Source organism: Dendropsophus ebraccatus, chromosome 12 (assembly GCF_027789765.1).
Source record: "Dendropsophus ebraccatus isolate aDenEbr1 chromosome 12, aDenEbr1.pat, whole genome shotgun sequence".
Lineage (NCBI taxonomy): Eukaryota > Metazoa > Chordata > Amphibia > Anura > Hylidae > Dendropsophus > Dendropsophus ebraccatus.
In genome coordinates, this window is record NC_091465.1 from 29,335,362 (window position 1) to 29,407,450 (window position 72,089).

The 72,089-nt window shown below is 45.3% G+C and overlaps 1 protein-coding gene across 1 annotated transcript; it reads right to left on the reverse strand.

The window, feature by feature from the left end:
* Window positions 1-10,266: 10,266 nt before the first annotated feature.
* On the reverse strand, window positions 10,267-37,595 carry H6PD (hexose-6-phosphate dehydrogenase/glucose 1-dehydrogenase). The gene is made up of 6 exons (XM_069947973.1): window positions 37,491-37,595; window positions 27,630-27,865; window positions 25,791-26,426; window positions 19,803-19,920; window positions 18,358-18,627; window positions 10,267-12,576 (listed from the first exon to the last, which is right to left on the reverse strand). Exons 2-6 carry the CDS (start codon window positions 27,645-27,647, stop codon window positions 11,222-11,224), a joined length of 2,397 nt encoding a protein of 798 aa, XP_069804074.1. The 5' UTR covers window positions 27,648-27,865; window positions 37,491-37,595; the 3' UTR covers window positions 10,267-11,221.
* Window positions 37,596-72,089: the final 34,494 nt, after the last annotated feature.

Genomic DNA, 72,089 nt, shown 5'->3' on the forward strand with positions numbered 1-72,089 from the left:
GTATTGGGGGTAGTAGTAGAGCAGTATTAGGAGTAGTATTGGGGGTAGTAGTAGAGCAGTACTGGGGGTAGTAGTAGAGCAGTATTGGGGGTAGTAGTAGAGCAGTATTAGGAGTAGTATTGGGGGTAGTAGTAGGGCAGTATTGGGGGTAGTAGTATAACAGTATTGGTGGTAGTAGTAGAGCAGTATTAGGAGCAGTATTGGGGGTAGTAGTAGAGCAGTATTGGGGGTAGTAGTAGAGCAGTATTGGGGGTAGTAGTAGAGCAGTATTGGTGGTAGTAGTAGAGCAGTATTAGGAGCAGTATTGGGGGTAGTAGTGGAGCAGTATTGGTGGTAGTAGTAGAGCAGTATTAGGAGCAGTACTGGGGGTAGTAGTAGAGCAGTATTGGGGGTAGTAGTAGAGCAGTATTGGTGGTAGTAGTAGAGCAGTATTGGTGGTAGTAGTAGAGCAGTATTAGGAGCAGTATTGGGGGTAGTAGTGGAGCAGTATTGTGGTAGTAGTAGAGCAGTATTAGGAGCAGTACTGGGGGTAGTAGTAGAGCAGTATTGGGGGTAGTAGTAGAGCAGTATTGGTGGTAGTAGTAGAGCAGTATTAGGAGCAGTATTGGGGGTAGTAGTAGAGCAGTATTGGTGGTAGTAGTAGAGCAGTATTAGGAGCAGTATTGGGGGTAGTAGTGGAGCAGTATTGGTGGTAGTAGTAGAGCAGTATTAGGAGCAGTATTGGGGGTAGTAGTGGAGCAGTATTGGTGGTAGTAGTAGAGCAGTATTAGGAGCAGTACTGGGGGTAGTAGTAGAGCAGTATTGGGGGTAGTAGTAGAGCAGTATTGGTGGTAGTAGTAGAGCAGTATTAGGAGCAGTATTGGGGGTAGTAGTGGAGCAGTATTGGTGGTAGTAGTAGAGCAGTATTAGGAGCAGTACTGGGGGTAGTAGTGGAGCAGTATTGGTGGTAGTAGTAGAGCAGTATTAGGAGCAGTACTGGGGGTAGTAGTAGAGCAGTATTGGGGGTAGTAGTAGAGCAGTATTGGTGGTAGTAGTAGAGCAGTATTAGGAGCAGTATTGGGGGTAGTAGTAGAGCAGTATTGGTGGTAGTAGTAGAGCAGTATTAGGAGCAGTATTGGGGGTAGTAGTGGAGCAGTATTGGTGGTAGTAGTAGAGCAGTATTAGGAGCAGTACTGGGGGTAGTAGTAGAGCAGTATTGGTGGTAGTAGTAGAGCAGTATTAGGAGCAGTATTGGGGGTAGTAGTAGAGCAGTATTGGGGGTAAAGGATCCCCTATACTCACCTAGAGATCTGGCAGGCTTGCGCACAGCTCCTCTTCTCCCCGCTGCAGACGCGTGACGTCACTAGCGCGCGGGTGGCCGGAAACAGCGTGGCGGTGATTGACAAGGCAGACAGCCAATGGGCTGTCTGCTATTAGTGCGCCTGGGATTCCCGTCTGACGGCATCCCCCTCCTTCTCCTCCGGCCTGACGCTGGCTGGGTAGTGCGGCTGCAGGCGCTGGAAGGAGGCTGGGGGCGGGGACAGAGCCAGACATCCTCCTCCGGCCTGTTGCTAGGTGAACGGCCGGCCGCTGCGGCCCTGGGTCCTTTAACCTGCGGCCGGGGGGGGGGGGGGGCGAGAGCGGGGGAGCAGAGGCGGACTTCATTCTCCTCCGCACACAGGGTAGGCGGCTGCTGCAGCCCCTAACCTGTATCCGGAACACACGGCCCATTGATATTGAGTAAGACCGGCCCGGGGGGCGCATGCCCCCCTGCCCCCCGGCCCAGCCCGCCCCTGATCAGGTGGTAGTTGAGCGACTGTGTCTCCACTAAAAATGGCCACAAGAGGGCGCTCAGATGCCCACCAGAGGATTCACCTGTTCCCTTGTGATACAGTTGAGCATAGTGGAAGGGGTAGAAGGGCTCAGCCGAGCTCTGTGTCCTATTCATTCCCAATAGACTCTCATCAGAAAGCCAAGCATGCTGATTCATGGGAAGCCTCTCTGACTCTATGAAAGGGTCCTTTAAAGGGTTAGGGGGCTTTTGGGCCCCTTCAGACAGCAGGACCGGTTTATGATTGTACACAGCTACAGTGTTCTCTGTATTACAGAATTTTGGCTAAGATTTTTTTTTTTTAAAGATAAGAAAATAACTGTAATAGATTATTATGTGTTTAGAGTTTTTTTTCGGCTCAGAAATGTGTCACACGCTGGCTGCAGTGTTTTCAGTGTTTTTGTTATTTCTGTAGAAAGAAACAAATTACAGTAAAAAAAAAAAAAAAAACGACTAAAAATACTGATGATGGGGAAAAAGTTTCTTGGAATACTAGCACCACCATGTGGTTAGAAAGTGTAAGTGATCTATACTATACAATACAATACAATACACAGCCCACAGACTAGAGAAGCTCTGTTTCTGGAAGGAGGCTCCTATTATTTTTCTACCCATACACAACCCCTTTAACCCCTTAAGGGCCGAGCCTGAAATGGCCTTAATGACAGAGACAAATTTTATGAATATGACCAGTGTCACTTTATTCATTAATAACTTCTGGATGCTTTTACCTATCCAGCCGATTCTGAGATTGTTTTCTCGAGACATATTGTTCTTTACATTTCTGGTAAATTGGAGTCGATATTCATAACGAATCTTTATGAAAAAACCCCAAATAACGTGAAAAAATTTGAAAAAATGCATTTTTCCAACTTTGAAACTTTTTTGCTTACACAGTATGTGGTTATACCACATAAATTATATATTAAATAGCATTAGCAACATGTCTACTTTATGTTGGCGGCATTTATTAAACGATCTTTCATTTTTTTTAGACAATAGGAAGCTTAAAACATTAGCAGCAAATTTCCAAATTTTAAGTAAAATTTCAAAATCAGATATTTTTAGGGACCTGTTCAGGTTTAAAGTATATTTGAGGGGCCTGTATGTTAGAAAGCCCCACAAAGCACCCAATTTCAGAAACTGCACCCCCTAAACTCTGCAAAAGCACATCCAGAAAGTTTTTTAACCCTTTAGGGGAGTCACAGAAATAAAAGCCAAGTGTGTAAGAAATTTGAAAATTTTAATTTTCTGTGCAGATTTTATTATAATCCAATATTTTTCATAATGATAAACCTATTAGCAGAGAAATGCACCCCAATATTGATTGCCCCGTTTCTGAAGTTTATAGAAATACCCCATATGTGGCCCTATTGCGCTATTTGACGCAACCACAAGCCTCAGATACAAAGGAGCGCCTAGTGCATTTCAATGGCTCCGTTATATTTGGTCATTTTTGACCGTACCACTTCAGGTTGGCAGAGGCTCTGGGGTGCCAAAACCTAAAAAACACCCCTAAAGGGACACCATTCAGAAAACTACACCCCTCAAGGAATGTAACAAGGGGTGCGGTGAGCTTCTGGACCCCACAGGTGCTTCACAGATTTTCTGAACAATATGGCGTGAAAAACGAAAAATTTATTTTTTAGACTAAAACGTTATTTTAGCCATCAATTTTTCATTTTCTTAAAGGGATAAGAGGAAAAAAAAGACACAAAATGTGTAGCGCAGTTTCTCCCGAGTACGGAAATACCCCACATGTGGACATAAAGTGCCAAGGGGGCGCAGGACGAGCCTCCAAAGGGAAGGAGCGCCAATTGGCTTTTGGAAGCTGAATTTCACTGGAAAGGATTTCAAGGGCCGCGTCGCATTTACAGAGCTCTCGTGCTGCCAAGACACTGGAAACCCCCCACAAGTGACCCCATTCTGGAAACTACACCCCTCAAGGAATCTAACAAGGGGTGCAGTGAGCATATGGACCCCACTGGTGACGGGCACAAATGTGGAACAATGTGACGTGAAAGGGAATATTTTCATTTTTTCACTTTCATGGCACAAATGTGCCCGTCATCAAGGGGTCCATATCCTCACTGCACCCCTTGTTAGATTCCCTGAGGGGTGCAGTTTCCAGAATGGGGTCACTTGTGGGGGGTTTCCAGTGTTTTGACAGCACGAGGGCTCTGTAAATGCGACATGGCGTTCATTATCCATTCCAGCCAAATCCAATCTCCAAAATCCAAATGGCGCTCCTTCCCTTCGGAGGCTTGCCCTGCACCCACATGGCGCTTTATGTCCACATGTGGGGTATTTACGGACTTGGGGGAATTGCTCTACACATTTTGTTTTTTTTTCCCCTCTTTTAACCCCTTGTGAAAATGATAAATTCAAGGCTAAACCAACATTATAGTGTAAAAAATGTAATATTTCATTTTCACGCCACATTGTTCCACATTTGTGCCCGTCACCAGTGGGGTCCATATGCTCACTACACCCCTTGTTACATTCCCTGAGGGGTGCAGTTTCCATAATGGGGTCACTTGTCGGGGGTTTCAACTGTCTTGGAAACACAGGGGCCTTTTGAATGCAACATGGCCCCTCGAAATCCATTCCATCCAAATCCAGCCTTCAAAAACCAAATGGCGCTCCTTCCCTTCGGAGGCTTACCCTGCACCCGCATGGCGCTTTATGTCCACATGTGGGGTATTTCCGTACTCAGGGGAAATTGCGCTACACATTTAGTGTTTTTTTTTTATCTTTTAGCCCCTTGTGAAAATGAAAAAAAGATTAATGATTTAGAGTAAAAATTTTACAAAAATTACACTAAATGTTGGTCTAGCCTTGATTTTTTCCATTTCCACAAGGGGTTAAAAAAGAAAATGAACACAAAACGTGTATGGTAGTTTCCCCTGAGTACGAAAATACCCCACATGTGGGCATAATGTGCCATATGGGCACAGGGCACGCCACCAAAGGGACAGAGCGCCATTTGGAGGCTGGAATGGAGGATGGAGGCCATGTCGCAATTACAAAGCTCCTGTGCTGCCAGGACAGTAGAAACCCCCCACAAGTGACCCCATTTTGGAAACTACACCCCATAAGGAATCTAACAAGGGGTGCAGTGAGCATATGGACCCCACTGGTCCATAATACCATTTTTTTCATTTTCACGTCCCAAATGTGGCCGTCACCAGGGGGCCATATCCCCGCTGCCCCCCTTGTTAGATTCCTTATGGGGTGTAGTTTCCAGAATGGGGTCACTTGTGGGGGGTTTCTACTGTCCTGGCAGCACAGGAGCTTTGTAATTGCATCATGGCAAGTCTCTAATGGGAATGGCGGCCATATCTATTTAGCTGGGGAAAAGGGACAATTCTAATTTATTTGGGGGTATTAGGCCAATTATTAGTTTATAAGGTTGAAAATGACAGGTGTCCATCAAACATCAAATCTGTGTTGATCCAGAGGAAGGCAAAAAACCCTCGTGAGGCAGACGACAGTAGCCTCATCACTGGGAAAAAATTCCTTCCTGACTCCATAATGGCGATCAGAATAATCCCTGGATCAACGTGACCCCTGAAATAGGAATAAGGGACAGAATTTAGATAATGTAGAACCCCAATGACGTGTGGTGCGCCTTGAAGCGATCCAGTATGCAGAGGCCGGGGGGATCAGGACAGGTGTCACACTGGAAAATGGTGTCCTTCCTGATCCCCCTGTTACGCCACACTCTACACTTCTTCTGGGGTCTCCTGTTTTTCAGTGTGGGGGACGTCACCTGGAAAATGTTGTCCTGGTGCGATACGGGGTCCTTCATATCCAGAAGCGCTGGGTCCGCTCCATGGCTGCTAAATATTAGGGCCCTATTACTGCTTCTGATATGTTCGGATCGTGCTGCAGTAGCTCGGGCAGCGAGGGACAGGAAGAGGGGGCGCTGGTATAAAAGTTATCCCCGTAAAGGTGGTAACCTTTATCCAGCAGTGGGAAGATCAGTTCCCGGACGATCTTCCCACTTGTTCCGAGGATGGGGGGGGGGGGGGGGGGGGGGGGGGGGGGGGGGGGGGGGGGGGGGGGGGGGGGGGGGGGGGGGGGGGGGGGGGGGGGGGGGGGGGGGGGGGGGGGGGGGGGGGGGGGGGGGGGGGGGGGGGGGGGGGGAAGGGGGCATCTGGGGGCTGGATTCGGGTGTCCCTTCCTACATACACTCTAAGGGTACATGCACACTGCGGAATCGCGACAGATAACCCTTCGTGCATTCCACAGCTGGCACCCACCGGCGGACTGATGCAGGCGCACGTCTCCACACGTGTCATAGACTCCATTCTATGCACGGGCGGATTCCGCTCTCCGTCCAATGTGTTCATTCTTTGGATGGACAATGGAATCCGCCCATGCATAGATTGGAGTCTATGACACGGGTGGAGACACGCGCCCGCATTAGTCCCCTGGCGGGTGCCAGCTGCGGAATGCACAAAGGGTTATCCTTCGCCATTCCGCAGTGTGCACGTACCCTAAATCTGTAAGTGTACCCTGAGGTACGCTCACAGAGTTTGGAGAATTTCATACCGTCATCTCTTATTGGGACGGTACTGGCGGAAAAGACGTGTCTGGGGGGTAGCGTACGCTACGCTACCCCCAGACACGTCACTGGATGATGAGGATGAATGGAGGAAAGAAGGATCCCCCCATTCATCCTCACTGGCTGTTTCGGTGTCGGAGGCAATAATAACGTATCCCTCTGACGCCGAAAACACCCTGGGGGGTCATCTTTATACGGGGAATGGTATATGGGGTATGTAGTGGTGTAGTGTCAAACTTTATCTAATGTAGTGTGGTGTAATGTAGTGTTTTTTACAGTAAGTATAAAAAAAAAAACCTATGGCAACAAAGACGTTGCTGATAAATGCCGCACTTATGTGCGGCACTTATCAGCAGACCGTGGCAGTAGGATATAGAAAAAAAACACCCTACGCCAAAAAGGAGGAGTTGCTGATTAGCAGCACACTTTCGTGCGATGCTGATCAACACTCAGCGGCGATAGGGTGCGGAAAATAGAAAAAAAATAATTTTGAAAAAAAAAACCAAAAAACCTTTTTCTACATTCTGAACATCCCTGTAGCTGCTGATAAGTGTATTACACATATCAGCCGCTAGAGGGCAGTAGAGCGCAAAATCCGGAAAAAGACCAGGCTGGAGCCGAAAAAAGCCGATGGGGACCGCCGGAAATAGCCGAAGACCCGATGGAAAGACGGAGGACGCCGCGAACCCGGAAGACGCCGATCAGGACCCCGGGGACAGGTGAGTAATGTACAAATACCTGCTCTGGACCCAGAGCAGGTATTTACTATTTTTGTGGACTCTGATCGCCGTGCCACCGGCCCGATCGCCGTTCACGGCGATCAGGCCGGTGGCACCGTGACCACCATTACTTTTTACAGTAATGGCGGTCGGTGCCGTCCGATCGCCGCTATTGGCTGATCTGAATTGATCAGCCAATAACGGCGATCGTAAGCACGGGGGGTGTTAATCACCCTCCGTGCCGAGAAGCTAAGATGGCCTGCTATGATTTATAGCAGGCCATTTTCCCTGATCGCTGTGTGCGAACACACAGCGATCGGGGAAACATCGGGCGTAAATTTACGCCCTGATGCGTTAAGTACCAGGGTGCGAGGGCGTAAATTTACGCCCGATGTCGTTAAGGGGTTAAGGCTATGTTCCCACACAGAATTTTTGCTCATGGTCGCCATTTAATGGCAAAGAATTGCCGTTATTTTAAAATAACGGCCGTTGTTTTGAAGTAACCTTTATTTTCCATTAAATAGTGTCCGTCAACTTAATTTCCACAGTGTAATTCACTCCTGGCTTTGGTTGCAAAATACTGAGCAAAAATACTGTGCGTGAACATAGCCTAAAGATGTAATTCTATGTGGCAGACTTGTTTCAGAAATTTAGACCGTCTCATTCGCCTGAATGGGGAAGGGAAAACTTTTGCAAATCTTGGAGAAAACCTTATATAGTTACATGGGACAGAAAAGGTGTTGCGTAAATATTATGACCAATTGAGGCATATATAAACGATGAGCTCTGATTGGTTGCTGTTAGTTTTTTCCCATGTGTTTTTGTAGCGGTCTTTGACTCCATTACTCTAGTTATATACTGAGGTTAGTCCTGGCATTGCGCTGTATCTATGACTCTCATATCGACACTTACAAAGGAATTTATTTTTTTTAAATGCATGGTTTTTTGTTATATTGGACTTTTAGAGAGGTAACAAGGTATTCTTACTGCTTGCACTTGTGTTAAAGGGGAAATCCAGCAAAATAAATAAATAAAATAAATTCTTCACCCCCTGAAATGGGGTGAGAATAAGAAATAGCTGGGATGTGGTCTCAGGGATCATCATTTATTTTTTTAAATCAACTTGTGTCAGAAAGTTATATAGATTTGTAATTTACTTCTATTTAAAAATATCAAGTCTTGCAGTACTTATCAGCTGCTGTATGTCCTACAGGAAGTGGTGGATTCTTTCCATTCTGACACAGTGCTCTCTGCTGACATATTTGTGTATATCAGGAACTGTCTAGAGCAGTAGCAAATCCCTATAGAAAACCTCTCTGGCTTTAGACATTTTCTGACATCTACGAACCACCCTGATCGGAAGGTGCAGGTGAAAATTCTGCTACATCGGAGGGTATATCCATATTCCCTTTAAAATGATACATGACAGTTCCTTTCAGATCCAGAAACGTACAAAAAAAAATTAAATAAATAAAACCATTTCACTTTAGCAAAAAGTTCTCAAATTTATTCAGGTAAAAAATATACACCAATTAACAATGGTATCTCCCCAATACAAAATGAACTGTGACATGACGTTTACATGATGGATTCTTAGTATGGAGTCCAACAAAGATTCAGTAACCATGTCTCTTGAATTCTATAGGGAAAGTATGAATAGGTCATGACTAGAGATGAGCGCAACTGGAGTACTATATGCTTGAGTCCAATCGTTCGCCATTTGATCACCGGTGGCTGGAGAAGTTGGATGCAGCCCTAGGAAGTCTGGGAAAACATAGATATAGTCTATAGCTGTGTCCTTGTTTTCCAGGCAGCCTTAGGGGACTATTCCACGGAGCGATAATCGGCCCGATTCGGCCGATTATTGTTATGTGGAATAGAGACAATGATCAGCCGATGATCGTGTCATTGGCTGATAGTTTATTTAGGTTCCAACCTAAAATCATCAGGCACCGACCGCACATCGCTGTGTGGAATAGCGGTGCACAGCCAGTGACTGACTATTTTAGAAGCACCATACATTACTTGTACATCCCTGCGCTCCTTCTTCCTCCCGGTCCTGTGCGCAGCAGCAGCTTCAGTGCAGCCTGTCTTAGCTGACCGCCGCGGCCAGTGATTGGCTGAGCGGTCTGTCAGCTCAGACAGGCCGCTTCGAACGTTGGGACTCGACCATTCTCCCAGTTGTGTTCATTTCCAGTCATGAGTAAGATTATATGTGGATTTCACATGGTACCACATGGATTGACCCAATTCTTATAACATTATTATAAAGTTATTACCAGCTGGAGAACACTAGCGGAGATTTACCAAAACTGGTGCAAAGGTAGAGCGGAGCAGCTTCACAAAACGACCAATCAGAATGCTTATTTAAGAGATTGAATCCGATTGGTTGGTACAGACAAATGAACTTTTCCTTTGCGCTAGTTTTGGACGTACCATTTCATTGTACTCTCGATAGAAATCTTATCACAGTTTAAACAATAGCATGATGGATGATCTTGAGATAGTCAGTAGTCGTTCAGTAACTTTCAGTGGGCCCCTTTCTCCTGATTTACAGGCCATTCATCCAGTGTCGGACAGGGGTATCTGGAGCCCACCAGAGAAAACATCTTAGGGGCACACCAATGAAAAAACACTAAGAAACGACATGTCAGTCAATGTTAGTGCAGGTTCTAAAGCTGGGGGCCCACCGATGGATCCTCCGGTCCTCCTGATACTGCATTCATCTATTTATTCTCAGTTTGTTTGCAAATTTACTGCACTCATTAATTCTGTAGGTGAAAGCAAAACAACCAAATATCTAAATAATGGAATAAAAACTTCCAAAATTTCAAAGAAATATGACCTCGGCATAAAGCAAGTTGCTGACTAGGTAATTTATGGATGCAAAAAATAGATGGGCCCATTACTTCCAGTCCAGCCCCAACTACGGGCTCGGGTGACAACTGTCAGTTCCCGTCATCAGATCCTAGGTCCGGCCGGGACATGATGCAAAAATGGCTCCATATTACGCTAGTGTGAAACCAGCCTAAGGCTATGGTCACACAACATCAGTCTGTGGCTGTATTTTTGCGGCAAAAACAGCTGCATTTTACCTTCAAATGACAGCCCTCCAAAAGAAGGCCGAAAACAGTGTTGCGTGAACATAGCCTTAAACAGTACGTTTTTTTATGGGTTGGGGTCTGTGTGTTCAGACCCTCACATTGACAGGCCTTGACAGCCTCCATTGCAATTCTATGAGGGTATGTTCATGCTGAGGAATGCGGGCGGATCCACCACCACGGATTCCGCAGCTCGCCCTCGCATCTCCGCCTGTGCCATAAAGTCCATTCTATGTCCAGGCGGATTCCACCGTCCGTCCAAAGAATGAACATGCTCATTCTTTGGATGGACAGTGTAATCCACCCATGCATAGAATGGAGTCTACAGCACAGGCGGAGATGCGTGCGGCCGTGAGCGGGGGTGAGCTGCGGAATCCGCAGTGGTGGATCCGCACGGATTCTTCAGTGTGAACATATACTTACAGAGAGACAGAAAAGGTGGTAAAGCAGGGAATGAAGTAATTAGCCAAGTGCTTCTCTTTGATATATCTAATGATCAGTGGAGATCTGAACACCCAGTAAAACCAATTAAACATTTTTGACATGTCATTAGGGCATTTAATTTTTTTTTTTACTAAAAGTGACAGCACCCATGTAACCATTTAACGTATCCATCACACAATATAAGTAAGAGAGGGAAGTAGCATGTGACTCCTAGAAGGTTTGCTCTGTGTACCACTAAGTAAAGGCAAAATCAAGAAGACCGCATCTGTGAGGGCCTAGAACAATTTCTCCAGAACCCAAATCTCACCCCATCTAAAACTACAGGTACCATACTGCATGGACAAACTCCAGTGATGACTCCATTGAGGTTAATGTAGGAAAAATTCACATTCACGCAGGATACGTTATATAAAAGTGAAAAAAAGGGCTTCTCTAACATTGTGTGTGATTTGGGATGCAAAACCTGTTACCCCAGGGTGTGGATGGACAGATACAGTACCAGAAGGTAGGCGTTCTGACTGCAAAGTGTGAATGGGACCAAATATAAGGCACTGAGGGATAAGAAGGACAAAAAGTTTTATCTAAACATGGCGTCAAAGTCAATGTACCAGACCAAGTGGCCTGAAGCTGGCTTTACGCCGAAGATTGGCCATTTCTCTGGGTTACTTTTTGCTCTGCTGATCAGAGTTATAATATCGTGCTTCCCTTTACCCAGTACGAGCACAGAGACTTTCTGGGCTTTATTGATCAGTGGAAGGCTGAGGCTCATCCTGTTTTTAGGCTTCAGCGGGCTTTCTGACATTACGACAAGTTGATCCCCTGTAATCCCATCCTGGGAACCAGGGAAGATGGACGCTGTATGCCCATCACTACCCAAGCCCAACAGCACCATGTCGAAGCTAGAATTGCTCACGATTGTAGAGATTTCTTGTGCATAGTCCTCGGTGCCCTTGTCTTCTTCAGCACAGAGTCTTTGGTTCCTATACACCGGCATGGGGTGAATATTCTCATAAGGAACCCTGACATGTTGCAGGAGATGCCTCTCAAGGCTGCCAAAGTTGGAGTCTGTGTCTGTGAATGGTACACATCTCTCGTCTACCATCCACAGGTGAGTATGTTTCCAGGGGAAGCCATAGTGGTGTCTAGACAACCTCTGAAACAAAGCAACAGGACTGGAGCCTCCAGAAAGGGCCAAGTGGAAAGTTCCTTTGTTCTTGATGGCCTCTTCGGCCGCCGTCTGTATGTCTTCTGCTAGTTTCTGTATAAGTTGCTCTGCCCAGTTAGACACCATGGTGTTGCCCAGAAAGATGGACTGGGTAGACGCAAATGTGTTTGTTTTTTGGTCCATATCCATAACCTCTAGATGCTCATTTGTAACAAAACGTAGACCTCTCTGTTCTATTACAAAGTCCAGCAAAGTCCCAGTTTCCGTTCCTCCAGGGTAGATCCTGGGAGTCTCTTTGTCCAGACTCTCCAGAAGTGCAGTCCAGAACCTCCAAGAAGCTAGAAGGTTCTTGGTGGTGATGAAGGAACCCTTCCTTCCACGATAGATATTTGAGATCAGCAAAGTATAAGCATCCCTTTCTTGAATTGGACGGTACACGTGGTAATCAGAGATAGGTTGGCCGAAGAACGAGATGTCTGGGAGTTCTGATGCTTCCTTCCATTGGCTGAGGGGAACACTTGGCTTGAAAAGACTCCTTGTTACCAAAACAGCTGGAAAACTCAAGGCCCCGTTCCCGATGTGGAAGATGATCTGTTTGGGTTGACATAAACTTTTTACATTTTCTTCCACTGGTGTTTTTTGGACACAGAAGGAATTATCTTTGAAGACCACTCTGACATAAGAGGTCCTCTCGTCCAAGTCTTTTCCAGATACCAGGAGAAAGGGTACGCCTTCCCATCGGGCATTGTCAATATAAACAACGACACCTAGAAGGTGGAAATATAGAGGTCAGAACACTCCGACAACAATGGCTGACACATCAGTACAGAGAAAAGAAGCAGGCCATTTTAGTAAACACCTGAACCAATGAAACGCTGGAGCAGCCTTCCTGAGAAGTCTGTGCAGGGACATTTCTCTTGTATTCCTCCTAGTAATGTCTGAATAATCTGACAATTGGGTGTTACTACTCCCCTTCTCACTGGTAATGGTAACAGTCCACTCAGTGCTGCCATTGTTAAAGGCGAGCTATCAGCACGTTACACGACTCAAAAGTACTAAACGGCACCACAGAGGGTAATAAGAAGACCTGCATCGGAGTCAGCAGCTCTGTCGCTACAGGTACATATAAGCAGGTTCGTATTTACAAACCAGCAGATAGTTGTCCTTTAAGCAATTCTCTAATATATTATGACACCCTGAGGCTGGGTTCACACTACATATATTTCAGTCAGTATTGTGGTCCTCATATTGCAACCAAAACCAGGAGTGGATTAAAAACACAGAAAGGCTCTGTTCACACAATGTTGAAATTGAGTGGATGGCTGCCATATAACAGTAAATAACGGCCATTATTTCAATACAACAGCCGTTGTTTTAAAATAACAGCAAATATTTGCCATTAAATCGTGGCCATCCACTCAATTTCAACATTGTGTGAACAGATCCTTTCTGTGTTTTTAATCCACTCCTGATTTTGGTTGCAATATGAGGACCACAATACTGACTGAAATATACATAGTGTGAACCCAGCCTCAGGGTATGTTCACACTATGTATCTGTGCGGCTGTAGTTTTTACGCGGCTGGAAATGTGCGGCTGAAACTACGGCCGTGGGAAAAAATAGACATGAGGCTGAAAACATACGGTCATTTACTTGGAAATCTGGTTCAACTAAAAATAACCAATAAAATCTTTAGAAAGTGATGCAAACACCTCTGGATGCATCTGGGAAAGCAGGGAAACAGTTTACAGGTATCGCTATTACCGGGGTTTGCGATCCTCTGCAGTAATGCCGATGTCTCTCATGGTTAATATATTTAATTAATAAAACACATTTTCGTTGTAATAAAGTCCCTTTCGTTGTTCAATAATTAAATTTAAACAAATCTATCATTTTGCAATTAAATATACTGTTAAAATAAATATATATATAAATAAATGTATATTTATATATATATTTATTTTTTGACAGTATATTTAATTGCACAATAATGGATTCGTTTAAATTAAATTATTGACCAACGAAACTGATTTTATTACAACAAAAATGTGTTTTTTTAATTAAATATTAATTAGTACAGGAAGCTCCATTAAGCTGTTAATTCATATTGCCGGCAATAGAGCATTCTGTACTAATCATCACTTTACTTTAATGAAAACATCAAATGTTTCTTCTAATTATGTTATCACAATAGCATTATTAGAAGAAACATTTAAAATTATATGTGCGCTCAGCTGATTGACTGATCGGCTGAGCGCACATATAAAGAGCCAGTCCGCAGTACAGTGACTTCATTGTGCTGCGGACCAGCGAAGAGGACACATCGGGGTGAGTATACAGCTCTCCCCAACCCCTCCCCAGCACTGCACCCATCCCAGCAAGGAAGGGGGGTCACTTAACCCCTTCCTTGATGGGATGGGTGCAGTCTGACATCAGTCTGGCCCCCAAGGGGTTAAGGGGGATGCAACCCTTTGGGGGCCAGACTGTAAGCAGCGATCTGTAAAGATGCTGCATACTGTAAGGAGCACTACACCGCTCACAATGATGGGTGTTGTGCTCCTGTTTGTGTGTTTTTTGTGTGTTTCTCCCTTTTTGTTTTTCAGATATCGGTATCCTGTGGATTAGGTCGGATTTCGTGGACTACGACGATGACCAGCGGTTGTTTGGTGTTTTTTTTAAATAAAATGGTCAATGAGGGGTGTGGGGGTGTTTTTATTTGAATAAAAAAAAAAATTTCACTTGTGTCTTGTCTTTATTTCTTTACTTTATAGACTTAGTAGTGGAAGCCGTCTAATAGACGGAATCCATTACTAAGTCGGGGCCTAGTGTTAGCCGGTATAAAATGGCTAACACTAACCCCCCATTATTACCCCAGTACCCAATGCCACCAGGGGTACTGGGAAGAGCCGGGTGCCAGTGGTCCCGGAGCGTCAAAATTGGCGCTCCTGGACCGGGCGGCAGCAGGCTGGTAAGATTTAGGCTGGGGAGGGCCTAAACCAATGGCTCTTCCCACCCTGGTGTTACCAGGCTGCTGTCTCTTGGTTTTTAACCCGGCTGGTTATGAAAATAGGGGGGACCCTATGCGTTTTTTTAAATTATTTATTTATTTTTTTTAAAAACGCATAGGGTCCCCCCTATTTTTATAACCAGCCGGGTTAAAAACCAAGAGACAGCAGCCTGGTAACACCAGGGTGGGAAGAGCCATTGGTAAAGTGATGATTAGTACAGAATGCTCTATTACCGGGAATATGAATTAACGGCTTAATGGAGCTTCCTGTACTAACTAATATTTAATTAATAAAACACATTTTTGTTGTAATAAAATCAGTTTCGTTGCTCAATAATTTAATTTAAACAAATCCATCATTGTGCAATTAAATATACTGTCAAAAAATAAATATATATATATATAAATATACATTTATTTATATATATTTATTTTAACAGTATATTTAATTGCACAATGATGGATTCGTTAGAATTAAATTATTGAACAATGAAAGGGACTTTATTACAAAGAAAATGTGTTTTATTAATTTAATACATTAACTATTAGAGGCATCGGCATCATTGCCGGCTATTTTTTTAAGTACTCTGTACGGACCGCCTGTCAATCCACCGCCGTGAATTTGCACAGTTTCAGCTGCAAACAATGGTCTTGTTCATTTTTTACGGGTCTGTTTACGATCGGGCCGTAGGCTCATACATAGTGTGCACTGTGCAGCCGTATATCGTATACTTTCCAGCGTACGCATGAACCTGAAAAATACGGCCGATGATTTACAACCCGCAATACAGCCGCACAGATACACAGATCTTAACCTGAATTTGGACATTCATACCCTTTTAATCTTTTATATGCCAATAACTGGTGAATAAATGGTTTGAGTGGTGGTGGTATGTGCCACATGTTCTCGTTCCATACTATGGTCTGTGTCTTAAGAATTTGTGAACATAGCCTTATGGTACATGTATAAGATGGTCATAGCATTGTGCCGAGCTAGCGATGGCCATGGCAAAAGAAGTCGCAGCTGTCATTCTACTTTAGGCCACGTTCACACTCTGTATGACACTGGCCGTTCTGTGACATGGCCAGGTCACGGAACAGCCACTGTCAGAAAACTGCAGTACCGACCAGATGATCTTTACCGCCGCTGAATTCGGATGTGGGTGCATCCATGCGCGCCCGCATCCGAATTCCCTGCTGCACACAATGGAGCGTGCATCAGTTCCATTGTGTGAACTGACATGTGTATACACTCCGGCCGGGATTCCATAGAGGGCAGCACTACGTAAGCTACGTAGTAATCACGGCCGTTGTAACAACGACCGTGATTTCTACTTAGCTTACGTCAGAGGCGGATATATCACTTGTGCAGCCTGTTCAGCTGCACAGGGGCACAGGCCAATAGAGGGGCCTGCCAGGCTCAGACTCTAAAGAGTCAGCTCAGCATGGCACATGTCTGTATTGGGCCCCCCAGGCGGTATCAGCACTTGGGAAGTGCTGGCTCCTGCGGGGATGACTTAGTGACTGGATGCCGTGCCTGGCTGGGGCTGGCTCTTCTCTCTCCTCCTGCGCACTGCTGCTGACAACCCCTCCCCCTCCTGTACTCCACTCTCCGGCATACCTTGTGTGAGGAGGAGAGGACAGAGAGCAAATGGTGACAGAGGCTAGAGGGATCCTGCAGGGTTATGGCTGCCAGGGACGGGACTGTGAGGAGGAGAAACTGCAGCAGCACTGACAGTGAGTGATTATTGTCAGTGTGTCTGTCAGGCTGCTGGAAGTTGTAGGAAAGAGGGTGGACTGTGTAAGAGAAAGCACAGAGCCCCCACCCTCAGATGCTGATGTTTGATTGTAAGCTTATGTATCCCACCTGTGCAGCCACACACAGTACATGTCTCCCACCTGTGCAGCCACATACAGTACATGTCTCCCACCTGTGCAGCCACACACAGTACATGTCTCCCACCTGTGCAGCCACATACAGTACATGTATCCCACCTGTGCAGCCACATACAGCACATGTATCCCACCTGTGCAGCCACATACAGTACACATGTATCCCACCTGTGCAGCCACATACAGCACACATGTATCCCACCTGTGTAGCCACATACAGTACATGTCTCCCACCTGTGCAACCACATACACAGTACATGTATCCCACCTGTGCAGCCACATACACAGTAAATGTATCCCACCTGTGCAGCCACATACAGTACATGTCTCCCACCTGTGTAGCCACATACAGTACATGTCTCCCACCTGTGCAACCACATACACAGTACATGTATCCCACCTGTGCAGCCACATACACAGTAAATGTATCCCACCTGTGCAGCCACATACAGTACATGTATCCCACCTGTGCAGCCACATACACAGTAAATGTATCCCACCTGTGCAGCCACATACAGTACATGTCTCCCACCTGTGCAGCCACATACAGTACATGTATCCCACCTGTGCCTCAGCAGTGATTAAGGGCCCATTTGTTCTATCCCCTATTAGTGCTGTTCTGGGGTCACTTCCACACTGTGAGCTTTATGTTCTAATCTCCCACAAAGCATCTAATGTACAATGCACCCAGGACCCTTAAAGTACAACAGCTGCAAACACTATAACTCCCATTTATTTGAAGTACAAATGAGTGGACAACTCAAGGGGTTGTCCTCTCGGAAATTACAACCCCCAGCATTCTCTGAGAGCTTCCTAAGTGTAAGGCTTTCTGAGAGTTGTAGTTATTGTTATTCCGGGAGTTGTGGTCACAGATACATCAGCACAAGATGGGACAAGGTCTGCATGTCGCTTCTGGCGGGTTCTTTATTTGGGTGCCCCCATGATCAGTTCTATTGGTTGGCCACAGGTACCCCAGTCCCACACTGGGGCCTGCACAGACTGCAGTACATTCCTTTAGTGGGTCTGTGTTGCGCTGTAGGGCCCTCACGAGAAACTAGGACACATGTACCGGATACACGGACGTACATATGTGTGCGCCTTTAGGCTATGTTCACACTACGTATATTTGAGGCTGTATGTTTGAGGCTGTATAGCAACCAAAACAAGGAGTGGATTGAAAACACAGAAAGGCTCTGTTCACATAATGTTGTAATTTAGTGGATGGCCGTCATTTAATGGCAAATATGTGCTGTTATTTTAAAACAACGGCTGTTATATTGAAATAATGGCCGTTATTTACTGTTATATGGCGGCCATCCACTCAATTTCAACATTGTGTGGACAGAGCCTTTCTGTGTTTTCAATCCACTCCTGGTTTTGGTTGCTATGAGGACCAAATACAGCCTCAAATATACATAGTGTGAACCCAGCCTCAGGGCAGAAAGGTGGAGAAATGAATAAGTTATGGGGGGCTAAACACATTTCTTGCACTGGGGCCCTATGCAGAATGTGTCCGCCCCTGGCTTACGTAGTGTGAACATAGCCTTAGTCTGCAAAATGCCATATTTAGAGTAGGGGACTCTATTGAACAGTAAGTTATCATACAAAGAAGTTAGAGGGAACCCCCCCCTCCCAAATAAGAACTCACCTGCAAACGTCTGTGTGTTGGTAAAGTAATTCTGGCCTTTCTCCATCTCCTCTCTCACCTGTGACAGGTAGTTCTGATACTGACCAATGACGGCGCTGTTGTGTTCTGGAGGCTGAAGGGAACCCAGTAATTCTAACTTAGCCCTAAGGACATCGTCAGAGTTACTGAGGTTCCGTGGGACTTCCATGGCCACAGCGGCCAGGATTTCTGTCAAGTGGTTCTGGATAACATCACGTATGACGCCATATTCTTCATAAAAGCTGGTGCGGCCTAAAATATACAAAGAAGTGATTCTTACTGTCATTTGAATTGAAATGACGTCCGACATCAGTCAAAAGTTACTGATCGCACCGGATCTCACTCCTGAGCCTTGCTTCAATCCAGAGATTCGGGCTGACAAAAGTTACTGCAAAGAACAGTAACCCATTGAGATCACCAGACAAGTACTTCTAGACCCATGACCTGTTGTTGTTTTTTTTTTTTGCAGAAATCAATAGTCCAGGTGATTTTGCGAAACTTTGTAATTAGGTTTATTAGGCAAATATGCCATTATCTGCATTTAAAAAGATTTTCACCAGGTCCCCCCCTCCCTCCTCTCTCTCTTCCACTGCTCATTATCAGGAAATCTCGACTCTTTTACATCAGTGGGTCCTGTCTGTTCTATAAAGGGGGGAGGGGGGAGATTAGTCACCAGCATAGAACAAAGGATTACACAGCGAGAGCTGTGTAAAAGCCTGTATTCAGAGGTCAGTACTGACTGTCAGAGGAGATAGCCGGTAATGTAGCTGTAAATTAACTCTTTGTTGTCCTGTTTTGGTGCCTCATCTCCCTCCACCCCTCCCCTCTCAATAAAAGAACCATGAAGACAGGGGAGCTTCAAGCTGCTTTCTCATAATAAAAATACATTTTTCGGCTAATAAACCCAAATACAAAGTTTCTTAAAATCCCCTGTACTAATGATTTCTGCAAAAAAAAATAAAAAATTAAACGGCAGTGACACTTTAAGAATGGGATGCATTTTACTCATTTCCACAAGCTCTCAGCACATACATGCTGCACAGATGAAGCTGTACACCTCACTTTACTGCTGCTGTGCAATGAAGCGAGGTGTATTGTCCTTGATGTCACTGTTGCAATGCTCATATCCAGGATTCATCTCAGCTACGGCATATGGTATTATACTTTATCACACAGCAATAGCCAGGATGTACAAGGGCCGTTTTATAACACTGATTCCCAGCAAAATACGGGACAGGACAGGCTGTTTTTGGCTGCTGGTATCATTTCTTGAATCTACTGCTGGAAACAGGTTCAGTAACCTGTGACTATATAGAATAAAACCTATGCTGCCGGCCATGGTCTTCTATTTTCAGATGTTCCTCACGTATACAGACATCTATCATCTAACATCTATCTCAGTGACAATATACTGGGCTGCCACATGCCTTTTGCATCCACTGTTTCCTTCATCACGATTTCCACTCTCTCCACGTGGTGTCTGTTCCATATCGGATCCAGAAGCTTTTGGTGCCGACGTCGGAAAGGAAGAATCTGTTCAACAGTCTGTAAATAATACAGAAAGAATTGTTATCTTACTCTATTCTTAATAAAAACAAAATTAATCCTGATATTTATTACGGTCATTTGACACAATTGGGAGCCGCTATAGTTTATTGGGCTCTCAGAGAAATTGTATGTTATAGACAAGGATCAAATCCTCGGCCTGATATTACAAAGTATGATGGAATGTACAATCACAGAGCACAGGTGTCAAAAGTGCAGCCCTCCAACTGCTGCAAAACTATAACTCCCATCATGCCTCTGTCCAGCTTCATATACTCATACACATGTGCAACCAACAAACAGTGGCAAAAAGAAATGATTAGCCAACCAACTACGGTTTGTTTGTTTATCAGCCGATCACAGACCCTTTTACACAAGGTGATATCGAAAATAAAAAACTGAAAAAATGTCCGCTTCTCCCCGGTTCCCACGCGCTCTAGCTTCAGATTGGCCTGTCAGCTGACAGGCCGCTCAGCCAATCACAGGCCGCAGCGGTCCCGGCCTGTGATTCACTCAGCATCAGCTGACAGGCCGCTCTGAAGCTAGAGCGCGCTGGACCCGGGGAGAAGCAGACCGCAGGAGCAGCCCTGGAGCGTGGATAGGTAATGTATATCGTCAGTCGTCGGCCGTGCACCGCTATTACACGTAGCGATGCACGGTCGACGCCCGACAATTATAGGTTCTAACCTATATCAACGATAAATATATCACTAGTGCATAGTCGCATCATCTGTCTTTAACCTCTTGCTTCCGCAGCCTGTTTTGGCCTTAAAGGGGTAGTGCGGCGCTCAGAAATTATTCACAGAATAACACACATTACAAAGTTATACAACTTTGTAATGTATGTTATGTCTGTGAATGGCCCCCTTCCCCGTGTCCCACCACCCCCACCCGTGTACCCGGAAGTGTGGTTCCAGGAACGTAATTTTGTGGCAAGGGGTAAAAGCATCAACCGTAATCGGTGAACTTATTATGGAATATTAATTGCACACCATAAAACAGTTCTTGTTCATTTTCTCATGCTCTTATTTTTATTTTTATTCCAATATGTATACACAAAAAGTGGCTCCAGGTTTAGGCACATGCATTCTTTATATTATAATGAATCCTTAAATTGTATACCATAACGGACGTTTCGGTCTAAAACGACCTTTTTCAATAGGTATACATTGGTGGGTGGTAAAAGAAAAGGAGTGCCATGTGCTGGATGGTATCGCCGTAGCCGATACCATCCAGCACATGGCACTCCTTTTCTTTTACCACCCACCAATGTATACCTATTGAAAAAGGTCGTTTTAGACCGAAACGTCCGTTATGGTATACAATTTAAGGATTCATTAAAATATAAAGAATGCATGTGCCTAAACCTGGAGCCACTTTTTGTGTATACATATTGGAATAAAAATAAAAATAAAAATAAGAGCATGAGAAAATGAACAAGAACTGTTTCATGGTGTGCAATTAATATTACATAATAAGTATTTCAATGTTCTAATTGCACCCAATAGAGTGCGCAGACATACTACTATTACCGTAATCGGTGAAGACAGAACAAGCATCACCAGGAATGTCATACCATCATCTGTCTGAGCATCAACCGTCAGAGGCTACCGGCGAAAACCGGCTACACCATGGATAGCGCCCCCTAGACACGGGTCCAGACCTCTGTCATTGTCAGCAGCTACTGGCTTTATACCCTTCCAGAATCTATTTCTCAATACCACCTGGGGTTGTTGTACTAAGTAAAAGATTCACAGATGTCCGCTTGTATTACCTTATGTAAAAGAATAGAATGGCCGGTTCTTATCCTTAAGAGGACAATACTCACACAATGGGACAATGCACAGATTAATCCTAAAGCAATGACATGAGGTTTTCTTGTTTAGATGATACTATGCGCTATACTATTTTCTGTTGGATCACTGAGACTGGTCAAACAGTCTTTTGGTTCTACAAACTACCTCCATTCAATCAGTGGCGGTCTTTGGCACCAAGCACCCCAAGCGATCGCTTGGGGCCCCCAACATCCAGGGGGGCCCCCACGCCCCGCTCTTGTGCTCAAGACCGCTGGACAGGGCCGCTGCCCCGCTCGCTGCTGCCATCTGAACTGTAACTATGAGCACTCGTAATGAGCGCTCATAGTTACATGCAGCAGCACTGACAGGGCGGGAGACATTGGCTCCCTTCCTGTCAGTCACTCTTGTGGCCGCAGGAAGTGTTTTCCCTGCGGTCACAAGTGGCAGCTTTGTCCTTGTGGTGCCGGCGCTCCAGTGACATCACTGGAACATCGGCGCCAGGACAAGGGTAGTGCGGCCTCTTGTGATTGCAGGGAAAACCCTTCCTGCGGCCACAAGAGTGAAGAGAAGAGGAGACGCCCGGACTCAGGTGAGTATAAGTGTTTGTTTTATTGTGTTATATACTATATGGGAGGGGGAGTACACAGGGGTCTGTTTAACTGGGGGAGCGCACATCGGGGTCTATATAAATGGGGGGAGCACACAGGGGGGCTATATAACAGGGGGAGCACACAGGGGGGCTATAGACTACTGGGGCTTCACAGAGGGGTCTATATACTCCTGGGGGCAGCACACAGGGGGTCTATATACTACTTGGGGCAGCAGAATGGGGTCTATATACAACTTGGAGAGCACACAGGAGGTCTATATCCAAGTGGGGAAGCACACAGGGGGGCTATATACTACTGGGGGAGCACACAGGGGTCTGTATACTGGGGCACACAGGGGGTCTATATACTACTGGGGGAACATACAGGGGGTCTATATACTACTTGTGAGGCACACAGGTGGTCTATATATAACTGGGGGAGCACACAGGGGTCTGTATACTACTGGGGCAGCACACAAGGGGTCTATATAATACTGGTGGGGCACACAGGGGGTCTATATACTACTGGGGAACCACACAGGGGGTTTATATACTACTGGAGGAGCACACAGGGGTCTATATCGAGGTGGGGGAGCACACAGTAGGTCTATATCCAAGTGGGGAAGCACACAGGGGGGCTAAATACCCCTGAGGGAGCACACAGGGGGCCTATATACTAGTGGGGGATCACACAGGGGGTATATACAACTGGGGGCAGCACACAGGGGGTCTATATACAACTGGGGCAGCACACAGGAGGTCTATATACTTCTCGGGGAGCACACGGGGGGGCTATATATAACTGGGGGAACACACAGGGGTCTATATACTACTGGGGGAAGCAAACAAGGGGTATATACTACTGGGGGCAGGACAGAAGGGGTATATACTATTGGGGCAGCACACAAGGAGTATATATTACTGGCGGTAGCGCACAAGAGGTATATACTAATGGGGGCAACACACACCGGTCTATTGTTTTGGAACGCGTGTCGAGGGGGGGGGGCCCAGACATAACTTCGCTTGGGGCCCCAGAAATGCCAAGACCGCCCCTGCATTCAATCAGTAAAAGCCTTCTCCAAACTTTTTGGATAACCTAGAAGTCTTATGTATACATTCATCTGGGTCATTCATCAGAAAAGGACCTTTAAAGATGTGAAATGGAGACTGACACACAAAATAGCAGCCAATATACTTCAAATAGCCACCATTTAGTCCTAGCATTACACCTATCTTACGTGTAATACTTAAAGGGTTTGTTCAGCAAAAAAACATTTCTTTCAAATCAACTGCTGCCATAAAGTGCTAGAGATTTAAAAAAAAAATCTCAAGTCTTCCAGTACTTATCATCTGCTGTACGTCCTGCAGGAAGAGGTATATTCTTTCCAGTCTGGCACAGTGCTCTCTGCTGCCACAGCTGTCCATGTCAGGAACTGTCCAGAGAAGAAGGAAATCCACATAGAAAACCTCTCCTGCTCTGCAGACTGGAAAGAATACACCACTTCCTGCAGCAGCTGATAAGTACTGAAAAAAATTAAGATTTTTCAATAGAAGTAAATTGCAATTCTCTGGCACCAGTTGATTTAAAAGAGTTTTTTTTGTGAACTACCCCTAATAGGAATGCAGCACCCTGGTGATACCGTTACACTAAACACAGAGCCAACTGCTTCCGGCTGTATTCTCACTGTAGTGCGGGTGCCTGCTCGGCAGGGGAGCTGGATGGAAAGATGTCTATCTCATTCTGTGGATAGGCTATCAGTTGATTTGTTTTTGAAAACCCCTTTGAACATAGTAAGCTTTTAACCACATTTAATTATGGAACTTTTTTTTTTTTAAGTTGTAAAATTTTTGCACAAATCCACCCAACAGATGGTGTATAAACCAAAAGTAAACAAAAATGCATTGAAAAACACGCACAAATTCAGTATACACCAAGCAACAATATGATAATGTTTGCACAACTGATACTAGCAAACAGGAGAAAGAGGAAGCCTGAAGAAGAGGTGTAAACGAAGTTGCACATAAACTCAACGCAAAGTTAATTTCTTTCCATGTTTTTCACTTTTCATTGTAGAGCGACATGTCAGTGTTCTTATCTCTACTGTAAATGTGACGGCTCTACTATAAAAGTCAGCAAAAACTGTTCTACTTTACAGTGGCCGTCACCGGGGTCACTGATCTCTAGCGCAGATCACCTGTTTCTCCTTGTTCACATACAGCAGGTGAATTGCGACCTCAGGCAGTAAGGCAGTCACATGGACGATTCACATGTAACCAAGAGAAATATATAGAGGAATCATTGTACTGTATACATCTAATACAGGGCTGCACAGTGTCAGTGCCTTCTTTTTAGCTTCCCACATATATAAATAAATAAATATATATGTTGCTGTGAAATGATAGAATCAGGGATTTGATCAAATCCCAGGAAATGATTAAATGACCGCGCCGTTCCATCATTTCCCTAGGGAATTGATCAAATCACTGACCCCTTTCAATTTTCCCTTGCGACAGAGAATTCGCTTACCGTATGGCCTCTCTGCTCCCCCGGCCTGTCCGCTCTGCTCCCCGTCCTCCTCCACCAACTCTCTCCTCTCCGTTCCGCTCATTTCCCCTGCTACGCGCCTCCTGCTCCCCCGGTCTGTCCGCTACCCTCCCCGTCAGCCCCCGCCGCCGTACACCTGCCGGGAAGGTGCCGCTCCGCTCCCTGTCCGCCTCCACTCCCATCTGCCCCGCCCTGCAACATGCCTCCTGCTCCTCCGGCCTGTCCGCTCTGCTCCCCGTTCTGCGCCTCCTGCTCCCCTGGCCTGTAGGCCGCTCAAGGTCCACCCCCCCCCCAAGCCTGCCAGGAGGTGTGCTGCTCTGCTTCCCGTCTGTCCCGCCCTGTGAAACGCCTCCTGCTCCCTCGGCCTGTCCGCTCTGCTCTCCATACGCCCCAACGCCGTATGCCCAAGGGAGGTGTGCCCCTCTGCTCCCCGTTCGCCTCGCTGCCATATGCCTGCCAGGAAGGCGTGCCGCTCTGCTCCCCCCGTCCGCTGCCGTATGCCTGCCGGGAGTTCCCGTCCGCCCCCCGCCACCATATGTCTGCCAGGGAGGTGTGCCACTCTGCTCCCCCTGTCCGCCTACGCTGCCCCCATATGCCTGCCAGGGAGGTGTGCCGCTCTGCTCCCCCTGTCCGCCTACGCTGCCCCCATATGCCTGCCAGGGAGGTGTGCCGCTCTGCTCCCCCAGTCCGCCTCCGCTGCCCCCATATGCCTGCCAGGCAGGTGTGCCGCTCTGCTCCCCTGTCCACCTCAGCCACCAAACATAGGGCTGTGTGATTTCCCTGAAAGGGGTCAGGCATTTGATCAAATCCCTAGGGAAATGATGGAAAGGCGCATTGATTCCATCATTTCCCGGGATTTGATCAAATCCCTGGATTCTATAATTTCACTGCAACATATATATATATATATATATATACAGACTTCAGACCTATATCTCACCTGTTTGCCCAGGTAATGATCAACCCTGTAGATCTCTTCTTCTCTGAAGAACGTCTGTATAACATTGGCCAGCTTCTCTGCAGACCCATAGTCATGGCCGAAAGGTTTCTCCAGCACTACGCGCAGCCACGCGCCAGGTGGCGGCCGACAGCTGGCATTGATGTTCTGAGCAATATCAGCATAAGCAAAGGGTGGAACAGACAGATAGAATAACCTGCCGGCCTCGTGGAGCCCCTCTTCCGCTAGTGACGTCAGTATGTCTTGGTGCAGGGCCGTGTAATTTTCCCCAGTCTTCAGCTGTCTGTAGCGGGTTAGTTTTAGGAACTGGTCTTTGACAAGAGCGCACCGGTCTGGATTAACATCCTCCGGACAGCTCAGAGACTTTAGTGCATCAAATAGTAATGGCTCTGCCTTCTCTGGGGGAGACAGAGCTGCTCCATGGAAGCTAAAGCTATGGCCTCTACTGACTTCATTGAGATACAATTGGAACAAACCTTGCCACAGGTATTTCTTGGCCAAGTCACCCGTAGCCCCAAGAAGGACAACAGATACGTGGCCTTTGTTTCCTTTACAAAAGACTGCAACGGCGCCAACCAGGAGGAGGCAGTACAGGGCTCTCAGCTGCATCTTTAATGGCTAAAAGACAAAGAAAATATTTAGCATTAGATGACCCGAGCCACTCTAAATAAGCAATGACCTCCTAGAGTACGGCTTTACTAAACAGTGCATGTTCATTTTAAAGCAGTGATGGGGAACTTGTAGCCCTCCAGCTTTGCAAAACTACAGCTAAAGCTGTGGCTGTCCAGGTATGATAGGAATTGTAGTTTTGCAACAGCTGAAAGCTCAAAGATTCCCCATCCCTGTTTTAAAGCAACTCTGTACCCACAATCTGTCCCCCCAAAACCACTTGTATCTTCGGATAGCTGCTTTTAATCCAAGATCTGTCCTGGGGTCCGTTCGACAGGTGATGCAGTTATTGTCCTAAAAAAAACAACTTTTAAACTTGCAGCCCTGTTCCAAACTAGCGTGGCCTAGAGTGTACATTAGGTCTGTGACGCCTCTCCGTCCCTCCTTATCATTAGGAATGTCCCAGGCAGGATTTCTACTATACATCACTTGTGTGAGCATGGCACATGGGCTGGATCGTTAAGGCACCTGTGCAGTGTTCAGACAAGCGAGGAATAGGAGAAATGCTGCTAGGGGTATTCCTAATGATGAAGAAGGCGAGGAGGAGGGGCGGAGAGGCAGTGCAGGCATAGGGCATAAACACTCGAGGCTATGCCAGTTTGACACAGGGCTGCAAATTTAAAAGTTGTTTTTTAGGACAATAACTGCATCACCTGCCGAACAGACCCCAGGACAGATCTTGGATTAAAAGCAGCTATCTGAGGGTACAAGTGATTTGGGGTGGGTAGATTGTGGGTACAGAGTCACTTTAAAGGGTACCTGTCAAACTTTTGACATATCACAGGGACATGTGAAAAGTTTTGATTGGTTGACGTTTTACACCTGAGACCCCCACCGATCAGGGTGGAACGAGCCGGGAGCAGTATCTGCACTATGCTGCAAATCATCTAGCCGACACTATGGACCTGGATCAAGGTGGTTGTGAGGCAGGGTAAGAAATGCAACCAAAGCTTTAGCTTTGGCTGCCCAGGCATGATGGGAATTGTAGTTTTGCAACAGCTGGAAGGCCGAAGGTTCCCCATCCCTGGCCTAGATGATATAGTACATAATCCGTAGTATGCAGAATTGATCACTCAGGTCTAACGTGTCTCCTCATATGTATGCTCAGTATAAAAGTTTCCATGCAATGTCTCAGCAATGTCAGCTGCTTACCTTGTCTGGTGAATTCATTCAGGATCCTGGTGCAGTGGCTGGTGTGAGCATAGCACAATGAGAACACACACAGTCAGTCCGCAGACCTATAATACAGGCAGTTCAAGGATCCTCCTGTTAATCATTACAGCAGAAAACTTTACGCAAGAATTCAGCAGAATAAACCTCTTCCTGGTAGCGGGAGCTGGGCCATTCCAGGCATTCACTCCATAGCTCTCCATAGCTTCATAACTAACCTGCCGAGAAGGAGCCATGGAGATAAGGAGATTAGCAAACAGAAAGAAAATCCAATCACAAAGAAGACAGAAAAAACAACAGACGTTACAACACACTATAAAAGGGAAAGTTCATTGACTTCAATCTAAACTGTTCAACTGCAACGTTCAGCTAAATGAACCTTCCCTTTAATTTGTGAGCTGTAATAATAATAATATGGATAATGATCAAATGTAATGACAGCTTCCATAGAACCTATACAGGCTGCCAATCTGATATAGAGGGCATTAAAACATTAAAGGGCAACTCCAGCGACTTTTTTTCAAATCAACTGGTGTCAGAAAGTGCCAGAGATTTGTAATTTACTTCTATCCAAAAAATCTCAAGTCTTTCAGTTGATTTAAAAGAAAAAAAAAAAGTATTAGTCTTACCGGTAAGACTGTTTCTCCGATATCTTCACAACGGCACCACAGGAGTTAACTCGTTCCCTAGGGACAGGAAAAGCACAAACACGAGAGGTTAAAAGCCCCTCCCCTTCCCACAATCACCAGTGTATTATAACCACTTCTGGCACCACGTGAGTACTATATATATACCTATACACAGTATAGGGTGGGGTGTTGGTGCCGTCGTGAAGATATCAGATAAACAGTCTAAACGGTAAGAGTAATACTTTTTTCTCTCCTCATCTTTACGACGGCACCACAGGAGAATGCCAACCATTTACCTTAGGGTGGGACCACGGCCTGGAGAACCCTCCTTCCAAAGGTGAGGTCTTCATTCCTCTGAAGCTGTAGCCTGTAGTACTTCGTGAAGGTATGTGGAGAGGACCAAGTGGCTGCCCGACATATTTGGTCTATTGAAGCGGAGGCTCTTTCTGCCCAAGTGGTAGAGATGGCTCTAGTAGAATGGGCCTTAATCTGGAGCGGTGAAGCCAGATTTAAAAGACAGTATGATTGTTCGATTGCATTACGAATCCATCGTGCTAGGACGCTCTTGGACACCTTCTTCCCTTTATTTTTACCCTGGAACTGTATAAATAATGATTGATCCTTCCTCCAGGGATTGCAAACTGTTATGTATTGAAGAACAGCTCTTCTTACATCCAATGTATTAAACTTTCGTTCCACCTCGTTTTTTGGTGAGGAGCAGAATGATGGTAGAATTATGTCTTGCGATTGGTGAAATGGAGACACAACCTTAAAAATACCTTCCATACTTTCAGATAAGATTTTATTTGTCACTGGTTTCCAACTTTTCTGTATGGTGGAAATCACTTCTTCAGATAGCCCTCTACTTCTGAGCATGCACCTCTCAGGATCCATGCTGACAGTTTGAGAGTCCGTAGATCGGGATGGAAAAGAGGGCCCTGGAAAAGGAGATCCGGTTCCTCTGGAAGGAGGATTGGGGGTTCTGCTGCCAGGTTCTGTAGGAGGCCGAACCAAGATCTTCTTGGCCAGTAGGGGGCGATGAAGATCGTCAGCCCTCCTTCCTTCTGAAGAGTTCTTGGTATTAGAGGAATTGGAGGAAAGGCGTAAGCCAGACTGAAATTCCACTGATGGGATAGGGCATCTATTCCCATCGCTCCATCCCTGGGATTCAGGGAGAAGAAGTTCAGAGCCTTCTTGTTCTGGGCGTTGGCAAATAAATCCACCAGTGGATGTCCCCATCTGTTGGTTAACTGCTGGTAGATCCTGCTGTTGAGGCACCATTCTCCCGGGTGAATTACGTGTCTGCTTAGATAATCCGCACTTATATTCTCTGAGCCTTTGAGATGTGTCGCACTGAGGGATAAGATGTTTTCCTCTGCCCAGGCAAAAATCTTTGTTGAGATGTTTTGGAGCGAGTTCTTTTTTGCACTGCCCTGATGTCGCAGATGGGCCACTGTTGTAATGTTGTCCGATAATATCTGGACGTGTGCACCTCTTAGAGTATCTTCTGCTCGTTTCAAAGACATCCAGACCGCCATCAGTTCTCTGTAATTGGATGATCTTGTCTTTATGTTCTGAGACCATAGTCCCTGTAGAAGGAGTCCTTCCACCTGGGCTCCCCATCCTGTCTTGCTTGCATCTGTGGTCATTGTAATTCTGGGAGTTGGATTCCAATGAACACCTCTTGCAAGATTTTCCGGACACTGCCACCATCTGAGGGACTGTTGTACCTGTGGAGAGATAGACATTAGTTTGTCCAGACCTGTTTGTTGATGGTTCCAAACAGAGAGAATTTGTCCCTGCAGCGTCCTGGAGTGGGCCTGGCTCCATGGAACGGCCGGAATACAGGCTGTTAAGGATCCCAGTAGAGACACAGCTTCTCGGATCTTGCAAGATCTCTTCCTCCTGAAGTTGTCTACTTTCCTGATTAATAATAACTTCTTGTCTAAGGGGAGAAAGGACATTTACATGGCGGAATCCAAAAGAATTCCCCAAAATACCTTCTGGGTACTTGGTAGAAGATCTGATTTCTCTTCGTTTATCAACCATCCCAGGTTCCTTAAGGCCCTATTCCACGGAACGATTATCGTTCGTATTCGACCGATATCGGCCGCTACGGACGATAATCGTCCCGTGGAATAGAGTGCAACGATCAGCCGACATGAACGATGTCGGCTGATCGTTGCAGTCGCTTGTTTTTCAACATGTTGAATAGGAGCGTCGGCAGCAGATGCTGCTATATCCTATGGGCTGCCCGGACGATCTAGCGATCCCCCGGGCAGCCCCCCCGCAGCCCCTCCCGCACTCACCCGCTCCCTGCAGCCGCGCTGAATAGCAGCGGCAGCGAGCGGGTAACGAGGAGCAAACGAACGCTGAGAGCGCTCGTTTGCTCCTCTGACGACCAGTGGAATAGGGGCATTAGTAGATCTGCTGTCAATTCCAGATCCTGTAGTAGTGTTTGTGGAGAATCTGCAATTAAGAGAAGATCATCCATATAACATACAATGCTTACCCCTCTCAAGTGTAAGTAGGAGGCCACCTCTCCCATTACACTCGTAAATATTCTGGGAGCTGAACATATCCCGAATGGGAGAGCTTTAAATTGGAAGTGCTGAACTTTACCCTCCATCCGTAGTGCGAATCTTAGATATTGTTGCGACGTTGAATGGATAGGAATGTGGTAATACGCATCCGTCAGATCTATTGATGCCATCACCGCGTCTTTTGGTATAAGAGGAGTAGTGGATCTTATCGATTCCATCTTGAACCTTTTGTATTTTACTACTTTGTTCAAGGATTTTAGATTTATAATTAGTCTGTATGACCCGCTTGGTTTCCTCACCAAGAACAGGTTGGAATAATGTCCCTTCCCTAGTTCTGTCACTGGGACGGGCGACACGACCTCTGACAGTATAAGTTTCTTTACACTGTTGACTAGTTCTTTTTGTAGAATTGGGGAAGATTGGCTGGAGATTAGGAATCTTTTGGGAGGAGACTGAGTGAACTCTATGTTGTAACCTTGTTGAATTATCTCTAGGATCCAAGAGTTCTGTGTTATTTGATTTCAAGCTTCCCCATGCTTGGACAGTCTCCCCCCTACCGGGGTCTGGTCATTGTTTTTCCTGGGAGCCTTTGGGGGAGTAAAAAATATTCTTGCTTTTACCTCCCTTCTTGTAGCTCCAGCGTCCTCCAGACTTCCCTTTGCCTCTGGTCAGTTCCTGGTATCTAGGTCTTTTATATGGCTCGGTCTTCCTTGGTGTTTTACCCTCTGGAAGGGCCTTCTTCTTATCCGATGATTTTTCGCAGATCTTGTCTAAGCCTTTACCAAAGACAAAATTCCCCTCAAAGGGTATACCACATAATTTAGATTTTGAAATGTTATCTCCAGACCAATCTTTTAACCATAGAGCCCGTCGGGCTGCTGTAGTAAGAGCTCCATCTCTGGCCGCTGCTCTAATTGATTCTGCCGAGGAGTCTGCCAGGAAAGCTGCCGCATCTTTAAGTAATGCTATAGGTTCAGAAATATCCTCATCCGAGGATTTTTCCTTCAAACTATTTTCCAGCTGTTCCAACCAAATGTGCATGGCCCTTGCTACATTAGTTGCAGCGATGTTATTATTAATGGAAAAAAAGCTAGAGTCCCACGATTTTATTTAATAAACTCTCCACTTTACGATCCATGGGATCTTTTAATTGAGAGGAGTCTTCAAAGGAAAGCACCATTTTCTTCGAGACTTTAGCTAGCTGAGCGTCTATTTTAGGTGACTCATCCCATTTAGAAATATCCTCCTCCTTGAAGGGTAACCTTTTCCTAATCTCCCCCGGAATAATGAACCTTCTTTCGGGTTCTTTCCATTCATCCAGCACCAAACTCTGCAGTGCTTCATGAATGGGGAAGACAGTTTTCTCTTTGGATTTAAGACCGGCAAAAAGTCTATCCTTAGGAGCTATGTCCTCCTGGACTTCCTCCATACCCAGGGCCTGTCTTACAGCTTCGACAAAGGGTATTGTACGATCAGAGGGGAATAGATATCTCTTAACCCGCTCTATAGTCTCCACTTCCTCGTCACACATGATCACTGAATCTGATACATGACCCGACTCACAATCAGATTCTGGAGATGCTGATCTACGTCTTTTAGATCTAACTGATTCCCCTGATACGCTGGCTGGGGAGGGGTCAGGAGGAGCTATATTGAGAGGAGTAGGAGCCACCAGCGGAGGAACCGTAGGGACCACCTGGGGAACAGATGCTGGAGCTGTTACAGACTGAGAGGCCTTAATTTCATCTTTCATCATTTGTCTGATTTCAGCCAAAAATGAAGCTCTATCCTCCTTTACGATATCACCAATACAAGATGAGCAGATATTTTTCTTATATGAAGAAGATAGGCGACTATTACAGGTCCCACACTTCCTTGGAGGAGGAGCCTTTGCTTTCTCCTTTTGAGCAGAATCCTTGTCCTTATCCTTATCCAAAAAGGTATAAGGGAGATAGGATCAATAGGATACACCCAGGTAGGGAGAAGTGAATAGTTGAGAACCAGATCCCCCATAAGAGTAGTCATATCAGCAGAAATAAGTACTCACGCCGTGGGATGCATGGGGAGTCTTATCAGTCGCAGCAGCCACTGTCGAAGAAGAAGAGGAATCCATCCCGCCCAATTCAGACCTCATCAGACGGACGACCCGCTCTTCTTATATGCATCCCAGCATTTTCAATCTGGCGCCCGGAAGCTTTTACTTCCGGCGTGTGACGTCAGTACGTCCCCACGTAGCGTGAGCCGCGTGACCGGAAGAAGGTCAGACACCATGCGGCCGTATCGGAAGAAGGCCGCCCGGAGGATCTACGGCCTCTACTTACCTGGCGGCGGGTGACTTGGTCCACGTGCGCCCGGGGAGCCAACCGGATCAAGGTTAGGACCCCGCGCGGACCGCTCACACCGGGATGGACCGGACCATCCCGAACCCCCGGATCTCCAGATCCATAGCCGCTCCCAGGGAGGAAGGGGGACAAACCCCGATCGACCCGGCTAGGGGGGTAAGACTTGATCTTTTCTCTTCGGGGATCTCTTCTCTTCACGGCGGATCCCCACCTCTCGTGCCTTCCCGAAGGGACAGGAAAAGCACTGGTGATTGTGGGAAGGGGAGGGGCTTTTAACCTCTCGTGTTTGTGCTTTTCCTGTCCCTAGGGAATGAGTTAACTCCTGTGGTGCCGTCGTGAAGATGAGGAGAGAAAAAAATCACTGGAGCTGACCTTTAAGGGTGTCATGTATAATGATATACCAAATAATGGAGGTATTCCCTTCTGAAAGCATAGGTGTAGTATTGTACGAATTACCTGTTCCTTTAAGGAAATGTCTGGATTGGCACTTAAATGAATGCCCTGTTAGGTGCATTTGAAACCACGCCCTCTAGTGCTCCCTCTCTGCTGGTCATGTGGTGGCGATACACTTGGCGCCACAAGGGGGCATGATTTTAAAAGCAAGCTTGTGGGAACAGATACCACTGATCTTATTGGGTTCTGATGTAATGTTCAGCATGGTGTCTGGCATTTTACCAGATTAGTGCAGTAATCTGCGCTATTCTGTCAGGTATTATTGATGGATGGTGTCACTGAGACAGCCTTACCATGTAACATGCTGACGGAAGAGCATTTCAACCCTATATACAACATACGGCAATAGCAATACACTAACAAAGCAAATCCTATTACACATGGGAAGGAAAAAGTTACACTACATGATATAGCTAACATTATGCTCTATATACAATGTTTTTGATACATCTGGTGCAGCATGAATAGCTTCCGCTACCTGTATAGACTTCCCCTTTAAGCCTTGTGACTTTGCAGCACGTCGGTGACCATATGCTGGGAATCTTACGTTTAGTGTCTTGTATTCTCTCTATTTACCATGCAGTAGCAGGCTTGTGTGTGTCGCTGGATGACAGCCCACACTACAGAAATAATAAAGCAGCTACCCCCACACAGCAATGCCGAGGAAGCCGAGACCTTACACAACGCTACGCAGATCAGTCATTGCTGCAGGATGTGGCATCTATAGATAGGAGAAGCTGCAGCTTATCACACCTAGAAAAAGGGGAAGTCCATATGCATATATATATATATATATATATATATATATATATATATATACACCCACACTGTATCTAGTATCTATTGTTTATCGCTGGAGAAAGTAATAGTATAGAGAGGTGACACTGGATGCAGAGGATTCCATCATCATAGGGAAGCTCCGGCTAAACTTTCTAGGGGGGGCAGATCACGCCCAAGGTTTTCAGAAAGTTGCCTTACAGCAATAAAAAAAAAATTATATATACACACACACACATTTTTTTTTAAAGCAATTTATATAGGTTATCTGTATTGTTCAGCCGCCAGTGCACACACTATAATAAATATAGATTTCTTTACAATGTGTGCACAGACTGACTTTCTCTATAGACTTTAATGGGGTTTCCAAGATAAATGCTTAGTTAGCCCTGATAGTAATGTATACTTACCTGTCCCGCTACGTTGCAGCTGCCCGTTCCTGGGCTGCCCACTCTGCCCCATTGTCAGCACTTAGTTGTCAACAGGAAATAGCAGGTCAGCATAGAGAGTCTAGTCTAGTCTCTCCAGCGGTTGCAAAACTACAATTCCAAATTCCAAGCCTATCTATGCATGATGGGAGTTGTAGTTTTGCAACAGCTGGAGAGACAAAGTTGGGGGAACACAGCGCTGGTAAACCAGTTGTAGTTTTGCAATAGCTGGACAGCCAAGGTTCCCCACTCCTGCACTAAAGACTGGACTGCAGACTGCGGCTCTACAACTCATCAGACTACAACTCCCAGCATGTCTGTGCTCGCCACTGGCTCCATATCATGCACATCCGTGTCACAAAGCAGCTGACCATACTGCATCTCCTGTATAATGCAGCCGCCTCTATATACACCATATCCTGTATACTAGCCCTCTATATACAGCTAACACAGTGTATACACCATCTCCTGTATATTGCAGCCGCCTCTATATACACCATATCCTGTATACTAGCCCTCTATATACAGCTAACACACCGTGTATACACCATCTCCTGTATAATACTGCCCCCTATATATACACCATATCCTGTATACTAGCCCTCTATATACAGCTAACACACTGTGTATACACCATCTCCTGTATAATGCAGCCGCCTCTATATACACCATATCCTGTATACTAGCCCTCTATATACAGCTAACACACTGTGTACACACCATCTCCTGTATAGTGCAGCCGCCCCTATATATACACCATATCCTGTATACTAGCCCTCTATATACAGCTAACACACTGTGTACACACCATCTCCTGTATAATACTGCTCCCCTTTATATACACAATATACTGTATACTACCCCTCTATATACAGCTAACACACTGTGTACACACCATCTCCTGTATAATACTGCTCCCCTTTATATACACCATATCCTGTATACTACCCCTCTATATACAGCTAACACACTGTGTACACACCATCTCCTGTATAATACTGCTCCCCTTTATATACACAATATACTGTATACTACCCCTCTATATACAGCTAACACACTGTGTATACACCATCTCCTGTATAATACTCCCCCTGTATATACACCATATCCTGTATACTAGCCCTCTATATACAGCTAACACACTGTGTACACACCATCTCCTGTATAATGCAGCCGCCTCTATATACACCATATCCTGTATACTACCCCTCTATATACAGCTAATAAACTGTGTATACAGCATCTCCTGTATAATGCAGCCGCCTCTATATACACAATATACTGTATACTACCCCTCTATATACAGCTAACACACTGTGTATACACCATCTCCTGTATAATGCAGCCGCCTCTATATACACCATATCCTGTATACTACCCCTCTATATACAGCTAACACACTGTGTACACACCATCTCCTGTATAATACTGCTCCCCTTTATATACACAATATACTGTATACTACCCCTCTATATACAGCTAACACACTGTGTATACACCATCTCCTGTATAATACTCCCCCTGTATATACACCATATCCTGTATACTAGCCCTCTATATACAGCTAACACACTGTGTACACACCATCTCCTGTATAATACTGCTCCCCTTTATATACACAATATACTGTATACTACCCCTCTATATACAGCTAACACACTGTGTATACACCATCTCCTGTATAATGCAGCCGCCTCTATATACACCATATCCTGTATACTAGCCCTCTATATACAGCTAACACACTGTGTATACACCATCTCCTGTATAATACTCCCCCTGTATATACACCATATCCTGTATACTAGCCCTCTATATACAGCTAACACACTGTGTATACACCATCTCCTGTATAATGCAGCCGCCTCTATATACACCATATCCTGTATACTAGCCCTCTATATACAGCTAACACACTGTGTACACACCATCTCCTGTATAATGCAGCCGCCTCTATATACACCATATCCTGTATACTACCCCTCTATATACAGCTAACACACTGTGTATACACCATCTCCTGTATAATGCAGCCGCCTCTATATATACACCATATCCTGTATACTACCCCTCTATATACAGCTAACACACTGTGTATACAGCATCTCCTGTATAATACTCCCCCTGTATATACACCATATCCTGTATACTAGCCCTCTATATACAGCTAATAAACTGTGTACACACCATCTCCTGTATAATACTGCTCCCCTTTATATACACAATATACTGTATACTACCCCTCTATATACAGCTAACACACTGTGTATACACCATCTCCTATATAATGCAGCCCCCTATATATACACCATATCCTGTATACTACCCCTCTATATACAGCTAACACACTGTGTATACACCATCTCCTGTATAATATACACCATATCCTGTATACTAGCCCTCTATATACAGCTAACACACTGTGTATACACCATCTCCTGCATAATACTCCCCCTGTATATACACCATATCCTGTATAATGCAGCCCCCTATATATACACCATATCCAGTATACTAGCCCTCTATATACAGCTAACACACTGTGTATACACCATCTCCTGTATAATGCAGCCGCCCCTATATATACACCATATCCTGTATACTACCCCTATAATACTGCTCCCCCTCTATATTCAAAATCTGAGGGGCGCCAGGGTCCGGTACTACACACCTGTCATTGGGGCGCCCTCTGCCGGCCAATGTCACACTATGTAGTTCCGTCTCCTGTCTATAGGTTAGAGGCCGCATACAATCACTGGGAGGGATCGTTGTACGTCAGAAGGTCACATGACTTGCATAAGTCACATGACCATTGGCAAGGTAGAGGCGGGGCCACAGAGCTGAAACAAGATGTAGTAGTAGCTGCAGCAGCATGTGACTGCTGTGTGTGCTGGGGACAGGGGAGGCAGCATGGTGAGGAGGGAGGGCAGGGATGTGGTTTATGTGGGACTGTATGGTGTAGGAGAGGAATTTACATGGGACTGTATGTTGTAGGGAAGAGATTTACATGGGACTGTATGTTGTAGGGAAAAGATTTACATGGGACTGTATGTTGCAGGGGAGGGATTTACATGGGACTGTATGTTGTAGGGGAGGGATTTACATGGGACTGTATGTTGTAGGGGAGGGATTTGCATGGGACTGTATGTTGTAGGAGAGGGATTTACATGGGACTGTATGTTGAAGGAGAGGGATTTACATGGGACCGTATGTTGTAGGGGAGGGATTTACGTGGGACTGTATGTTGTAGGAGAGGGATTTACATGGGACTGTATATTGTAGGAGAGGAATTTACATGGGACTGTCTGTTGAGTGTGGCTACAGGGAGTTTTGTGATGTTATTTACATGGCACTGCGTGTTGGAGAGGGGCTGAGGGCAGTGATAATACTTACATAGGACGGTATGCTGTAAGTGAGTGATTTGCATGGGACTGTATGTTTAAGATGGCTGTATTGTATTTTAGCCTCGCAGGAATAATATAAGGCAAGGAGAGGACATCACTGCTGTGGGATCTCAGCTGATACATACTCCTGGGCTTCTGCCACCACTGCCAGGACTGGAGCTGACTATACCTCTGGCAGTCTAATCCCTTCAAGGATTATCTGGAGCTGGTTCAGAAACTGATCCTGCCCTGTGCACATAGGTATCGACTTTTCCGGACATGTCTCAGTAATCCCAGCAGACATGCAGATGTACATTCCATGGTGCGGGTGCAGAGCGCCGCCTACTGTAGAGGAGTGCGCCCAGTGGTCACTGAGCTCTTACTCCTCTCTAAACCTGGCTGTGTCTTCAGCTGCCCTGTAGCCTCTGGTGACCATCACATGATTACTAGAGGCTGCAGTGCAGAGGTGTAGTGTCAGGCTGTGTTCCCACACAGTGTTCTTCCCTGCTGCACTTGTGTACTGCAGGGTCTGGAGTTCTTACAAGCCCAGGTCCCACCTGCAACTCACAACCACATGTGGTAGCCACAGCATTTAATTACTTTTTTTTCTCTTTTTTTTTTTTCTTTTTCAGATACCAGTGACCTGGGCTACATTATATTTGCTGAACTACATCGATGACAAGTGGATTTAATTTATTATTTTTTGTAAAATGGTCAGCGAGGAGTATGGGGGTGTATTTTTTTTTTTCATGTAATGTTTTCTCTGGTGTAATTTTTTTCCTCAATACTCCGCCCCCTGCATGTAGTTACTCCATTCGAGTTAGTTCACCAATGAGCCTGATAGAATAGAGTTGCTGTATGGAAAGGCTCCTTATAACAACTGCAGATACACTCTATTTGCACTGGGTGATTTGGTATGCTATTGCATGGACCACATGTCAGCAATTTGAAAGCTGGTGTTTGATCTTCAAAAAAATTCCCATACAGTTCTTTCTTTTTTATCACTGCAATGTAAAGCTTTGGCTTAAAGGGAGTCTGACTTCTCTAATGTCATGCGCTGAACTCAAGTGTCATGGAGACGTTGCTGAGCCACAGCATGCATGCCTCCTCCCTCCCCACCTTGGCACAGGGCTCAGTGCTCGAAGCCAAACCCTGTACATCGATCAGTCATAGGGTGGGGGAGGGAGGAGATGTGCATACTGTGGCTCGACACTGCCTCATTGACACGTAAGCTGATATAGAGCTGACAGACTCCCTATGAACCTTTGACATATGAGCAGTTATCTCCCCATCCAGCTGCTCGCTGCATAGGACAGGTTCCCTAGGCCTTTATTTTCTATACCCATTTACTTTATTGGACCGATTGTAATTTACTACTATGTTTTGATCAATTTAGAAAATCTTATCTGCTGCCATTGAGTTTATGTTCAGGAAATGGATCAATCGTGATCAATAGTAGATGACGTTCAGTCCATTAAAGTGAAAGGGTAAAATTCCAGTTTAAGATCAAATACGTTTTTGCTTCTGTGCCAGTGTATACCTCTGGCGTACTGCCCAAAGGTGTATGAACACACCCTAACGGTCTATGTATTTTTAGTGTTACATCATAATTTATACAGGAGTAAAGAAGCCTACTTGGTCTATAGAAGCCTATGGCTACACTACAGTATGTGTATAAATACCTTTTGGCCTTAAAGGAGTATTCCGCTCAAGCCTAACTTTTCATATGTTGCTGCCCATGGTGAGACGAACAATTCATTCCATACTTGTTATTATCTATTCAGACTCCTTCCCCAAGTTCTGAGCTGCTGCTTTCTGCTGAAGACACAAAGAACTGTGTGAGCTTTTATCTCAGTTTCCCTCTCTCCTTACCCACCCTTAAGAGATGGCTGATGTAAAAAAGTCCCTGGCAGGCCTTATCTGCAACTTTGTGGCATCTTTGTAATGCTGGGAGGGATAAATAATCCCATTAAGTTCATCAGAATTTTGATTTCAGAATAACCCTCCAAGCATTACAAAGATGCTTGCTGGGGACTTGTTTACATCAGATGTCTCAGAAGGGAGGCGAGAGAAAAGCTCACACACAGATTTTAGTGTCTTCAGCAGAAAGCAGCAACTGAGAACCGGGGAAAGGAGACTGAATAGATAGTAAAAAGCATGGAATAAACTGTTAGTCTCACTATGGGCAGCAACATATAAAAAATTATTTTCAAGCTGGATACCCATTTATTTCTTCTGTGTTCCATACATGTGAATAGCAGGTGACATTACACACAACATGAGCCTATCATTTCCATTGACTTTTGTGGGAAAAGAAAAGCATCCATGTGGTCGATCCCCGTAAAGAATTGCACAGTATTATTACTGCTTCTGTTATACTAGGAGATCTGCCAACAGGACAAAACAGTGAATGAAGTATGTGACATAATAGAGCTGAGAGTATAGTAAGCCCGGAAGAATAGCAATCCAGGGGATGTTTCTCTAGATTTGCTCTAGATTTTACGTTTCGTACTGAAGTTAATTTGGAAAATCTGTAAAAATTTCACAATCCGCAGCCTATAACCATACCCTGGACTCTGCCTTAGCACATTTGTCCATATCCCCAGTGCAATGTGTCAGTTTCAAAGAAGTGTACATGTGGTGAGTGCAGAACAAAATAAGGTACCACAATAACCGATTACTCCCAACGTGTTTTGCAAGAACTGCTTCATCTGGGGTCTGCCCACAGCATTTTTCAGCATTTTTCATCAGGTGTGACATCGGCTTTAGGGTATGTGCACACTATGGAATAAGAGCGGAGACTTAAGACTTAATGGTATTTGCCGGTGAATGCCACTGTCCACAAAGAATTGACTTTCTCTGGCAAATTCCGCTGTCAGCCCAAAAAAATTAACTTGTCAGTTGGGTGGACAACGAAATTCGCCGACGTATAACTTTTAGTCTATGGGACAGGTGGGACTCCAAGAGGAGTTCTATGCACCAGAACCGGCCGGTGCTCAAGCACTGGAGGCGGGCTGGGCCGTCTCCAGTGGGAGGGATTCCCTCCCCTGTATGACGCGGCTCTCTTAGAATGAATGGAGCAGCGTCATATAGGGGAGGGAATTCCCTTCCACTGGAGGCAGCCCGGCCCGCCTCCAGTGCTTGAGCACTGGCCGGTTCCGATGCATAGAACGGCGCCGTGCCGGCGCCGTTCGATCAGTGGGTTTAGGTTAAAGAGGATGTACCTGGTGGTACATCCTCTTTAACAAATATACGTTTCTTAAAATCGCTCCATTCCCAGGCTTATAACGCTTTTATCCTTTGGTCTATGGGGCTGTGGGAGGTGTCATTTTTTGCGCCATGATGTTTACTTTCTATCGGTACCTTGATTGCGCATATACGACTTTTTGATCGCTTTTTATTAAATTTTTTCAGGATTTGATGCGACCAAAAATGCACCAATTTAGCAATTTGGGATTTTTTTGCGCTGACGCCGTTTACCGTGCGAGATCAGGAATGTGATTAATTAATAGTTTGGGCGATTACGCACGCGGCGATAGCAAACATGTTTATTTATTTATTTACTTTTATTTAAAACATGGGAAAAGGGGGGTGATTCAAACTTTTATTAGGGGAGGGGGCTTTTTACTAATAACAAATACTTTTTTTTTTTACACATATACTGGAAGCCCCCCTGGGGTTAGGGTTATTCCCCCTGTGGTTAGAGTTATTCCCCCTGGGGGACTTCTAGTATATACACTTTGATCTCTCATTGAGATCTTTGCTGTATAGTAATACAGCAAAGATCAATGAGATCGGCACTCGTTTGCTTTCGGCTGCTGCAGCCGAAAACAAACGAGTGCCGAGCCAGGGACGGCGCCATCTTGGAGCGGACCCCGGCCAGCTTCAGTCACGGAGGAGCGATCTCCCCCACTAGACACCAGGGAACATCTGCCTCCGGTAATCGGAGGCAGCTGTCAACTTTGACAACTGTCTCCGATTACCTGATTAGCGGGCACGGCATTCAGACCGTGCCCGCTAATAGCCGCGGTCCCGGGCTACACGCGGCACCCGGGATTGCGGCAGTTCAGAGCAGCCCCGCTCTGAACACCTCCTAGGGACATATGACGCACCGGTACGTCATATGTCCCTAAGAGGTTAAAAAGGTACTCCAGGCTGTGGTTATTTTAATGTATGGCTGGGAAAGGGGTGGATATAGATGCCGCTGGTCACTTACCTGCCCGGTTCCAGCATCGGGTTCCTCGTTCTCCCATCCCGCTGCCGCTTCCTGGTCTTAAGGCAGCTCAGCCATTCTGCGTTCGTAGCAGGGTCCCGACTCGCCCGCTGAATGGCTGAGCTGCCTTGAGACGTCATGTCTCAAGCCGCAGCTCAGACCAGGAAGCAGCAGCGGGACCGGAGAATGGGGTGGCGCGATCCAGGATCCCCTCCCTGGCCATACACTAAAAATAACCCTAGCCCGGAGTACCCCTTTAAGTCCCTATTACAAAAAGTAAGGGTCCATTTACATAGAAAGATTATCTGACAGATTATCTGCCAAAGATTTGACGCCAAAACCAGGAACAGACTATGAACAGGGATCAGGTCATAAAGGAAAGCCTGAAATGTCTCCTCTTTTCAAATCCATTCCTGGCTTTGGCTTCAAATCTTTGGCAGATAATCTGTCAGATAATGTTTCTGTGTAAATGGACCCTAATAGAAGATTATGTATTGTGTAATAGAAGACAACAATCAGCTGACTTGCACAGTGTCCGCTGATTGTTGTCCTTCAACATGTTGAAACATCAACGATCTAGATAGCAGTGGTCTGCTGCGCTGCCATTGTCTATGGGCTGCATAGTTAGTTATGATCGTTACTCCATCATTTACTCCATCTGATCCCAACAAAACAAGGAATGATTTGAATTTATGCTAAGTTTACACAAGGCGATTATTGGCCGATTAACGATTTAGAAGTAACGATTTCTTTGTTATGACGATCAGCGTTTAGACGGTACGATATATAATACGGAAAAATAGTTTTGCAATCGTGCGCCCGCAGCCCGCCCCCTCAACCGCAGCCCCCTGCGCCGCCCCGATCGCCACTCCCGCCGCTCCGATCGCCGCCCTGATCGCCACCCCCGCCACTCCGATCGCCCCCCCCCCCCCCCCCCGCCGCTGCTCCTATCCCCCCCCCCCCCCCCCGCCGCCGCTCCGATCGCCCCCACCACCGCGGCCAAGAACATACGTTACCTGCTCCGCGCAGAAGGTCTTCCGACATCCCCGACTCCCCTCTTCGGCGCATTAATTGGCTGAAGAGATGATCAGGGAATTTCAAACGGCTCCCCTTCAGCCAATCAGTGCTGCCTTGCATTGATTGGCTGAAGAGATGAGCCGGGAATTTCAAACGGCTCCCCTTCAGCCAATCAGTGCTAAGTTTACACTCCATAGCCACGCCCCTATAGCAACCCTCCATTGCCACGCCCCCATAGCAACCCTCCATAGCCACTCCCCTACAGTCACCACATGCTGCTGACTGAATAGTGCCCTATACAGTATCCAATCCCCCAAAAAATGCCCTATACAGTATCCAATCCCCCCAATAGTGCCACACATAGTATCCAATCCCCCCAATAGTGCCACACATAGTATCCAATCCCCCAATAGTGCCCACATAGTATCCAATCCCCCACATAGTGTCCAATCCCCCACATAGTGCCCCACATAGTATCCAATGTCCCCATATAGTGCCCCACATAGTGTCCAATCCCCATATAGTGCCCCACATAGTGTCCAATCCCCCACATAGTATCCAATGCCCCCATATAGTGCCCCACATAGTAGCCAATGCCCCATATAGAGCCCCACATAGTAGCCTGTGCCCCACATAGTAGCCAATGCCCCCATATAGTGCCCCACATAGTAGCCAGTGCCCCACATAGTAGCCAATCCCCCATATAGTGCCCCACATAGTAGCCAATCCCCCCATATAGTGCCCCACATAGTAGCCAATCCCCCATATAGTGCCCCACATAGTAGCCAATCCCCCATATATGCCCCACATAGTAGCCAATCCCCCATATATGCCCCACATAGTAGCCAATCCCCCATATATGCCCCACATAGTAGCCAATCCCCCATATATGCCCCACATAGTATCCAATCCCCATATAGTGCCCCACATACTAGCCAATCCCCCATATAGTGCCCCACATACTAGCCAATCCCCCATATAGTGCCCCACATACTAGCCAATCCCCCATATAGTGCCCCACATACTAGCCAATCCCCTCACATAGTAGCCAATACCCCCCATTAGTGTGGCCCCAGCGGAAAAAAACAATAAACCAGTAACTCACCTGTCCTCCGGTCCCAGCAGCTCCTCTCCCGGCAGAGCGCGCACTCCCGTCATCCTCCGGGGCGGGCAGCGGGGTACAGAGACACTGACTGTACCGGAAGTGATTCATGATGGAGGCTACAGGTCACTTCCGGCACAGTCAGTGTCTGTATACCCCGCTGCCCGCCCGGGAGGATGACGGGAGTGCACGCTCTACCAGGAGAGGAGCTGCTCGGGCCGGCGGACAGGTGAGTTACTGGTTTATTGTTTTTTCGCTGGGGCCACATATAATGCGGGACACTGGGGGCCGTTCCGGGACCGCGGGACAGCACCCCGAAAACGGGACTGTCCCGCGAAATCCGGGACGGTTGGGAGGTATGCCTTAGGATGCATTAACATTGAGGGAGATTTATCAAACATGGTGTAAAGTGAAACCGGCTCAGTTGCCCCTAGCAACCAATCAGATTCCACCTTTCATTTTCCAAAGAGTCTGTGAGGAATGAAAGGTGGAATCTGATTGGTTGCTAGGGGCAACTGAGCCAGTTTCACTTTACACCATGTTTGATAAATCTCCCCCATAGAGTTTTATTTTTTGTTCCATGCAGAATCCTCAATGGATTCTGTGTGATATCTTTTGCTTGAATTCTTTTTATGCGGATTTGAATAAAAAAAAAAAAAAAAAAGACATATCTTCCTGGCTTAGAATTTACATACACATCGAGTAACCATATGTGCATATCCATATTTAACGGGGGTTACTGCAACTGGTAGAAAACTAAGGGTCTGCCAACAGAGACTATAGAGAGGACATGACCCCCAGGTGAACTAATCGAAAGAAACCTGTTGCTGTCAGGTCACTCACACACTTCCCCATAAGGAGGTGCAGGTTGTGCAACAATTGTGGTGAAATTAGAAATACTACATGAGAATTCAGACTGACAAGCAAATCCCATATCAAATATTTACTTTACCCTTTATCTTTGTCCTTCTTATTAACCTGTGTTTCACAATGTCTAAGAGCACAATGCAAGTACCGCATCACAGTACAGTATTCTCCTTCCTCATTAAAGGTTGTTGAACTCTGAATGAATGATAAGTTACACTACCAATGTGGTACTGAGTGAAGAGGTATATATATTATACTGTATATATTATTTATTTATAAAAAGGAAAAAAAATAAAGGAAAAAATACACAATTTTCATAGCTCAAAGCAAAAATGACTGTGGCACTCACTAGTTCTAAAATGTTGTTGTTGTTTTTTTTCCTTTAGTCAGAATGTGAGCCCTTGAGGGAGTTCATTATCACAAGGGTACAAACACACACACCGTATACGCAGCGTACTTACTGCTGCGATACGCAGCAGATACGCAGCAGATTAGATCTAAATAACTAAACATAGCAAGAAATTGGCACCATCAAATCTGCTGCAGATCTTCTGCGTATATGGTGTGTGTGTGTGTGTGTGTGTGTGTGTGTGTGTGTGTTTGTACCCATATGGTGCGTTTACACAGACAGATTTATCTGACAGATCTTTGATGCCGAAGCCAGGAACAGACTATAAACAGGGAGCAGGTCATAAAGGAAAGACTGAGATTTCTCCTCTTTTCAAATCCATTCCTGGTTTTGGCTTCCAAAATTTGTCAGATAAATCTCTCTCTGTAAATGCACCCTAAGTCACATATTGATGAATGATATATCTTATCATTTTTAATATGTTTTAAATAAAATATAGAAACACTAGGCTAAATGACCTAACTATGCTAATGGTGCGTTTACACGGAACGATTATCGTTCTAATTTTCACAGTAACTATCGCATTTTAGCGATAATTGGCTCGTGTAAACGCAGTGAACGATCAAGCGACGAGTGAGAAATCATTCATTCTGATCTTTCAACATGTTCTAAAATCGTTGGTCGTTCGCTAAAAATTCGCAGATCATTTCGTGTAAACAGCCTATCAAAGATTCACCCTATGTGTGAGATGGGCTTAAGCGATCTTAAAAACGATTATTTTAACGATTTATTCGTCTAAACACAGATCTTTATAAAAGTCAAATTGTTGCTTCAAAATCATTAAACGATCAATTAAATGAATTATCGTTTCGTCTAAACGGACCATTACAGTAGTCTGAATCACCAGACCACCAGTTTTAGGTGTGTATTACACAGCCCGATATTAAGGAGCAGGTGAGCGCTAACCTGTCAGATTAGCACTCACTTGGTATTCGTTCCCTGCTTGCTGTCTTTGCTATTTTCAAATGGTGCCCAGACTGCTGCCGACACTTCTGTTACACGGAACGACAGCCAGCAGACCATCGCTATTACCGTTTTGATTGCTCATGTTGCATGTCGGCTGAGCGTTGCCTTTTAACATGACCTATTACACCAATAGATTATCGGCCGATGATCATTTGGTGTGATAGGGCCCTCAAAGCAGATTTGCATTATATAGTGGGTCAACAGTGGGATCTGGCGGGACAATCCCGATTTTGGGGGTAATGTCCTGCTGTCCCGGGACGGCCCCCTTGTGTCCCGATCCCTACCGCACTCCTCCTGTCCCAAAGGCGTACTGTCCTTAGATTTCAGTACAGCTGGGGCAGTGTCGTCCTGGCCCCCGGCTGATACGCGCTCTCTAGGGATGTCCCAGGGATTCCCCAACAGAGCACGCACCAGTGACCTCTCAGTGTGCGCTGCCGGCCTGTACTTCCGGTAGAGGGAGCTCTGAGAAGAGCTGAGAGCTCCCTGTACCGGAAGTACCAGCCCTGGTGCACACTGAGAGGTCACTGGTGCGCGCTATGCTGGGGAATCCCCGGGACATCCCCAGAGAGCGCGTATCAGCCGGGGGACAGGGTGAGAGAAGAAGACAGCCGCAGTGGGGGAGCGAGGTGTTAGGTGAGTTGGGTTTTTTTTTTTGTTTCTTTTTTTGTGGTCTGGGGGACATGTACAAGGGGGCAATCTACGAAGGGCACATGTATAAGAGGGGGCAATCTATAAGGGGGACATGTACAAGGGGGCAATCTATAAAGGGGACATGTATTAGGGGAATCTATAAGGGGGACATGTACAAGGGGCAATCTATAAGAGGGATATGTATTAGGGGCAATCTATAAGGGGGACATGTACAAGGGGATATCTATAAGGGGGATATGTATTAGGGGGCAATCTATAAGGGGGGCATATATAAGGGAGCAATCTATAAGGGGTATATTTATTAGGGGGCCATCTATAAGGAGGCTACACAGAGAGGGGCATATACTATAAGGGGGGTCACATAGTGTCAGCCTACCCACTAAATGAGTTTGTAGAGAGCTGAGAATGGTGCCAGAGCGAGGAGCTTAATATGTTTGTCTGGCAGATTCTGTGGAGAAGTTCTTATGATGGCCCAGGGCAGATGGGAGAAGAAAATGAAAAGGGAACAACTCTGATGAGAGAAGACGTCCCTTGTAAGTCACTGGATATAACTGCAGTGTAATGTATATGGCGTACAGAGCTCTGTAGGGCTGGCTCTACCTCTATATGAATGTATGAGGTGATATTGATACTTGTACAGTGAATTTTATTTAGTAGCAGCGGTGGCATAAGAAAATCAGTGTTGCGCTACCCTGTGGTAGTGGGAGAAGTGTTTGGGCGTGACTTGTGACATGGGTGTGGTTAGGGGCGTGGTTTTTTGTTTGGTTGGGGCGTGTCTATGTCCCTCTATGCACTGGATGGATGAGCATTTTGATTTGATATTAATATTGCTAAGTTTATGAGCAGTTCCCCTGTACGTATCCATCACAGAATCATTCCTGACCTAAAAGTATCCAGGAAGTTTGTAAAGGGTAGATTTATTGGAAGTTTATGAGGCCTTATAGCAATTTTTTTTATAGTTTCACCATACATTTTAGGCCAATAGCACAGTGACTTTTTTTTTTTTTTACAAAATTCTGCAGGATCTTTTCTACTTTTATATAAAATCAGGGAGTATCTACAAATACGTATGCTTAAAGGGCTTTATGACCAAACCCCCCCATAAATTGGTACATGGCGTATACCACCCATTACAGTATTTGCAGTATTGCATAGTTCATGCAATGGTTAAAGTGAATGTACCACGTGCGCTTCATGTGCGCTGGACCGTTCTATGCACTGGAAGTGGGCCGGCGCCCCCAGTGTAATGATATTGCTACACTGGGGGCGCCGGGCCCACCTCCAGTGCATAGAGTAGGCCAATCCACATAAAGATACTAGCGCCGAGCGTAGGAATTGGGAGGCGTTTTGAAAAATGGGATCTTTGCGCCAGTGCCGACAAGGTAGTGGAAAATTTTTTTTTACTTAGGAAGTGGTACATTTGCTTTAATAGAAGCATACATTTCCCATTTATAGAAGCATGGGGGCAGATGGGCAAGGTGGCATCTACTACTGTTTCATAGCGTGTGGTGCACTCTGATAACCTTTTAGAGGGGTTTATCCGGGCTTCCTCCTTCCAGAAACCAAGCCACTCTAGTCCTCAGTTTGGGTGTGGTATTGTAGCTCAGTTCCATTGAAGTGTATTGAACTAATGTGCAGTACTACACACAACCTGAGGGCAGGGGTGGCGCTGTTTTTGCAAGAAAATAGCTGTGCTTTTTTTTTTTAATCCTGAACAACCCCTTAATAGAGGTTGCAGGTTCAGCCTCACCATTTCAGTTCTAATATTCACTGTTTTTCTGGTTTTCCCTATTTGACAGCATACATCAATGATTCTTCTTCACGTAAAGAAAAAGTGGATGTATTTATCTTTCCTTCTGGGTATTCGTCTTCATCTATCGGAATGGCTTCTACCTCCCTAAGCCGGTGCTTCAGTATTCCTGCAGGTCTGCCTGTAATAAAAAGAAGATGGATGTTGATACACAGGCAAGAAGTAAGTGCTGACTCAGAAGAAGGTCCCATTACTCATAGGTTCTACCCCAGCTCATTGCACCAGCACATCACTTACATAATCTCATTCACAGGCTGTTTTATTAATACTGTAGCATTAATGAGATAATCCTTATTTTTCACATTCTGCAAGACCTTGGCCCTATTGAGTCAATACAGAGAGAAAAAATGAACCTTTCACAGTCAAGCTCTATGTCAGGCATTCATGTTCCTTGATATATGTTTTATAAAGATGACCTTAAAAACCTGCATGTAAAATAATGTAGCGTTCAGTAGCGCTGACAGTCCCTGACATCCGAGAGCCCAGGAAGAGAGCATTGTTCATGTTACAGAAATCTATTCACAGTATATAAAGCTCATCGAGCAGCGTTGTATCTGTTACTCATCTAGAGAATATCCTGCCTATTCATCATTTGTTATATTATATCATTGCCTTACGTTATCTTCAGTATAGGGGATAAGAAGCTGATCAGAGGGGGTCCGACTGCTGGGACCCTCGTAGATCCAAAAGGCCCTATTCCACCAACAGATCTGACGACAGATTATCTCACAGATTTGAAGCCAAACAAAGGAACAGACTATAATCAGAGAACAGGTCATAAAGAAAAGACTGGATTTCTCCTCTTTTCAAATCCACTCCTGGGTTTGGCTTCAGATCTTTGGCAGATGATCTGTCGCCAGAACTGTTGGTGGAATAGGGCCTTAAGGGCCCTATTCCACAGTAACGATAATCGGCCGGATCTGCCCTATTTGGCCCGATTCGGCCGATTATCGTTTGGTGAAATAGAGAGAACGATCAGCCGATGATCGTGTCATCGGCTGATCGTTCATTTAGGGCCAGACCTAAAATCATCGTTCCCCCACCGCGCATCGCTACAGTTGAATAGTGGTGGCCGGCGGGCCACCGACGATTTGACAGGCTGCAGCATCATACATTACCTGTCAGGTCTTCTCCGCGCTGTCTTCATCCACGGGTCCTGTGCGCTCTATCTTCAAAATGTCCGGTCAGCTGACGGAGCGCTCAGCCAATCACAGGCCGGGACCGCCGCGGCCTGTGATTGGCTGAGTTTGGCCGGCCAGCGCCGAGAAGACCTGACAGGTAATGTATGATGCTGCAAGGACATTGATAACTATGTCCTTGCAGCCCTCGCTCAACGGGCCGTGGAATAGGCCCAGTAAACGAGCGGCGATCTAGCAGATCGCCACTCGTTTACATCGTTGATCGGGCCCTCCTCGGCCCGTGGAATAGGACCCTAAGACTGGAGAGAAAATTGTATCCTGAATGAATGGAATACCCTGCGTGGCCAGCACTCTAACATTCTCTATGGGTCTAAAGGAATGGAACCCCCTTCGCGGCCAGCACTCTATTATTCTCTATGCTTCTAAATGAATGGAACACACTGAGCAGCCAGCACTCTATCATTCTCTATGGGTCTGAATGAATGGAACACACTGCGCGGCCAGCACTTTATCATTCTCTATGGGTCTGAATGAACGGAACACACTGCGAGGCCAGCACTCTATCATTATCTATGGGTCTACATGAATGGAACACACTGCGAGGCCAGCACTCTATCATTATCTATGGGTCTACATGAATGGAACGCACTGCGTGGCCAGCACTCTATCCTTCTCTATGGCTCTGAATGAATAAATGAAACACACTGCGTGGCCAACACCCTATAATTCTCTATGGCTCTAAATTAATGAGTGTTGGCCGAACACAAGCAGTACTCTGATGATCAGGGGCATTTATTTATTCGTGATCGCAAAGGGTTGGACTCCCATCGCTCAACTTGTTATCCCTTATCCTGGGGATAAAGGTAATAACCCTTTAAGTTTTATGTGTTTTTTCCATATTTATAATCATCAGCCTACTAATTGAAGAGGAAGGTGTTCCAGCTGGCAAAGCAATGGCAGCACAAAAGGGGAAAGTTCAGAGATGCCATGGCGTATAGGCATTATAATTTTATGCTTCATGTAAATCTTATATGCATAGGGGTCCAGGACATTATACCCTAATTATTCATTCTCTTTCTTGTATACCCTTAAAGGGAACCTGTCACCACTCCTGACTTGAGCAGAGAGGCCGAACAGGCCATAGGCTGTATCCATGTTTTCCAGGACTCCCTAGGACGGCATCGAACTTCTTCAGCTGCAGGGAATCAAATTCAGAGAACGTTGCTGAACCCGATCAGTTTGGCTTCTCCCCTTAACACGACTCCTGACCTGTGTGATTTAGTGAAAACTTTTATTTTCCATGAAATGGAGCTCTTTCTTATCCCCATGAATTTTAGTCCTTTATAGCTCTGCCATGTTCCGTTCCTCTGTTGTTCTGAATGGGTGTAACCAGAGGGGGATATGTTTCTACACAGTCTGATACTAGTAGTTCTAAATAGATGGGGATCTGCTGGGATCAGACGTAAACAGAGTAAACAATCGTAACAATGGTTGTAACTATGGTAACTAACGACCATCGTTCTGTGTAATATGGTGAACGATTTCAGGTTAACAATAAACAATCTCGTTTGCGATCATTTATCGTTAACTGCTAATCATTAAAAATCAATTCGTCCAATAGGACCCTTAGTTATCGACAGTTGCAAGAGCAACCTGGAATGTCCGCTGTGATGCACAGCTATTTGACACTTGAAGCTGACAATGAAGCTGAAGCTGAACACAAAGCAGCTTTCTTGTTTTAACTGCACCGAATGTATCCCTATGATTCCTAATATTACAGTATTTTCATGTGTACTCAACTTTTATGACGTATATATATATATATATATATATATATATATATATATATATAGTGTATGTGCTCTCCATTTACAGTTATACAGTGGTACCTCGGTTTTTGAACTTAATTGGTTCCGGAAGGCAGTTTGAGAACCAAGCAGTTTGAAAACCGAGCAGTGTCTTCCCATAGGAAATAATGTAAATGTGATTAATTGGTTCCAGCAGCCACCAATAATTACCTACAATACTCATTTATTACACTGATAAGTGCTCAGTATAATCACTACAGTACAGTACAGAACAGCACTATACTGTACAGGACATTAAACATAAGAAATGTTCATCAGAACCAGCAATTATAGTACAGTAGTCACCAACTCCTCACCCATCCTTTACTGTATAGTGTCCCCCCCCATCCAAGCACTGTAATGTATGGGAGATGGTGGTGCACTGCCTGTACTACTACTGCACTGTATATGCACTCCAGCAGTCTTATACAGCACTGTACTGTATGTGAAGCCTCACCACTGCTTAACTCGCCAGGTACAACCCACCATCCACGCTCGCAAAATTGTTCGAAAACCGAGCAAAGTTCGAATTCCAAACACTACTTCTGGGTAAATTTTCGTTGGAATACCAAGCAGTTCGAGTTCCAAAGCGTTCGAAGTCCGAGGTATTACTGTATTTCCTTTTGCAAAAACTAGGCTTGGCAGCACAATGAAATAGTAAAGCCAAGTATTATGAAGAGCCTGTCCACACTTGATGATGGGGATATGATGATAAGGTACATTTATTTCAAGTGGATTTACATTTGTCGGCCTTACATTGCCCTGTGTAGTAGAAGATGTGTGCGCAGCCAACAAACGATAGAAGTAAAGGGCCAGAAGAACGATCCAGTGACTGCTCATGTGGTCATAACCACCAGATACCGTCCTATGGAGGGGGGGTCCTAGGAGAATATTGGTGGCTGTCTATCATCTAATATTCATCTAATATAATTTCTTTCAATGAACGGTCTCTCGTCTTTCATTCTCACAAGTGCTTGAAGTGATTTTATCAGGCACGTCTCTCCTGTGTCCACTATGCAGGAAGCTCTGTGCAATGCAAACCCTTTCTTCCAGAGTACTGCGGAGAATTGATTGAGCTGGGCCGTGTATGCAGGCAGGTGCTGACGCCGGCTTCTGTGAAATACTATCACTGACCTTCTAGGAAACGTCAATAATCTAGACTCCTGCTAAGTCATGGACATAATATATATATATATATGCAGTGTACATACACCATACATACTCAATGATCAGCCATATAACAATATACCCACTGACAGGTAAAGAGGTTAAGATAAGTTATGTGCAGGACAATGGCAGGTGTCAATGAGTGGGATATATTAGGCAGCAAGTCAGTTCTTAAAACCGATGTGTGGGAAGCAGGAAAGATTGACAAATGTCAGATCATCTACAAAATGGAGATCCCAGTATACAGTGTACAACAAGGGAACGGGGTAAGGGTAAAAACACATAATCAGGTTGTGTTGCACTAGCATTGCCGTTTGTACCTGCATCATATCTGTGTCCAATCATAGGTAATGCAAGAATTGCATTGCTGTATTGGAAGTATTGTGTGCTTTCTCCCTTATAGGTATCCCAGGCTTATTGATGCACATGGTGAGTAAAGGCCCATTTGGTTCAATGAGACAGAAAAGCTGCAGTAGAGCAGATTGCTGAAAAAGTGAGAGGTTTTTTTACCCGATTCGAACTGACTTCTCCCCTATCCACAGGATAGGAGACAAGTGTGTGATTCAGGGGGAGTCCGACCACCGTGCCCCCTGAGATCTCTAGAACGGCGCCCCGACTTCTTTGTTATGAATGAAGCTGCGGGTCAGTGTGTGACCTGCAGCTCCATTCATTCTCTATGGAGCAGCCAGAAAGAGCCAATCCTCTCCATCAGCCACAGCCGCACAGCGGACATCCCCATTTTATCCAGGAAGTGAAGCCTTGATGCAGTAGTAAGTGCAGGGAAAAAAGCCCTTTCTGTGCATTTCACGTAATAAGTGTATATTGGTAATTAGTATAATTTTTGCGGAGTAATACAATACTTTAATAAAAATGTTCACCAGACTTACTTCTCGGCCAAATGTAAAAAACAAGGGTAGGAAGTCATCGGAACATAACAGTTAAGAAATACTTACCCATCCCCATGCCTCCGCAGCGCAGTGCCACTGCTCATGGTCCCCTGCCGCTCTATTGGATCTCCCGGGCCTTTGACTTCACAACTCAGCCCAGAAATGCCAAGATATCTCTGCGGTCACTGACTGACTAAGCGTGTAGCTTCTGTCAGGTTGTGACAACAGAGGAAGCCGGGAGAAAGAAGAGTCAGGGGACCATGAGCAGCGGCGCTACGGCTGCAGGGGACAGGTAAGTTTCCCTTGTTTGTTATGTTCGGGCACTACCTCCTGCCCTCTATGATTTCTTCTACATTTGCCCGGTGTTCTCTATTAATGACCTGTCATATACTTTCTCACTGTTACTAGACTATCTCCATCACCTAATTTATGATGAACTGATACCCGTCTTAATTGTTGAATAATTAAATCTAATTGCCGTAATTGGTTTACAGTTCCTTCAATAATTTATTGATAACTTTGGAGTAATCTATAGTAAAAGATGGCTCATTCATAAGTGTTTGTTATTAGAATTATTATACCGCTGACAAGTAGTATTGTTGGAGGAAAGATGTTCATTATGAGACAATAATATTGGAATAATTAACATTTTATAAGGATAAAACACATATCATGCCTACAAAATATGTGATATCAAATACAGATTAAGGCTGGGTTCACACTATGTATATTTCAGTTAGTATTGTGGTCTTCATATTGCAACCAAAACGAGGAGTGGATTGAAAACACAGAAAGGCTCTGTTCACACAATGTTGAAATTGAGTGGATGGCCGCCATTTAATGGCAAATATTTGCTGTTTTTTTAAAACAACGGCTGTTATATTGAAATAATGGCAGTTATTTACTGTTATATGGCGGCCATCCACTCAATTTCATCATTGTATGAACAGAGCCTTTCTGTGTTTTTAATCCACTCCTGGTTTTGGTTGCAATATGAGGACCACAATACTGACTGAAATATACGTAGTGTGAACCCAGCCTAACAAATCAAATGACAGGGCTGTACAGGTCTGTTTTGGTAATGTTTGTACTCCCCCATGAGTTATCAGCTCTGGGGAATCTGGTTTATTTAGTATCCTACGGTGTGCCATTCATCTGTTATTCCGCCCAGGTATATTTTAATAAATTGACAACTGGGTGTTTCCCCTTGCCAGTGGAGGCTGTCCCTATCTAGTTTGTCCAATCAGTGCTGACAGCGTTGACTTCATAGGGATATACAAATATAGGTGAATTACAATGACCAGGTGAATGGCAACACCCAGTGTCACTTACTTCTTACAGCTGTTCTAAGACCATGAAGATTCTGCTGCAATATCTTAAAGGGGAATTTTAGAGAAAAAAAATCTTTCAAATCAACAGGTGCCAGAGATTTGTAATTTACCATTAAATAAAAATTGTAATTACTTTTAAAAAATCCCAAGTCTTCTTGTACATATCAGCTGCTGTATGTCCTGCAGGAAGTGGTGTATTTTTTCATGGTGCTCTCTGCTGCCACTTTTGTCCATGTCAGGAACTGTCCAGCGGAGTAGCAAATCCCCATAGAAAACAGAGAATACACCACTTCCTGCAGGAAATACAGCAACTGATAAGTACTGGAATACATGAGATTTTTTTTATTAGAAGTAAATTACAAATCTCATTTTCTGGTACCAGTTGATCTGAAAGATTTTTTTTTTTTTGCTGAACTACCCCATTAAAGAGGGAATGTATAATAAAGTATTAGGCTATGTTCATACACAATATTTTGGTCCAGCCCTGAGTTAAGGTTCAGAAAGGGACAATTTTTTCCCCCATTCAGAATAAGCACACACTAGGTCAAGTTAGTCATGCATGTGTATGGGGGCATCAGGAATGAATATGGTTATTGCAGCAGTTAGAGGTACAATCTGGGTTCACTTGTGCCAGGTCCAATTGCCCCTTCACAGGTCTTCTAGACAGAACTGCCACTGGCAGCTAAGTCATCTGCTTAGCCTGTCTCTGAGACAGGCTTGTTGCTAGGGACATGCTGCCTGATACAGGCTTGTTGCTAGGGACATGCTGCCTGATACAGGCTTGTTGCTAGGGACATGCAGCCTGGCAACCTTATTGGTTGCTAAGGATTTTATCCCTAGCAGCCAGACTATTAGAATTTCTCAGCTCTCCATGCTGACAGCAGGAAGAGGAAAGCAGCAATAAATCATGTTGTTCTATTACTTGCAGTACTCTTTAGCTGAAATGATTTCCCTGTGGTTATTGTCCCATTGTGGGTAGAAGAATACTGTCACTATAGGGGAAGTATACGCAGTGAAAGATGGATCCTAACGACTAGTGGAATGGTTCTTCACTTAACAGCAATAATGGCAGACATAGATTCAGTGCAGTCCCTAGGCAAATCACTAATAAAGAAGGATTTAGAAATAATTGTACGCAATAAATGTCGTTACGTTCATCCGACAATGCGACATCCTGGCTGGTATATATATATATATATATATATATATATATATATATATATATATATATATCTGGCTGATATATATATCAGCCAGAAAATGCTTTTAGAGCAGAGCAGTAGTTGGTAACCTAGACAAAAGGGTCAACAAGGAGGAAAAAGCAGCATATCAGGAGAAGGAGGACAGTTTTCTAATAAATGCACAGTGGTACCTTGGCTTAAGAGTAACTTGGATTGAGAGCGCTTTCCAAGAAGAGCTCACAGTTTTTCAAAATTGTAACTTGGTTTAAGAGCATTGCTTTGGTGTAAGAGCTCCTTGTACGGGATGGGAGGGGGAGTGGGAAAGAGCATGGTCTGCATAGTGGGGTCTACAGCGCTGTAGCCTGACCCAGGAAGTCTTCCTCAAGTCCAACCAAGTCCTCATGTCACCATGACCTGTTCCACAACCACCACCTGCGACCTGAACTGATCCACGGGCACCCAAAAGAATGCCAGAAAACTTGTGTAAAAACTTCAGTATAGATTTATCAAACTGGTGTAAAGTAGAATTGTCTTAGTTGCCCCTAGCGACCAAACAGATTCCACTTTTCATTCCACACAAATTCAATGAAAAATGAAAGGTGGAATCTGATTGGTTGCTAGGGGCAACTAAAACAATTCTACTTTACACCAGCTTGAGAAATCTCCCCCTTCACGCTTTAGTCTAGGGCAGTGTTCCCCACCCTGTGACATTCCAGCTCTTCCACAGTTCCAATTCCTATCATGCTTTGTCAGCTCTCAATTGTCTATGCATGATGGGAGTTTTTGTTTTGCAATTACAGAAGGGCCACGGGTTGGGGAACACTGGTTTAGGGGGGTTAATGGAAGCATGGTATTGTGGCAGTGAAGGGGTTAATGACAATACCTCTATTGGGCTGTAGCCTTTGCAGCTGTTTTCATTAAAGGGGTTACCCCGCAAAAATCTGTTTTAATTTAAAACAGCCAGTTTCAGAAAGTTATATAGAGTTGTAAGTTGCTTCTATATTACTAATCTTGTCTTACCATACTTATCAGCTGCTGTATGACTGTAAGAAGTGGTGTTTTATTTTCAGTCTGACACAGTGCTCTCTGCTGCCACCTCTGTCTGTGTCAGGAATTGTCCAGAGCAGAAGAGGTTTTCTATGGGGACAGTTCCTGAAATGGACAGAGGTGGCAACAGAGAGCACTGTGTCAGACTGGAAAAAAATACACCACTTCCTGCAAGACATACAGCAGCTGATACGTAAGGGAAGACTTGAGGTTTTTAAATAGAAGTAAATTACAAATCTATATAACTTTCTGAAGCCAAATGCTTTAAAAGAAAAATATTTTCGCCCAAATACCTGACCATGGAAATATACATCTGCTGATGTATATTAAAATAGTCCAATTCTTTAAATCCCAGAAAAATCTCTGCCTGTCATCATTGATCTCAAGTTTATCGATGATCATTCTGGTAATTAAAAAAAAAAATGGGATTGTTAGTTAAAAATTAGAACATTTCTCTATGGCTGAGCGCTGAGCCATTTGCAGATCTAGGAGGTATGCAGTACAGATGCATTAATAATAAATCACAGGAGCCTAGCTGGTGCCAATACAAAATTAGACAAATTAAAATGATAGATTACCGTCATAGACGCCAAAAGAGCAGTGAAGTCCCAAAGCATCTGCAGCCCGGCATCCAGTTACCTTGCAATGCAGCTGTGCAGCCGATTCCCTGCAATACCAACAGCATGATTAGACATCTGTCCCTGTATAGCAGCAAAATGATGGTGTGTACACATGTTGTCACATCCCCGTATGGATTATTGATATCAGTAATCAACCCCAGTTAATTGAACTTCTTATTAACCCCGTCCTCATAGCTGCTATAGCCACTTGGACAAATGATCTCATGTACGTTAATTTCCTAACGTCCGTATTTATAATGGTTCGTGCTAATATAGCAATTCCATAATGAATTCCTGTAACTGCGTTTACAAGCGGCAGTCATGAAGATAATATAAGGATGTCAGGAGAAGAAGCTTCCTGTGGTTCCTATTTTCATCCCATCAGCAGACATGGCTGTAGCAGGCATCTCCATCAGACTAATGGCAGCTTACAGTCTGTCAAATGAGTTATTCAGGATTAGAAAAAGCACACTTTCTTGCAAAAACAGCACCACCCCTGCCCTCAGGTTGAGTGTGGTATTGCAATTCAGCTCCACTCACTTAAGTGGAACTGAGCCGCAAAACCCACATCTAAACGGAATTTTTTTTTCAAATGGCAGGGCATGGGGGGAGAGGGAGTTTAGGGGGATTAACATAACAAACAATACCAACTCACCTCTCCCCGTGCCTCTATCATCGCTCCGGGACCCCGTTAGTTTACTTTGAGTATTAGATCTCTGGCCTGGGCTTTATTAACAGCTTAGAATGACCTGTACTTGTCAGGATTGTGCAGTAGCCTGGTGTGAACTGGGCTTGTTTTTACTTTTGTGTGACATGCCTGCTTGCTTTTCAGCTTCCTGGCAATGCAGGAGTTAAGTGGATCACTGCTGGACCTGATTTATGCAGCTGAGTAGGTCTTTAGACTGAGTGGTTTCTCTGCCTATCTTGAACCTGGAAGATCAGAGCGCCAGTCCAATGGGGATCCAGACCGGGCTCTTGTTCAGCATAAAAGCAAGCTAAGGCAGTCTCCCAGTGCTGGCTATTAGGTTTCATACCCTGGTCCCAGCTCCCCCTGTCTATTCCTGCAATCCGCGTTTTGACTCCCTCTGCTTGCTCTACTTTGTTACCTGTCCTCTGGCTTGACTTTTTGACTATTCAATTGTTACATGATTTTGTACTACGCTGCCCGTTTGGTTCTGACCTTGCTTGATTGACTATCCGCTATTGTGTTTGTTTGTTTGTCTGTCTTGTTCTGTGTGCACGTATCTAGTACAGGGAACGTCGGTAGTAGGTAGGGACAGTTGGTGGGTTCAGCATCAGGGCTCACTGTCGTGTCTTGTCCCTGCCTCCCCGTCCCTGACAGTACTGCTCTCTAATATTCTCTACACTGCTGCTGCTGCTTATGAGGATGTGCTATAGAAATATTGGGGAGCAGGGTACAGAAGACATCTCCTCTATAAATGAAATTTCATCCGCATCCACAGCATTGCATTTATTATCGCTCACCTCTCAATAAATCCATTATTGGCCATTCGGATAGCACTTAGCAATATTCAGTCCTATAGAGAACTATGGAAGGACAGTCGTGCGTACATGCTGGGATCCTTTCATTTAAGCTACTTCCGTTCTTGTGATGGACAGCGTTCCCAGCTCTCAGTTCTCCACCTTTTAGCTTCTTATCAATTCTCCTTTGAATAAGGGGTCATTATTGGAGATTACACAGCTCAGTCATCGTGCAGGCATAGCCACAGTAATGATCACTGGATTGTTTGTGCTTCCTTTTCACAGCAATAATATACCCAGTATTGCTAAAATCATCATTCTTTATTTGATCTAAAAAATAAAAGAGAGTAAAGTAAAAAAAAATCTCAAAAAAAGTCACAACATATAATCCAGAATTCATAGTCATATATACAATTATCAAACTTCACATCACTAGAGCTTGGCTGACACATGTTCACACATCACACATGGCAGTGTTAGAGGTAGCATGGGATTGGGCATGGGATTTGTTTCTATACCGTTCTATGCAGTAAAACCGTGCCCGCGTAAAAGTGTTAGCGATCAGTCGATGAGCTGGAAAACACTTAACAGCTCATCTCATCGCATTGTGCAGGCAGTTTATTGTAGATGTGTGTCCCTTTTGTGTCTATTGTGGTGGCCTTCCTTGGTGTGGAACAGGCACGGCCGGTCACATGCCAGACGGTCGGGCTTGACGCCAGCTCTATGGTGGTTGGCCAAAATATAGCCGTGCCCAGTGATGTTATGTCATGACGCCAGTGCCGTTGGGCACACAGGTATGGTGGCGCACCTGCTTATATTTTAAGGGACCGGCTATACCTTGTTCCCCTGTGGACAGTGACCTAACGGGTTGTTGCGGGGTCCCTTGGGTACTTATCACGGTGGTCCGGAGTGGAACAGTGACCCTCCCGGACTATTGGTACTGCCACCCCACAAAGGGGAGATGACCCAAGGAGTGTGTGTGTGCTGTGTCGGTGCTTGACGAGGAATCACAGAGTCTCTTTCTTATAAATAAAATCTTTTTTACTCTGAAGATACCTGAGGTAGGCAGTAAATCATACAGCTTTGCCTTGATACAATACTTGACACTTGACAAGTTACTTAATACTTTAGGATCCAGATCTGTATTGAGAGAAGAAAAAGTGGTACAGTCGTGCTGACTGAGCTGCGTGCTGAGAAGTAGAATAAAGTATCAGAAGAGTAGAGAGGAGGATGTCAAGAGAGTCCCAACCCAAGTATTACTGTGCTCTGCCGGAACTTTGGAGGTAGAAATAGAAGAAGAAAGAGAATACTTGTGCCTGGGTTTTGACTCCTTGTTTTTTGCACCACCTATTGCCCACCAGTGTCGAGAGACCCGTCCTAGAGGGTGACACAAACCCCAGACCTTGTTTCCTGAGATGAGCGGAATGCTGAGGGTTCCCTGCTTACACCCGCGCTGCGAGATAGAGTTCATAGGCTTTTAGCAACTTTGCTCTATCCGGATCAGTTCCTTTACTTTCTATGGATACTGTCCTGCACTGTGTCTCTCCTTGTCCACAGCGTGGGTTAGGATGATCCCTGACTTCTCCTCTCTAGTGAAGGTTTAACACTGCATAGTGTTGAGTGAGGTTGCTTGAGAAGAAACTGCAGGGAACGTCCTACCTCTGCAGAGTCTAAAGGCAAAAGACCCTTCACTTCTTCTACCCATGTTACTTCCTTCCAGGGGCGTAGTTAATGTCTCCTGGGCCCTGGTGCGAGAGGCCAACTTGGGCCCCCCCCCTCCTTTCACGACCAAGTGATGCTATTGGTGTGTATATTTTATATATATATATATATATATATATATATATATACACACACACACACACACATACACCAAGTCAGATATTACCAATAACACCAGCATATAGGAAGAGAAAGTATTATCACCGTACATATTACCGCCATACTGTTACCGACCAAATCCTGTATACTGAGACCAATATTACCAGTACTACCAGTATATAGGAAGGAAACATTACTGCCACACCACAACCACTACCATCACCACCATATTGTTACTGACCAAATCCAGTATACTAAATCACCTCATCCAGTCATATAGAGGTGGCCCCAGCTCTACACAGGCTCTATACACCATATACATTACAGTGCAGTTATATCAGGTGACTCACAGGAGACGTCTTCTCTGATCAGAGATCTTTCCTTTCCATCTTCTCCATCCGTCCTGGGCCGTTATGAGAACTTCTCCAAGCCACGAATCCACAGAATCTGTCAGACAGACATATTAGTCTCCTCACTCTGGCACCATCCTCATCTCTATACACACTGCACATCTGTACTGTCCCCTTTACACCCTCATTTAGTGGGTAGCCCTGACTCTATGTGACCCCCTAATAATATATGCCCCCCTCTGTGTATTCCCTCTCCCCCTATGTTGCCCCCCCAAATAGATGGCCCCTCTCCCCCCATGTTGCCCTCCTTATAGATGGCCCCCTCTCCCCCCACCCTCCCTTATAGATGGCCTCCTCTCCCCCCTCCATATAGATGGCCCCCTCTACCCCCTCCCTTATAGATGGCCCCCTCTCTCCTCACCCTCCCTTATGGATGGCCCCCTCTCCCCCACCCTCCCTTATGGATGGCCCCCTCTCCCCCCACCCTCCCTTATGGATGGCCCCCTCTCCCCTCACCCTCCCTTATAGATGGCCCCCTCTCCCCCACCCTCCCTTATAGATGGTCCCCTTTCCCCCCTCCCTTATAGATGGTCCCCTTCCCCCCCCCCTCCCTTATAGATGGTCCCCTTCCCCCCCTCCCTTATAGATGGTCCCCTCCCCCCTTCCCTTATAGATGGTCCCCTTCCCCCCCTTCCCTTATAGATGGTCCCCTTCCCTCCTCCCTTATAGATGGCCCCTTCTTTCCCCCCACCCTCATAGATGGCCCCATCTCCCCCCCACCCTCATAGATGGCCCCATCTCCCCCCCCACCCTCATAGATGGCCCCCTCTACCCCCTCCCTTATAGATGGCCCCCTCTCTCCTCACCCTCCCTTATGGATGCCCCCCTCTCCCCCCACCCTCCCTTATGAATGCCCCCCCCCCCATAGATGGTTCCCTCTTTCCCCCCACCCTCATAGATGCCCCCCTCCTTCCCCCCACCCTCATAGATGCCCCCCCTCTTCCCCCCCACCCTCATAGATGCCCCCCTTTTTCCCCCCACCCTCATAGATGCCCCCTCTTTCCCCCCACCTTCATAGATGGCTCCTCTTTCCCCCCACCCTCATAGATGCCCCCCTCTTTCCCCCCACCCTCATAGATGCCCCCCCCTCTTTCCCCCCACCCTCATAGATGCCCCCCCTCTTTCCCCCTCACCCACCCTCATAGATGGTCCCCTCTTTCCCCCCACCCTCATAGATGGTCCCCTCTTTCCCCCCACCCTCATAGATGCCCCCCTCTTTCCCCCCACGCAGCAGGCTGATAAAAAAAAAATAAAAAAATTCACTCACCTGACAACGCGCTCCCACGTTGATCCTCACTCCTCCTGGTCTGTCCGCTGCTGCCGGGGGTGTCGCGTGTTATCCCCGGCAGCGCGCGCATCCCAGAGCTCCCTGCGCGCCGGAACCGGAAGTCAGGGCCCAAGGCGCGCAGGGAGCTCTGGGATGTGGGCGCTGCCGGGGGTAAGACGCGACACCCCCGGCAGCCGCGCAGCAGCCGGGGGAAGACGGAGCCGGACTCTTGTGAATGCAAGCAAAACAATGCTTGCGGTCACAAGAGTGATTGATCGGGGGGGCCCCGCGGGCCCCCCTTCGTGGTGGGCCCGGTCGCGACTGCGGTAGCTCCGCCACTGCTTCCTTCCTACAGTCCCTGTAAGGTGTGTTGTGAGTGGGTGAGGAGTGCGTGTGTGAGAATTAAAGAGAGAGATGATAGGTGAGAAGAAGAAAGAACTCTCATTGGCGTACAGATCCATGTGACATACAAACAAACAATAACTCCTTAAATACTACAGCTGTTCTAAACTGAGTATACATACTTGCAATACCGACATCTTGTGGCTGAACTCTGGTACTACTACTACATTACTACTTACACTGAAAAAGTACAGGCTTTTACGAAGGGTGTAACCAAAAGCAACACCCGTGGTGGAACACCACACTGTTACCTTTCTTGAAGCCATCGGTGCTGTAGATTTTTCACAATCTTGCCCGATACATTTGAAACAAGTGTCAAAGAGGAGTAGTGGTGAATCGATTGTGGCCGCCCTTCGGCACGCCTTGCCACTACTTCCTCCTCCCTGTTTGCTGTGCATATTGATTTCGGCTAGGCCTCCTGCTTCCTGGTGACATCATCTTCAGGCGAGCATGCGCCTGCACCCTGGATCTGTTCAGTCTGCACGCTCCTGTCGCCAAAATTGCACAGGTTTCTGCGCCTCTCCTCTCCACTACGGCACATGGCCGGTTTCGCCGACAGTATAGCGCAGACCAGACAGATGCAGAGTGCAGGCGCATGCACGCCTGAAGATCACGCCACCAGGAAGCAGGAGACCGGGCCTAAATCAATATGCAGACAGGGAGGAGTGCTGAGGTGTGCTGAAGTGTGGCATAAACGCCTCACCGCTACCCGTCTTTGACACTCAAATGTATTGGGCAAGATTGTGGAAAATCTACAGCACCGATGGCTTCAAGAACAGTAACAGACACAATAGGGGACACACATCTACACTACACTGTCAGCATCTCAGGACCAGCCCAGGTGCTGACAGATTCCCTTTAATTAGCAGCCACAGTTCCTCTGGATTTACTAAGAGGCATGCGCCTCTAAATCCGTCGAACTGCATGAGTCGGGGCTTTATTTAAGTTCGGCATACAGGTAAAAAAAAGCAGGAAAATCCACTGGCAGTTTTTGGGGCGTTTTTGAGACTTTTTTTTAACCCAAAAACACAATTTTGAATTTTTGTCCAAGGGAAGCCTAAGGCTGGGTTTACACAGCGTTTTTTTCTGTCCATTTAATGTCAATTGGATACAAAATATGGGATATAGGTTTTTTTTTTATTAACGTACACAAAAATACGGTTGACCACGTTTTTCTGTACACTGGGTGGCGACCTCTGGGGAAGGTGCAATGGTGACTTCGTTGGTAATTACCTTACATTCTGGAACAGTAATGACAGGAATACGAGGCCTCAAGGACACTTTTTTCTTTGGGGGATGTTCTTTATTCTATGTTTCTTAAGTTGACAGAAACTTTATTAACCCTTTCTTTTCTGCAACTTCGAATAATATAAATTGTATTGCATTATATTAAATGATATAGAGAGACAAACAGGAAGAGGTGACAACTTTATGTCTGTTCATGATCTGCTAAGTTTTGAACATGTTCCAACTTGGCCAATGTGATTGAAGGACAGTGCAGATAGAGCCATGAGCATGTAGCCACTACAGTGCAGATAGAGCCCTGAGCCTGCAGATAGAGCCCTGATTCTGCAGCCACTACAGTGCAGATAGAGCCCTGAGCCTACAGCCAGTACAGTGCAGATAGAGCCCTGAGCCTACAGCCAGTACAGTGCAGATAGAGCCCTGAGCCTGCAGCCACTACAGTGCAGATAGAGCCCTGAGCCTGCAGCCACTACAGTGCAGATAGAGCCCTGGGCCTGCAGCCACTACAGTGCAGATAGAGCCCTGAGCCTGCAGATAGAGCCCTGAGCCTGCAGCCACTACAGTGCAGATAGAGCCCTGAGCCTGCAGCCACTACAGTGCAGATAGAGCCCTGGGCCTGCAGCCACTACAGTGCAGATAGAGCCCTGAGCCTGCAGCCACTACAGTGCAGATAGAGCCCTGGGCCTGCAGCCACTACAGTGCAGATAGAGCCCTGAGCCTGCAGCCACTACAGTGCAGATAGAGCCCTGTGCCTGCACCAGTACAGTGCAGATAGAGCCCTGAGCCTGCAGATAGAGCCCTGATTCTGCAGCCACTACAGTGCAGATAGAGCCCTGTGCCTGCACCAGTACAGTGCAGATAGAGCCCTGAGCCTGCAGCCACTACAGTGCAGATAGAGCCCTGAGCCTACAGCCAGTACAGTGCAGATAGAGCCCTGAGCCTGCAGATAGAGCCCTGAGCCTGCAGATAGAGCCCTGATTCTGCAGCCACTACAGTGCAGATAGAGCCCTGAGCCTGCAGCCACTACAGTGCAGATAGAGCCCTGAGCCTACAGCCAGTACAGTGCAGATAGAGCCCTGAGCCTGCAGATAGAGCCCTGGGCCTGCAGCCACTACAGTGCAGATAGAGCCCTGAGCCTGCACCAGTACAGTGCAGATAGAGCCCTGAGCCTACAGCCAGTACAGTGCAGATAGAGCCCTGTGCCTGCACCAGTACAGTGCAGATAGAGCCCTGAGCCTGCAGCCACTACAGTGCAGATAGAGCCCTGAGCCTGCAGCCACTACAGTGCAGATAGAGCCCTGAGCCTGCAGCCAGTACAGTGCAGATAGAGCCCTGAGCCTGCAGCCAGTACAGTGCAGATAGAGCCCTGAGCCTACAGCCAGTACAGTACAGTGCAGATAGAGCCCTGAGCCTACAGCCAGTACAGTGCAGATAGAGCCCTGAGCCTGCAGCCACTACAGTGCAGATAGAGCCCTGAGCCTGCAGCCACTACAGTGCAGATAGAGCCCTGAGCCTGCAGCCACTACAGTGCAGATAGAGCCCTGAGCCTGCAGCCACTACAGTGCAGATAGAGCCCTGAGCCTGCAGCCAGTACAGTGCAGATAGAGCCCTGAGCCTGCAGCCAGTACAGTGCAGGGCTGAGCCTGAGCTGAGGGGGGACAGCCTGGCTCTCTGCAGTATGGCAGTGTCAGGGGTGCAGGACACAGCTGAAGCAGCAGCAAGAGGCTTCCCACAGCCCAGCATAGCCTGGAGACAGATCCCCATTCAGGTAACTCATTCTTACCATCATTCAGTCCAGCTCCATTGTAATTGTATATACTGTATTATAATGTGCAGGAAGTGCTGTCCTCCTGTACTCTCAGATGCATGGGGATTGCATGCTCCACACTACACAGCAGAGGGATAGCATGCTGGTGTGCTTTATACAGATACTAACATTAAAGGCAACTCATTGTTTATTAGTACAATGTATCCATGAAATGTAAATATTTGTATGTAGAATATTCTAAGCTTTTCTGGGACACCCATTATTACTGTAAAAATACAATTCGATCTGTGTGCTTTATATACACAGATGTAGCAGAGCTCAACTGGTTTCTTACTTTTTTTTAAGGATGTATAGTGTGTGCATTGTAATAAGTCATGTACAGATAATGCAGAGATTTAAGCCAGCAGTCCTACATAGAGCCAAGTATAAAGTGAGTTGTGCCAAGTAACAAACACAGTTATGCCGCATACATAGTGTAAATCGTATAGTAAATCTGAGTTCGTATCTGCATTGATGCCATATGTGTCATTCATCTCCCTCCTCATATTCTTGTATAACTTCACAGAGTTTTGATATTATTTGATATGATCCTCTGCATTCAATGGAGATTTTACCCCACTCTACCTACCCCAATGACCCCAAACTATGTCAACAGATATCTTATCCAGCCCTGTGCCTATTGGTGGTCTCTCCCTATGTAAAGTGGGATGCTCATGCTACTTGTCCATTGGGAATTTCACACCGCTCATTAAGACTCTAGCAATTCCCGTAGTTCTCAGAACATAGTAAAGTCTTGAGCCAAGAAAAGTCGCAGGGTGCCATTACATTTTTCAGTGACATGAATATGGTTTGCTATGCGGTGAGGTCATCTGAAGGGGACCCTACCCCAGCCCAAGATGCAACATCTTAGAATGCCTATAGTTAGTATGGGTCAATGCACATTGCTGGGCTGCAAACAAGAGGAAAAGAAGGGCTGCCATTTACAAACTCTGCTCTCATCATGTCTCTTCTCTTCTTTTTCAGCTTCTAAACAATATGCTATTCTGTATTGGGTCATTTCAGAGCAGAACTGGAGTCGGACTGAGTGTCTGCCTCCTCGCTGCTGTTAGGAGTGGGGGGGATACTTGTACGGCTTTAAGTGTCGTATTGCGAAATCTTTCTCCTTCAGGAGATCTGCAGAGCAGCAAAACCTGCCTGAGAATGAAGGATGGGGCTCTGGGAGCGGAGTGTCTGTAGCCTGCGCACACTATCCTGACGTACCCTGGGTTATACACTATATACAGTAGACTTACACATTACAGTAGACTTATACATTATACAGTAGACGTATTGGCATACTACGCTAATATAAAAATAAACCAGACTATAATAAGTTACTGCATCGTCCTCTTGTACCATCCAACCATAGAGAGACCCTGAATGATCTATACAACTGCATTGTTATAGTAAAGAAACCTTGTATTATAACGCAGATGGGATGCCACTCAGAGTCTGTAGAAAGCTGGGTAACCTAAAATTTCTCAATTAGAAACGGCGTATATTCACAGGGGATTTTACAGACATTAACGCTTTGTATGCCAATTCTGTCAGTCATTGTAAATGGCTTGGATGTGCCAGGGAGCCAAAGAGGAAGCCAGTATACAGAGCAGAATTCTGGAACATAGAGGGCCTTGTTTAGTGCGAACCCCCTCTATGACAGCCATAGGCTGTAATTAGGAATATGGACTGAAGTTGTCCTCGTGAAACAGAACAGAGTAAATCAGAGGGTTAACTGGGGATAATTATATTTTTTTAGAATTTCTTTCATGTGCTGCAAAGATACAAATAACCCACACTCACCTGCCCTGAACCCCCACCACTACCGTTCTGATAGTGCCCCATCCCTAGTCTTCTTTGCTTCTTCCACCTTCCAGTAACATGGTTACCTTTTACCACACAAGGAAGCGCCCCCTCTCTTTTCTCTTCTCCTTCTAGTAACATGCCGTCCGTACATGAACTGCCCTTTGGAATAGCAGAATTGGGGAATCAGGGCAGGTTAAAGGGGTACTCAAGTGAAAAAAAAATTCTTTCAAATCAACTGGTTTCAGAAAGTTATATAGATTTGTCATTTACTTCTATTTAAAAATGTCAAGCCTTCCCATACTTATCAGCTGTTGTATGTCCTGCAGGAAGTGGTGTATTCTTTCCAGTCTGACACAGCGCTCTGTGCTCACATCTCTGTTCCAGACAGGAACTGTCCAGAGCAGGAGAGGTTTTCTATGGGAATTTACTGCTGCTCTGGATAGTTCCTGTCTTGGACAGAGGTGGCAGCAGAGAGCACTGTGTCAGACTGAGAGGAGATACAGCAGGACATACAGCAGCTGAAGACTTGACATTTTTAAATAGTCTACTTTAAAATAAACCACACATATAGTGTACTTGTACGTATATATCATACATATATATATATATATATATATATATATATATATATATATATATCAGAGGACAGTTGTGGTGCTGTTTTAGATAAAATTTCCCCTGTGGTGCCGCTATTATAGGGCAATGAAACAACAATTAACTGCCAGGTTACACTCTGTGATCATCTTATTGTCAGGAAACCCTCTAATCTGGCAGTGTAGAGAAGGATCTGGCAGTTGGATTTCAACATGCCTGATCCTGATGTTTTTTAGGGTGATAAGCACGTAATCGATTTTCCCTATTGAGAACACATACACGCTCAGTATGTGGGGAGCATGGATAGAAAGAATTCGCTTTTAGCCGTCTAATGTGTATGGCCAGCCTCAAAAGGAATCTGTCAGCTGCAATGTCAGATAAATCACTGACACTTAGATAGCTGTTAGGTCAAAGAGGTTCAGGCTACCTTTCATATATCCAGCTGTGCTTCCAGAATGTAGAAAAATGCTTTTATTATAAAATAAGGAGAGTCAGAGAGGCGTTCCTGAGCTCCTGATGTGCAGCAAGCTGTAACACCTCCTCAGCCCCCTCACCCCTCTCCTTGTACAGAGAAGAGAAGCATTTCTCTACATTCCGGAAGCACAGCTGGATATATGAAAGGTACCATGTGTCTCCTTGATCTAACAGCTATCTAAAAGTGTCAGCAGTTTGGAACATGAATTAAAGCTAACAGATTCCCTTCAAACTGAATGACATAAACTCACAGACATAACATTTAAAGTGGCTAAAAGATTGTCCTATGCCTCCACAGACATAGAGGAAGAGATCATCAGATATAGCAGGGAAAACAAATAGACAGCCAACAAAACTCTAACTATCTATCTGTCTATCTATCTATCTATTTCTCTATCTCCTATCTATCTATCTATTTCTCTATCTATTTAATATATATCTATGATCTATTATTCAATCAACTATCTATCTCCTATCTATCTATTTCTCTATCTATTATCTACCTATCTATCTATCTATCTATTTCTCTATATCTCAATATATTCCACGGCACTCCGGAGTGCCGTGGAATATATTGAGATATAACTAATTGGGTCCGTGGTCAAGACGCATCCAGAGGCACCAGGTTACCACTACTTGCTATTGGAGTGCTGCTCTGCTTATCTTGTGCTATCTATTTCTCTATCTATTATCTATCTATTATCTATCTATCTATTATCTATCAATCATCTATCTATCTATCTATCTATCTATCTATCTAATTATCTATCTATCTATCTATCTATCTATCTATCTATCTATCTATCTATCTATCTAATCTATTTCTATCTCCTATATATTATCTATCTATCTATCTATCTATCTATCTCCTATCTATCTATATTTCTATCTATATAATAATTTTTTATTTATATAGCGCCAACAGATTCCGCAGCACTTTACAATTCTGGAGGTACATACATAGACAAAAAATCGACATTACAGAGATACATATAATTATCCATACATGAGGAGTGAGGTCCCTGCTCGCATGCATGAGCTTACATACTATCTCCTATCTATCTATCTATCTATCTATCTATCTATCTATCTATCTATCTATCTATCTATCTCCTATCTATCTATCTATCTATCTACCTATCTATCTATCTCCTATCTATTATCTATCTATCAATCATCTATCTATCTATCTATCTATCTATCTCCTATCTATCTATTATATATCAATCATCTATCTATCTATCTATCTATCTATCTATCTATCTATCTATCTAATCTATTTATATATCTCCTATATATTATCTATCAATCTATCTATCTCCTATCTATCTATCTATCATCTATCTATCTATCTATCTATCTATCTATCTATCTATCTATCTCCTATCTATCTATCTATCTATCTATCTATCTATCTATCTATCTATCTCCTATCTATCTATCTATCTATCTATCTATCTATCTATCTATCTATCTATCTATTATCTATCAATCTATCCATCTATCCATACATCCATCTATTCATCCCAGAAATGGTCTCTGTATCTTCTGACTTTCTGCAGTGCCCTTGGTTAGGTTTCACATCGCAGTATCTTGCAGCCAGGGATGGAGCTGAGACAGGAGCTGCCATGCTGCAATCTGCTCCATGGATTTCTCTATATGAGAACCTGGCTGTGATATAGAAATTTATGTGACTTTGTTATTGTTATTATTACCTGACATACTAATGTAACTGTTCCGTCACAAGACTATACGTACATAGAGAAAGTGTCTACTACAGAGAGATACGTGTGCATGCCTTTGTAGTAGTGTAGCATTTACTATACTCTCATCAGCCATAACATTAAAACCATTTACCTTTTTCGAGAGTGATGTGCGATGCTTGGCAGCTTGATACTCTAAACAATATTTTGCAGGTATTAGTAATTCTGACACATACCATCTACCTAAACAGTGTTGTTGTGGGGTATTCCTACTTTGCGAAGGTTAAATCATGGTGTGATCTGGGTAAGTATAAACCTTGGGTGCTTACATGCATATGGATATATAAACTACCTAAATGTCTCTACATACTCAGTGGTGTTTATCCCCTAATGGCGATATTCTTTTCCAGCACTGGCCACAATAAAAAAAAAATAATTCAGAAATGGTTTAAAGGGGTAGTCCTTTCTTTCAAATCAACTAGAGTCAGAAAGTTATATAGATTTGTAATTTACGTCTATCTAAAAATGTTAAGTCTCCCGGTACTTATCAGCTGCTGTATGTTCAGCAGGAAGTGGTGTATTCTTTCCAGTCTGACACAGTGCTCTCTGCTGCCACCTCTGTCCA

Excerpts from the sequence above, each read along its gene's own strand:
- H6PD (XM_069947973.1), bottom strand. Across the intron at positions 18,628-19,802 it reads GGAAACAGTGGATGCAAAAG|GCCGCACCAGCTTTTATGAA; the intron begins GCATGTGGCAGC and ends TGTATATTTTAG. Across the intron at positions 12,577-18,357 it reads CAACACACAGACGTTTGCAG|GTGTCGTTGTTTATATTGAC; the intron begins GTGAGTTCTTAT and ends TCCACCTTCTAG.